The following is a 71,493-nucleotide window of genomic DNA, read 5'->3' as shown; positions in this document are numbered from 1 at the left end:
GCCAACTCCCTCCTTTCCTCACCATTTACGTGTGTTCACAGGCTCCAGATAAGGCTTTGGGTGTTGTCAACAATGATCAAAACCGTTCAGAGGGTCGTTCTCAACTTCCCCCTTGATCTGCCCCAAAACTGTCTCTTTATGGCCTTCATACCACCATGGGTCTTGGATTGGGAATCCGACCAACTCTCTGTATTTTTCTCTGGATTCTTTGTGTTTCAGGGTGTAGAAGGAAGCCCTGGCGTGCCTAGTATCCATCCTCTTGATCTCAGAAACAAACTCCATCGGAAACAACCAGGAACCACCACGGATTAGATCGTCCAACCGTCGGTTTGCCTCTCTTTTCTCTCTGGAAGTTTGTCTGAGTTTTCTATCTTCTCTGTAATGATATTTTCGACCAGAGACCAGAAAAATGAAGAAGAATTCGGTCATAACCTCCCCCTAACTGCCTGGACGAGCAGTTACCAAAAAGGTACCAAAAGGGGCAGTTTTTCCCATAACCGCCACCAAGTAACTGCCAATGGCGGTTATTCTTCTTTTTTAAATTCACGTCCTGGGCCTTCCAAACCACCCCTGGACATGTCTAAAACAAGCCAAAAGTGATTGCCCACGCCCATGGTTCAACCACAAGAGCCCACCGGCCCATCGGTACCCATGGGTCGTCCACAAGGCCCAGTCACTGTCTAACACTTGAACACTCAGTACAGCTTCTTCTCTTCATCTTATTCAATCTTACTAAGTCCCTTGGTCTATTTCCAGACCTAGAGAATTAGGTTTCTCATGATCCATCCTGATCATTTACTTCATTACAGCTTGTTCACGATCAATTCCCATGATCTGAACCAAAGCAGTTCCGTTTCTGTTGAAACGTATAGACCCTATGTCAAGTTCCAGGAACGGGGACATGACAAGTCTCCCCCACCTGTGATGGATTCGTCCTCGAATCCAGTGGTGTTAACGTCTTGTCTCATTGACAAAATGTTCCAACCGAACTCTTTGCATCCAGAACATGGCACATGCTCGTTTGGTTCTTCCTAACCAATTTATTGCATCTCCCTCCTTGTTCCTTCTGAATGATCACGTCTTGATCATCATATATAAAAGTGTCCCCCACTTGATAGAGATTTAACCCAAAATCTTATCAAGGGGTCCATCTGGTTTTGCTTATGGCACCCTTACTTGGCTACTTCGACCACAGTCGAGGGTCCGTAGAGCACTCATACAAAGACATGACTTGTGTCACTGACCCAACTCTCCAGGTTGCGGTTTTAGTAGACACCAAGTCCGTGTCTTTCTTTAGAATGTCGTCTACTCTAGACTTGATTCTTTTTCAGATCTTAGTCCATGACTCGATCAAATTCAGTCCCTAGGAACATACTGCGTACTCAAGTCTTAGTAGATTTAACCAATCTCCAAGCCACTCGATGCACCAGCCAAGTCCTAGCGAACATGTCCCAATCTTTAGGCTGCTCACTCTACCATGAGTCCTAACAGATTGTTCTGTTTCCTTAAGTCCTTCCCGGACACTAAGGTTTATGATTCCAGCCAGAAATTATTGGATCATTCCTTAACCAGCCACAACCTTTTCCAGCTTGGCCATATTGCTATCTTAGTCTCCAGAAGACTAACCCGCCTTAACTTTACTTTGTCCATCACTGGACTTTGTCATATTTCGATCCTGGTCCATTTAGGACGTGATCATATTCCGGTCCTGGTCCACTCAAGGACTCGACCGTGCATTCTGACCATAGGTCCATCTCCGAGTAGGTCGTGTCCTGATCCTCATCCCTTACCGGACTTGATCATATTACGGTTCTGGTCCACTCAGGGACTCAACCGTCTCAATCAATACACAGCCTGAAGCTACCATCTTTCTGTTTCACAAAAAGAACTGGTGCTCCCCAAGGCAATACACTAGGGCGTATGAACCCTTTCTCAAGCAACTCCTCGAGTTGCTTCTTCAGCTCTGCCATCTGAGCTGGTGCCATTCTATATGGACTTTTAGATAATGGGGCCGTTCCAGGTTCCAATTCAATGATGAATGGGTCAGCCCTATCAGGGGGAATGCCCTGTAGTGCCCCAAACACATCCTGAAATTCCCGAACCAACGGTATACCCTCTGGGTCACAGGCCCCTACAACCTCATCAGTGTAAATGGTAGCCAAAAAGGCCTCACAACCATTTCCAAGCATCCGTTCTACTTGGACTGCTGAAACCACCAAACTACAAGAGGTTGGCTTGATTCCTTGGTACTTAATCGGGGGTCCAAACTCGTTCTCAAGTTGCACCCTTCCCCGGTGACAATCTAGAGTTGCCCGATACTTTCCCAACCAGTCCATGCCCAAGATCACTTCATGATGCTTGAGGGGGACCACAATCAGATCTATAGGCATCGGCCTATCCAAGATCACCACAGGGATGTCCTTAACCAGACCGAGTGAGTTCATAACTTGCCCTCCGGCCGCACTCACTCGTTCAGGACCATCCCATGTTCCATACTGGAACAAACCTTTTCCAATCATACTTGGACTCACAAAACTATGTGTAGCTCCAGTATCAAATAATGTGTTTCCACACCACCGATCATTAAGTACTTAGATGAGTAGGATCTCGGTTTGATCACACATTTGGAAAATGTCCCATACCATTCTCCAAAGCATCACACATCTGTGAACGTCCCATACCATTCACAAAAGTGTTTATAGTATACCTCAATCCTCATCATACTAAGATACTTAACATCGTGTTTCCAATTCCTCTTGGAATTGATCCATTCCATTCACTCAATCTTAAGGAATCCTACCTTGACTTACACTGAGTCCAAGCTGATCCATCTGATCACAAGCCCACTCATGTACTAGCCATGTAGCGTCTCCCTTAGACTAACATGAACATTGCATATGCTCACTTGTTTTGAACGGCAACCAAGTGATAACATTTACCTCCAAGAGAGTGCTGCACGTTTCTTTCAACCTAAGCCACTCTCTGGTCCATGTTACTTTCCTTGTCCAGGTCGTCCATACAAAGATCTTGCATTGCGTCCATCATCCAATCCGTCTATTATTCCCAAATAACTAGATAAACTAACCTTTATGTTTTCAGGGTCTTGCCGTGGAAGAGTGTATCTTGGCTAAGCCGGCTCATCTTGGAACTTCCCCGTTCACAAGCATGAAACCCAAACTTACCTCAACTCTCACTTGGCTCACCACAACTAAGGTTCCAAGTCATCTCAGTTTTCATAAATAATTTCGGTTTTGAACTCAGCATCTTTGAGCACTGTCCGTAACAGGATCAAGCATGCTCTGATACCAACTTGTAAGACCCGATCCCGGCCTACTAGGCCGCGGTCGATGCCTCACGTCGCTCAGTCCATAACCGGACCAAACCTCTAAAAACTTTTATTTAAAACATCGCCCATAGGCGAGGGCTAACTCAGATCTTAGCTCAAGACTACCATAGTCTTTCCTAGCTTAGATCAATACAACACATACGCAGCGGAATAGTATCTACTTAACCATTGGACTAAATCCAATCTAACACTTGTCTGGTCAGATCTCCTCAGCTACTGGTCAGTAAACGCAACTGCCAGCTAGCTCCAAGGTCGATCCTGAACCTAGACCAAGTCATACAATCAGAGGTTCCGTTCCCCTAAGCCATTCTATCGAGATCTATGCAACATTGACAGATCATACCCTTGCCACATTCCCCGAGCTTGTTAGCTCATTGTCCCAGCTGACTTAGCTGTCTTAGCTAGCTCACCCAGCTAGTTGAGCTGAACCACTTCACTTGAGGTTTGCTGCTCCGTTCCAGCTGATCGAGCTGCGAGGTAGCTTTGCCCAGCTCCCCATCCACTCGTCCAACTCCCTTATACCTGCATAAACTCTTCCCTTGGGTACTTAGTCATTCAGCCAACCATCCCCACAGACATAAGTAACCCTTGAGAAGTCTTCAAACAGCTAAGGACATGCATCTGGCCCTTACCGGCTCATGCACTGTCCCACATCCTTTTTGCCTTATCAACTTATGATACCAAGTCCAGCTCATGGACTAACAATGCCCATCAGATCCTGAGTCAATTAACCAACCACCCCACATGACTCAGAACTGATGAGTCTCCATACTTCCTAATCAGTCATGGAACCATGTCCCACTGAACCTGATTAGTGTTGCTCTTACCACCGGTGCATCCTTTGATCAATCAGATCAGACACCTTGATCCATCATCCAAGGATCAGGTCATCCATCCTTGCCCATGATCAGGTCACACACGGCCTGCCTTACCAACGCCAAGGTTGATAACCAGCAATTCCTTATGATCAATATCATAAGTGACAATATGTTCCAGCACACAAACATATGATCAGATATCCTAACACAAGGATCTGACCCCAATATGCCCTCAGGTGCAATTTCGACCGCAAGCAAACCTGCTCCAAAAATCAATTAAAATTCATGACAATTCATGATAAATCATAACTAAGAGAATGGTCCAATCAGATTTCCCAGAACCGGCCTCCATCCCATAGATCTCGGCCAAGATCAGCCAAACCGGCCCAAGGGACCATCTCTAAATCAATCCCTAAAAACTCATTAGGATTCATGATAATTCATGATAAATCTTAACTAAGAGAATGGTCAAGTCAGAATTCCAAGAACCGATCTCGATCCTATGGATCTCGACCTAGAACAGCCCCACCGGCCACCTTGACCATCTCGAAATCAATCAGATAAAAATCCCCAAATACCATGATAATTCATGATAATTCACCACTAAGAGGATTCCAAAGTCAGATCGCCATAAATCCATCAGGAAGTAGGAGATCCGGACTTAGCTGCCAAACCAAGGCCATAGAGTGTTTTTCTGAACCGGCCAAGCTATGGTTCAGTGCTACTATGTCTAATCATCAATCTCAATCATAAGAAGAAGAAATAATATGATTAATAATCATAAAACAGAGTAAGGTGTAACTGCAGGACCAGATCAGCCCATAGTGTACCAGACTATGTCCAATGGTCTGCAGTCCCCACCTGTTACCTCATCAGGGGCGTCCATGCTCCTCCTAGCACGCCTTCATCAAACCTTTATCACATACTTCCAGTATTGATAAGATCTAACCATGGTTCGTGCCCATCACACCTTCCATGGAACTTCCATGAAACTAGTTTCTATACTGCATCCATCTTCAAGGCTGTTCAAGCCTTCCCCCTTCTCTCCTAACCAATTGCGTGTGTTCCCAAGACACAGAGGAAGCCTTAGACATAATTATCCATGATCAATCACCATCCAAAGGTTGTGCATCACTTCCCTCTTTGTTCCCCATGAAACTGCTTTCCACACCAATCTCCCTTTAAGGCTGCATTGGCCCTTGGGAATGGATTCCGGCCAACTCCCTCCTTTCCTAACCATTTGCGTGTGTTCACAGGCTCCAGATAAGTCTTTGGGTGTTGTCAACAATGATCAAAACCGTTCAGAGGGTCGTTCTCAACTTCCCCATTGATCTGCCCCAAAACTGTCTCTTTATGGCCTTCACACCACCATGGGTCTTGGATTGGGAATCCGACCAACTCTCTGTATTTTTCTCTGGATTATTTGTGTTTCAGGGTGTAGAAGGAAGCCCTGGCGTGCCTAGTATCCATCCTCTTGATCTCACAAACAAACTCCACCGGAAACGACCAGGAACCACCACGGATCAGATCGTCCAACCGTCGGTTTGCCTCTCTTTTCTCTCTGGAAGTTTGTCTGAGTTTTCTATCTTCTCTGTAATGATATTTTCGACCAGAGACCAAAAAAAATGAAGAAAAATTCGGTCATAACCTCCCCCTAACTGCCTGGACGAGCAGTTACCAAAAAGGTACCAAAAGGGGCAGTTTTTCCCATAACCGCCACCAAGTAACTGCCCATGGCGGTTATTCTTCTTTTTTAAATTCACATCCTGGGCCTTCCAAATCACCCCTGGACATGTCTAAAACAGGCCCAAAGTGATTGCCCATGCCCATGGTTCAACCACAAGAGCCCACCGGCCCATCGGTACCCATGGGTCGTCCACAAGGCCCAGTCACTGTCTAACACTTGAACACTCAGTACAGCTTCTTCTCTTCATCTTATTCAATCTTACTAAGTCCCTTGGTCTATTTCCAGACCTAGACTTAGGTTTCTCATGATCCATCCTGATCATTTACTTCATTACAGCTTGTTCACGATCAATTCCCATGATCTGAACCAAAGCAGTTCCGTTTCTGTTGAAACGTATAGACCCTATGTCAAGTTCCAGGAACGGGGACATGACAGAGATGGTCGGCGGACACGCGGGGTTTTACCAACATGTCGTCTATGTAGACTTCCATGGTGTCTCCCAGGCGTTCGGAGAACATCTTGTTGCCCAGACATTGATAGGTCGCACCCGCGTTCTTGAGGCCGAACGGCATGACTTTATAGCAGTACGTTCCTCTATCGGGTGATGAATGTTGTTTTCTCTCGATCGTCGGTATGCATCATTATCTGATTGTAGCCTTCGAAGGCGTCCATGAAAGTTAGCAGCTCGTTTCCGGCCGTGGATTCGACTAGTCGGTCGATGTGAGGAAGAGGATAACCGTCTTTGGAACAAGCTTTGTTGAGGTCATAAAAGTAGACGCACACTCTCCATTTCCCGTTATTCTACTTGACAACAACTGGGTTTGCTAACCATTCAGGGTACTTTACTTCGGTGATTGACCCAGCGCTGAGAAATAGATCGACCTCTTCGTTTACGGCCTTCGATCATTTGGGACCAAGCTTGCGCCTCTTTTGCCTTACCGGTTTGAAGGTTGGGTCAACATTGAGTTCATGAGTCGTGATGTTGGGGTCGATTCCTTTCATGTCGTTGGTCGACCATGCGAATGTAGAGATGTTCTCCTTCATAAATGCGATGATCTGATCTTTGGTCTCGTCTGACAAGTAGGTACCGACTCTAACTGTCTTGGATGGATCGTGCTCGTCGATAATAATTTCAAAAATCTCTTCCTTTAGGGTATAGCTTTTTGGATTGGTTTTACCACCAAATTGACGTGAGAGGTAGTCTTTTGACGTTTAACCTCGGCGATTAGAAGGTCACCGGCCGCAGCTTGGTCTCCACGAAGGGTAATGACTCGACCGTCATTGCCAAGGAGCTTAGCACACTGATGATAGGTCGACGGAATTGCTTTCATCGCGTGGATCCACGGAGTACCCAGAATAGCGTTATATGGTGTTCGAACGTCGACGACAGAGAATTTGATGGTTTTTGTGACACCCTGGGCGTGCACGCGCAAGAGGATCGTTCCGAGCACCATCTCAGATGATCCGTTGAAGCCTGTTAGCGATCGTGCCAAAGGCTTCATGTCGCTGAGGCTGATTTGCATCTTTTCGAGCGTATTTTTGAATATGAGGTCGACAGAATTGCCAGTGTCCACGAGAACTTTTGTCACTTCACAATTGCCGATGCTGATTTCAACGAGAAGACAATCGTTTTGTGGCATATGAATGCCTATGGTATCCTTAGGAGAGAAAGTGATTTGGGGGGGCTGTTGTTTTGGGCTCTTGGGCCAGTTCTTGGCAGTTACTGCTCGCGGATGAGATTCTTTAATGGACCGGACGGAATCATCGCAAGGAGGGGATCCTTCTGTTAGGGGATTTTTTTGCACAAGCGATCCGTGCTCAGCTCTACGGAATGATAGGAGGAAGGAGACGCGTCGTTGAGTGTATTCTCCTACTTCGATAGTTGATAAACCAGGAGATCCTGCTCTTAGGATACTGCCATATGGGTATGGGCCAGTATATGTCGTCGGTGCCTTAGTAGCAGCAGAGGAGATTGGTCGCTAGGTGGGGGCCGCCTACCGATAGTGAAGATCCCAGGGTCTTCTTAATCTATGATCGATGGTTCCGACTACCATGGTCGGTCCTTGGGTGCCTCCTAATCTGTAGTTGATGGTTCCGGCCGTTAAGCCTGGTCCTTGGGCGTCTAAGTGTGGAACCGTGGAAGGTGTTTGGGTTTATAGCTGCATCTTTCAGTGGGGATTGCCTACGTACCCTTCAATGAGGGATCAAGCCGTTCGTAGTTCATGTATATGGAGGCACGGAGCCTAGATGGGCGCAGAGCCTGATGGAGGCACATGGCCTAATGGAGGCATGTGGCCTGTGGAGCACGGGGCTCTAGTGGGTACATGGCCTAGTGGGCACGTAGCCTTGGGAGCACGTGGCTCTAGTGGGCACATGGCCTAGTGGGCACGTAGCCTTGGGAGCACGTAGCTCTAGTGGGCACATGGCCTAATGGGCACGTAGCCTTGGGAGCTCACAGCTCTGTAGGTGATAGGAGTCATTGTTGGGGTCAAAATCGGTCACGACGGAATCGATGTCCGAAAGTCCTTAGAAAAACTGAATCTCGGTCAAAACTTCAAAAGCCGAGGAAACAAACAGCCGAAACGGATCGCCCGGTGAGCTCGGCCGCGACACGAGCCAGCTCGCCCAGCGAGCACCGCCGTGTTGCAGGTTGAGTCGCCGGTGAGCTTGGCCGCGACACGGGCCAGCTCGCCCGGCGAGCACGGCCGTGTAGCCGGTCGACTCGCCGGCGAGCTCGGCCGCGACACAAGCCAGCTCGCCCGCCGAGCACTGCCGTGTTGCCGGTCGACTCGCCGGCGAGCTCGGCCATGACACGGGCCAGCTCACCCAGCGAGCACGACCGTGTTGCCGGTCGGCTCGCCGGCGAGCTCGATCGTGCCATGGATCGACTCGCCGGCGAGCTCGGCCATGACACGGGCCAGCTCACCCAGCGAGCACGACCGTGTTGCCGGTCGGCTCGCCGGCGAGCTCGATCGTGCCATGGATCGGCTCGCCCGGCGAGCGCGGCCAATTCTCCATGGACCATTCCGAACCCAGTCCCATCCCATAACCACGCATCTTCGTCCGAAGTTTCCGTAACTCAGTCCGTGGATACGACAGCAATGTTCCGTCTAAAAAACATCATCGAAAGTATTCGGGAAGTTAGGAAGGTTATGTCTCTCGAACAGTTTCCTATTCTTCGTAGTAGAGCAGGTTACGGTTAACTTAACACCAACTTCCTCGGCTATGCGAAGAAAAAGGGTTCCATTGGAAGAACCATGCCTATACCAACGGCTACTTCGCGAGTAAAATTGTAAAAACGCTTAAGTCTCGATACGGCCCAAAGAGGGTCCAAATTGCGGACAACGGCCCATCTTTGGTCCCAAAAAACTTGAACCCAAAAACTGGTATGACGGTTTATCGCATCCGCGGGAAGAGATAAATGTCAAATTTCCTAAGATAATCACAAAGAAGAAGGAAATATGGAAAAGCCCGCTTCGCGACAAATCTGGCCCGAGAAGAGGTAAACCGACCTAACGAGGACCATATAAGGAGGACCTAGGACGAAGAGAAGGGGGGAGCATTCTAAGAGCAAACTTAATACTTAGAGCAATTTAGGCATTTTTCCGTTTTTACTATCGAGCTCCGACTCGACTGGGTTAGAACTTAGGTGGCTAGACTAGCGAACATACCGACAGCTCTCGTGGCTTAGGATCTTACATGTTGTTCACGCTCAAACACGAATTCGGAAATAAGACCTCTTTGTTCTCTTTTCGCTCTTTTACGATGTATTACTTTTGAATCTTTCATATTGATTGTGTTGTGCGTGGCCCAGCAGATAATCGGGACCTTCAGGGAAGGCTAGGTTAACTTGGCTTTCCTCCGATTATCAAAACTCGACGGTGTGAATTTCGGTTCTCACAGTTTGGCGCTAGAAGGAGGGGAGGGTACGGATCTATCTCTCTCGCAACCACACATGCTCAGTCCGATATGACGACCAACGCTAACAAAGACCCACAAACGCACGACGGGACTCCCGTCGATGCCAACGCTGATAAAACTCCAGCTGGAAACGTGTCAACGGTCACTACCGACACCGCGATACTAGACCAAATGAAGGAAATGTTCGCCTCCACTCAGAAAAAGACGGACGAACAAGGAAAACTCGTGGCCTCTCTCGCAAAACAGGTGGAAACCTTAACGGCGAAGGCCAGGAGCAAAGCCCCGCACGAAACCACAAGAGCCCGCAGCGGTAGAAGACTTGATTTCGAAACTCCGGGCAATCAAGTTGCACACGCGGACAAGGCTTCCTCAGGCCAAAACCCTGATGAAACGCTCCAGCCAACTGCGGAGAACCTTCCACCTCCTACCGGGAGCAACGAAGGAGAAGAAATCGAACGCATCGACCTGGATATAAGCGACCAGTCCGATCACTCGGACGACGGTGCTGACATCCACCCAAGAAGAACGCGAGGCCAGTCCGCTCGGCAGGACTCGTCCTTCGAAAAACCCATGACCGAGGAAGAAGAAAACCTCTATTGGGTAGAACAGGAGGAGCTGGCCGAGAAACAGGCCAGGATCCACCGCGGCCAACACAGACAAGCTCGCAAGGCTGCCAGAAATCCTGATGAGATCCACGATCTCCGCGAGTACATCGCGAAAACCGCAGCGGAGGTGAAAGCGGTGAAATTACAAATCCACCACGCGACGAGCGCTGCGCCCGAGATCGACAGACTTCTCGAGAAAGCACGCAAAACCCCGTTCACTGCCTGAATTACTGAGACCAACGTCTTGGACCCGGGGAAGATCAAAATTCCCATCTACGATGGCACCACCGACCCGAAAGCGCACCTGCAGCCTTTCCAGATCGCGATGGGGAGGTGCAAACTCAAGGTACGCAAACGAGACGCTGGCTACTGCCTCCTCTTCGTCGAAAACCTCAAAAGAGCCGCGCTCGAATGGTTTTCTCGCCTAAAACGAAATTCCAACAGAAGTTTCCGCCAACTTGCTTCAGAGTTTCTAAAGCAGTATTCCATGTTCATGGACAGAGAAACCTCGGACGTCGATCTCTGGAGCCTATCTCAAAGAGAAGACGCGCCACTTCGCGAGTTCAGGAACAGATTCAAGCTAGTAATAGCAAGAGTCACCGGGATCAGCGACAAAGTGGCGATCGATGCTCTGAAGAAAACTCTCTGGTACCGGTCGAAATTCCAGCAATGGGTGTCCCTCGAAAAACCGAGAACGATTCAGGATGCTCTTCATAAGGCAACGGACTTCATCGTAATGGAAGAGGAGATGAAAATCCTCTCCCAGAAGTACAACCCGCAGAAGACGCCCACGAAAAAGAAAAGCTCTCGAAACGACAAGTATGTCCACCACGAGGGAGAAGACATCCAGGGCGAGCACAACTACACTATCAATTCCGAACAAGGGAAGACCTCCGGAAACACCTGGTCAAGGAACCAGTATAAGGATAACTCCTACTGCGAGTTCCACCAGACCAAAGGTCATTCCACTACGAACTGCAAAGTTCTCGGCGCAAGGCTAGCCGCAAAACTCCTCGCTGGCGACCTCTCGAAGGTCACTAGCATTAAAGACCTCATCCTGGATTCCGACCGCCCTCCCAGGACTGATAAAGAGTCTCCCGAGAGGGACGCACGCGCAAATCAGTCTGGCGAAAAACGCGAAAGAAGGCAGGATGACCTTGGAGACAATAGTACCCGCCGGAGGAATAACATGATCATTGGAGAATCGCAATTCTACCGCGACTCTGTTTTGTCCATCAAGGCCTACGGAAGAAAGGCAGAAACAAGTTCTAACTGGACGACTCGGTCCCTGACAGACAGCGCTCCAAACGATATGATTGTTTTCGAGGAGGAGGAAACCTTCGGACTCGATAAACCTCACTGCAACCCGCTGGTCATCGACTTGGTGATTCGAGGCCTCGAAGTGGGAAGAATCCTCATCGACACAGGCAGCACGGTCAACGTCATTTTTCGCGACACTCTCCGGAGAATGAACATCGAACTCGGGGAAATCATCATGGAACCAAAACCACTGACCGGTTTTTCGGGCACAACATCAATGACCCTCGGATCGATCAAACTTCCGGTCATGGCAAGGGAAGTCACGAAAATCATTTACTTCGCCGTAGTCGATAACCCAGCCATCTATAATGTTATCATGGGAACCCCATGGATCAACGCAATGAAGGCGGTACCGTCGACTTACCACCTTAGCATCAAGTTCCCAACACCAAACGGAACAGCAGTAATCTGATTTTTGGCCGAGCATAAGCTACGACAAACTCGGAACACCCCTGCGGTTAGCCCGAAGAGAGTCAAGAAAACTCAAAGTACTCCCGAAGGTTCCAAAAAGAGCGATTCAGAATCACTCGCCCAGGCAACGGCTCCGGACAGCGACGCGATCCCGGAGTCCATCGTCCTACCAGCGGAAAACCCGACTCACAAAACGGCCGCCGATTTAACTAAAGCCTCAACGGCCGAAATAACAGAAACGGCCCTATCCAACGAGTAGGAACGCCCGCAACAACAAAGCAGAACTACGAGATGGCTTGATCCTCGAAAGAGGTACGTAGGCAGCTTGTCCTATTGACAAGTTCAGCTTTCCCCCTCTCCAAAAAGGGGGGGAGTGGGTACGTATACTCGTATACTCCCACAAAGTTCGGAATATCCACACATGTACTCGATATTTTCGAAACTTTTCCAATAAAACTCATTTTATTACGGTCTCCCGATTCATTTACAATAAGCCACAACAATCGGAGATTAACCTGAGAAACACCCAAGACAAGGGTCTCCAAACACGCATACCTTTCAAGCAGTCCTTGGATGGGAACTAACTTAAACAACAATCACTGCGTATCAATGGTCAAGCAAGACCAAATACATCTTCTCTAAAAACGAAGATCGTAACTTTCTCACTACAAAGGATATACCTTTTGGAAAAAGCGAGACGTCGTAAATATTTTCGAGAGATATTATCCAAACACACGGCCAGTCCGTGACTCTAAAAATTGCTTGTCGATTGGCCCCGACTGACAAACCCAAAACGTTCTCAAAAAAAGAACTCGTAGTCTAACTTTTCGTAAAAGTAAAGGTTCTCTTACATCCGACGAGGATACCATAGCGCGCTATACAAGAAATCAAAAAATTTGGTCAGCACTCCAGACGGTCTCTGGAGTGTGCTCGGTTTGTTCCATAAAAGTCATATTAGCCGGCGCCAAGTCGCGGACTTTAAATCGGAAAGAACCAGGTGGAAATCGCCCACATACAAAACGAGAGCCGATCAGTCGCACAGCCTTAGAACCGAAAGTAAACCTAGGTCTTGCCCTAAACCCAGTCCTAATGGTCCACTAACATCTCAAGACATGATACGAGATCTTAAAAACATGTTCCATCGTCTATATCTAATACGCTCACGAAACTTCGCGAAGCTCCTAAACGGTTCCGAACGCCCTCGTTCAGTAAGAGCAAACGAACAAGAAGATAAACTAGGAGTTAAGATACGAAGTGACTACTCGTATCTTTCCCTCACACTTGGCAGAAGTATAAACTAAAACGCACAGAATGTCAATCATTCATCATATATATAGAAGCCGCAAAAAACGGCTAGGACCCAAAGCCACCAAACGGCCGGTCTCAAACACATAGTTCACATAGCCTCGCAAGGCCATAACACACATAAATCAAATACGGCCACACTCGGCCTAGATACATCAAACCTCGAAATAAAACTAAGGGAAATAATCCCAACAATCCTCAAAGCTCGAAGTCGAGGAACCCGAACGTGGAGATCCCGAACGAGCTCACGGGCTGATCCACCTCTCCGTCCGTAACTCTGGCATCTTCATCACCGACACCGGTTCCTGCTTCCGCCGTGTCCTCCGAGACCTCGATGGAGTCCCAAAGCTGTCGGACCCTTCCCTCGATCGGAGGAACCAAGGATTCGGCATGGGCACACCCGTTCATAAGACCCGACATCTCGGCGACCTCGGCAGGAAAAGAGAAGTCCTCTTTCTGCGACTCGTAGAGGGTAGCAACCGAGCCACGACACTCGCGAAAATTGCCCACAAAATTTTGAGCATCGTTAAAGCTCTCGAATTCGGTGGCAAACAAAGCAGCCCTCCGCTTCATTTCAGCGACAATCGCTCTCTTTCCTCTCCTCTCCGCACGGACAAGGGCCCGAGAATGGAGCTCAGCCTGTCTCCGGCTCTGTTCTTCGACCACCTTCCGAAACCGAAAGAGTTCCCTTTCAGCCTCCTCGGCTTTGATGTGAGAGATACGCGACTCCCGGAAACTTCCGTCGAGTGCCGCATTAAACACCCTCATCCCCTGCACGAACTTAAGATCGGAAAGGGAAACAAAAAAAATATATAATTCAGATCAAAGTTCAAAGGATAAACCTCGTTGATTAAGCTGGAGCCTTCGGCGACTACTTCCCTCCTCGACTCTTCGTCCAGCGACTTATGAGTAGTAAAACCGGGAGGAAGGTCGGCAAAAAAGTCACTGGGAAGGGAAACCTAGCTGGTTCCACTCCTTTCCCCTGGGGAGAAACCAGGGTTCCATTCTGGCAGCGGAAGGTTTACCAAGACGTTCTCGGAGGCAACTCCCTTGCCTTTCCGAGACCTGATTCTTTGCCTCTGAGCAGGCAAGACATCAATGACCGGTTCTACGCCATACGGAACGTCCAGAGGCTGAGAGACGGCCCAAGATCGATGGAGCTCCACCGCGCTTTGAATCCGTTCGACGGTAAAGGAATTCCAGAAGAACGGCCTGCTGCGGAGAAGATCTCGCTTGGCAAAAAGATCGGCAGGAGTCAAAAAAATCGTCTTCGCATGTTTTCAAGGTATCAAAACGAAAAATATAGCTATTCGTATTACCATGGGTGAAGTTCCACTCCCGACGGAATAGGTGGAGGTAGCTCTCCTCAACAAAATCCCCATCTATCTGGACAAAGAAAAAGTGCTCGAACCATGCCTTAGGATGTGAAGTGTGCGCCTGAATTATAGCCATACCCTTCTTTGGCGCCATGCGGTATGAGCCATCGATCCTCGTTCCTCTCGTAAACCAAAATCTCTCGAAGTCGCCAGGGTTAAAGTCCATTCCTAGCTCGTAACTCAAGATCAACACGCCGAGCCAATGCTGCAAGGCCGGAACGCTTAGCTCGCTGATCGAAAGCCCAAAGTGGCGAAGCGCGCGAACGATGGTACCAGGGATCGGAAACCACATACGGCAATTCACCAGGAAGGCCTCATAGCAAGTAAAGAAACCTTCCAGAGGGTTCTTCGCACTCTCGTTGCCACTCGGGATCCGAAATACGACTCCACTTGGGATCTGGTAAAAGTACCTGAGAGTCGTGAGGTAGTCGGGAGAGACCATGCTCGGCCTAAGGGGCGCGTTTGGCGACCTCACGGGCCTCTTGGGAATCGGAATGTCTTGCGAAGGCGGAGGCGAGCCGGAAAGAGCTTTGTAGTACGGCATCCTTTGCTTCTTCCTCAACTTCAAACTCTTCTTTTGGGGCGATCACCTGATTGGCAGAAGAGTCACCTGAAGATGAGTGTGAGGAAGAATTCCTCTTTGAAGATCCTTTTCTTGAAGACATTTTCTTTGAGCAAAGAGAGATCTTGGAGAAATCTTTTCTTAAGGGAAGAAGTGAGTAAAGAATTTGAAAAACTTGCTTCCCTTACTTATACAATTTTTTCTTTTTTACTATTCACCTTCGATCTTTCGACAAACGGTTACGTCTAAATTCCACCTAGAACAGACCATCCCGCAAGCTAGTACCTAAGACCCAGGTCCACGGATCCTAGCTAGCTGGGGGGCTAATTGTTGGGGTCAAAATTGGTCACGACGGAATCGATGTCCGAAAGTCCTTAGAAAAACCGAATCTCGGTCAAAACTTCAAAAGCCGAGGAAACTAACAGCCGAAACGGATCGCCCGGCGAGCTCGGCCGCGACACGAGCCACCTCGCCCGGCGAGCACGGCCGTGTTGCCGGTCGAGTCGCCGGCGAGCTCGGCTGTGACACGGGCCAGCTTGCCTGGCGAGCACAGCCGTGTTGCCGGTCGACTCGCCGGCGAGCTCGGCCATGACACGGGCCAGCTCGCTCGGCGAGCACGACCGTGTTGCCGGTCGGCTCGCCGGCGAGCTCGATCGTGCCACGGATCAACTCGCCCGGCGAGCGCGGCCAATTCTCCATGGACCATTCCGAACCCGGTCCCATCCCATAACCATGCATCTTCGTCCGAAGTTTCCGTAACTCAGTCCTCGGGTCCGTGGATGCGACACCAATGTTCCGTCTAAAAAACATCGTCGAAAGTATTCGGGAAGTTGTGAAGGTTATGTCTCTCGAACAGTTTCCTCATCTTCGTAGTAGAGCAGGTTACGGTTAACTTAACACCAACTGCCTCGGCTATGCGAGGAAAAAGGGTTCCGTTGGAAGAACCATGCCTATACCAACAGCTACTTCGTGAGTAAAATTGTAAAAACGCTTAAGTCTCGAAACGGCCCAAAGAGGGTCCGAATTGCGGACAACGGCCCATCTTTGGTCCCAAAAAACTTGAACCCAAAAACTGGTATGACGGTTTATCGCATCCGCGGGAAGAGATAAATGTCAAATTTTCGAAGATAATCACAAAGAATAATGAAATATGGAAAAGCCCGCTTCGCGACAAATCTGGCCCGAGAAGAGGTAAACCGACCTAAGGAGGAGTATATAAGGAGGACCTAGGACGAAGAGAAGGGGGGAGTATTCTAAGAGAAAACTTAATACTTAGAGCAATTTAGGCATTTTTCCGCTTTTACTATCGAGCTGCGACTCGACGAGGTTAGAACTTAGGTGGCTAGACTAGCGAACATACCGACGGCTCTCGTGGCCTAGGATCTTACATGTTGTTCACGCTCAAACGCGAATTCGGAAATAAGACCTCTTTGTTCTCTTTTCGCTCTTTTACGATTTATTACTTTCGAATCTTTCATATTGATTGTGTTGTGCGTGGCCCAGCAGATAACCGGGACCTTCAGGGAAGGCTAGGTTAACTTGGCTTTCCTCCGATTAACAAAACTCGACGGTGTGAATTTCGGTTCTCACAGTCATCTGTTCTAGAGGGCACATGACCAAAACAGATGGTAGACCTACCGATATGCTGCAGTGAGCATGATGTGTCGATGTGCTTCAGTGAGCATGGAGGGACCCCGCTGATGAGCTGGAGATCGTGGCCTGAGCCATAAAATAGAGTTGTAGACGTGCTGCAGTGAGCATATCTCTTCATCTGGTTGATAGTAATCGCAGGGATTCATCAGTTGTGAGCTTGTTGATGAAGATGGTCCTCTAGGTGTGAAACCTTGCCTTGGCGGCTGTAGAGTTGATGAGCTCTGGTCATGGACGTCGTGGACCTCCTTCTTTAGGTTTAGAAACCTATATTTATAGTGGAGGTCGTGACTCTCTCTTTGGATTTGGAAATATTCATTATATCCTTAGATACTAGAATATTTCCCATTTTCTTAAGGGAGGTCATATGTATTGGAATACTTCCGCTTTTCCTCTTGTCCAAGCTGGTTATCTTATTAAAGGAAGATTTCCATTTATCGTAAGGCAGGATAAATCACTCGGCCTGGAAGCCGGAGGCTGGAGGCAGGGACCAAGACCCGGGGGTAGGAACCCGGAACCTGGGGGCAGGAACCCGGAATGCCTCACGTCGCTCGGTCCACTCTGGGACTTAACCGTATCACCCCAACCATAGGTCAATCTTTGACCTGGTTGTGCTACGATCCTCATCCCTCACCGGAAATGATCGTCTTTATTCCAACCATAGGTCAATCTCTGACTTGGTTGTGCTGCGATCCTCATCCCTCACTGGACTGGATCGACTTCAGCTTGGCCATCTCGACAGGAACCATACAATAGGGACTTTTATACATTGGGGCCGTCCCTGGTTCTAGTTCTGCTATGAACGGGTCAGCCCTATCAGGGGGAATGCCCTGTAGCACCCGAAACACATCCTCGAACTCACTGACCAGCAGAATCCAGTCCGGGTTACCACCCCCCCCCCCCCACGACCTCCCCAGTGGTACTGGTAGCCAAGTAGGCCTCTCAACCATTTGCAAGCATCCGTTCCGCACGGACTGCTGAAACCACAGAGGTCGAACAAATTCCTTGGAAGCTAATCGGGGCTTCACAACCCATCTCAAACTGCACCCGTACACGATGACAGTCAAGGGTGGCCCTATGCTTTCCAAGCCAGTCCATACCTAAAATCACTTCATGATTCTCAAGGCGGACAACAATCAGATCTGCAGGCATTACCATGTCTGTGATCAACAATCAGATCCGCAGGCATCACCCTGTTTGTGATCAACAATCAGATCCGCAGGCATTAACCTGTCTGTGATCAATACTGGGATGCCCTTTATCAGCCCTAGTGCATGCATCACTTTCCCTCCGGCCGCATTCACTATGCAAGGATCATCCCCAGTTCATGTCCGGAACAAACCTTTTCCAATCATTCTTGGGCTCACAAAGCTATGTGTAGCTCCAGTGTCAAACAATACGTGTGTTTCCACACCACCAATACTCAAGGTCGCTTCACAAGGTCCTTTCAAAGTATCTAATTCCATTTGGACTCGTTCGAGTAAGCCAACCCTGGTCCTTCTCCGGACTCGATTGCATACCGAACCTGTTCCACTCTCCTGGTCACTTGCCATACTGGTCAAGCCCCAACCGATCCATATGGATCAACGAGGAGTAATGCTTATCTCTATTGAGTCCTGGTAAAATCATGCAATCCCTAAGTTACTCTTCCTTAGCGGATTTGCCATGTTCCCAAGGCTGCTCATTCCATAAGCATTGCCTACCTCACACTGATTCACAACATCTCATTGTAATCATTCAATATGATTCTCTTGGAATCATCTCAGGTCATGACCATACCATAAGGAACGTCCGTAACATCCCTCATGACATTGCCAATCACTAAATACCTCCACAACATTAGGTATCTAGTTGAGTCCCATTTGGTTTGATAACACATTTGGAAAAAGTCCCATACCATTCTCCAAAGTGTCACACTTCCATGAATTTCCCATACCATTCACGAGAATGTTTATAATATACCTCAATCCCCATCATACTAAGATACATAGCATCATGTTTCCAATTCCTCTTGGAATTGATTCATTCCATTACCTCAATCTTAAGGAATCCTACCTTGACTTACACTGAGTCCAAGCTGATCCATCTGATCCCAAGCCCACTCATGTACTAGCCATGTAGTGTCTCCCTTAGACAAACATGAACATCGCATATGCTCACTTGTTTTGAACGGCCAGCAAGGGATAACACGAACCTCCAAGAGAGTGCTGCACACTTCTTTCAACCTAAGCCACTCTCTGGTTGACGTTACTTCCTTTGTCCAGGTCGTCCATACAAACATCTTGCATTGCGTTCATCGTCCAATCCGTCTATTACTCCCAAATAACTAGATAAACTAACCTTTCTGTTTTCAGGGTCTTGCCTTGGAGAGTGCATCTTGGCTAAGCCGGCTCATCTTGGAACTTCTCCGTTCACAAGCATGAAACCCAATCTTACCTCAACTCTCACTTGGTTCACCACAGCTAAGGTTCCAAGTCATCTTAGTTTTCAGAATTAATTTCGGTTTGGAACTCAACATCTTTGAGCACTGTCCTTAACAGGATCAAGCATGCTCTGATACCAACTTGTAAGACCCGACCCGGCCGACTAGGCCGCGGTCGATGCCTCACGTCGCTCAGTCCATACCCTGACCGAACCTCTCAAATTTTTTGCCCTTTATTTAAAACATCGCCCATAGGCGAGGGCTAACTCAGATCTTAGCTCAAGACTACCATAGTCTTTCCTAGCTTAGATCAATACAACACATACGCAGCAGAATAACATCTATCATCCATTGGTCTATAACCAATCTAATACTCGTCCAGTCGAATCACCTCAGCTAATGGTTAGTACTCTCAACTCGAATCAAGTCATACGAATCTGAGGTTCCATTCCCCTAGTCCATTATATCTAGAACTAAGCAAGAGTTACTAGATCATACCTTAGCCACATCCACGGCCCAAACTGCTCTAGCTGAATGAACTCGTAAACCAGCTGATCGAGTTGTCACACTCGTACTGATCTAAGACCGAGCTATAGCCAGCTGCCATATACTGCATCCAGCTCTTTTACACATTAAACAACTCCCCTAGGTACTTAGTCATTCAGCCAACCATCCCCACTGACTTAAGTAACCCTTGAGAAGTCTTCAAACAGCTAAGGACATGCATTTTGCCCTTCCCGGCTCATGCTTCATTCAACATCCTTTAGCTTATCAGCTTATGATACCAAGTCCAGCTCATGGACTAACAATGTCAAGTCCTCTCATGGACTAGTAATGCCCATCAGATCCTAAGTCAATCAACCAACCACCCCACATGACTCAGAACTGATGAGTCTTCACACTTACTCAACCGGCCATGGAACCTTGTCCCAAAGGAGCCGATCAGTCTTGCTCTAACATCCGGTGCATCCTTTGATCAATCAGAGCTGACACCATAATCCATCACGAATGGATCAGGTCGTCCATCCTTGCCCAAGATCAGATAACACACGGCTCAGTACTTATGGTCCACACCATCAAGTATGAGCTATACTCTTCTTTATGGCTCTTAGCCAATGCTTTGCACATAGCTTACCAACACCAAGGTTGATAACTAACATTTCCTTATGCTCAATGATCATAAGTGACAAACATATCACAGCACACAAGCATATGATCAGATAACCTAACACAAGGATCTGACACCAATATACCCTCAGGTGCAATTTCGACCTCAAGCAAACCTGCTCCGAAAATTAATTAAAATTCATGAAAACTCCTGATAAATCTCCCAAGTAGGTTTCCCATCAACAGAATCCGACCCAGAGGTCCGGATCATGTGGAAACCGACTTTGGTAAGTCTCAGGCCAGAAATTGACCCCATCAAATAAATTCCGAAAAACTAATTAAAATTCACGATAATTCATGATAAATCCCAACTAAGAGAATCCCATAATCATAATTTATCAAATCGGTCTCGATCATATAGACCTCGACCATGATCAGTCCGGCCGATGGGCAAGGACTCTTACTTCCTGAACCGGCCAAGGCCATGGTTCAGTGCCTCCATGTCTCATCATCAATCTCAATCATATACAGAAGAAATAAGATGAAGAATAATCATTAAACTGAGTAAGGTGTAACTGTAGGAACAGATCGGCCCATATGCACCAGGCTATGTTCGATTGTCAGCAGTCCACACCTGTTACCTTATCAGGGGCGACCATGCTCCTCCAAAGCACGCCTCCATAAAGCCCTTGTCACATACTTCCAGTATTGATAAGACCCAATCATGGGTCGTGCCCATCATCCCTTCCATGGAACCAGTTTATGCACTGCATCCGCCTTCAAGGTTGTTCATGCCTTTGAGAGTGGAGTCCGGCCTTCTCCCTTCCCTCCTGACCATTTGCGCGTGTTCCCAGGACACATAGGAAGCCTAGGACGTGATCATCCATGATCAATCACCATCAAAGGGTCGTTCTCAACTCCCCTTGTGATTGCCCACAAAACTGCCTCTTTGCTACCTTAACACCACTCTTGATATTGGATGGAGCAATCCGACTCTCTCTCTCTCTCTTTTTTTCTCTGGTTTTCTTTGTGTTTCAGGGTGTAGAAGGCATGGACTTGCCTTCCTTATATTGGAGAAGGGGTGGTTACTTTTTAACCATTGCATCCCTTCGGTATCATTTGTGGCCATTGATTTAATCAATGGACCAGATCACACCCCTTCGCCTATGGCAGTTACCAGACGTCCTGGAACTTTCAAACCACTCCTGTACATGTCCAAAACAATCCCACACGGATTGCCCATGCCCATGGCCTGACCAGAAGAGCCCACCAGCCCATAGCCATCCTTGGCCAACCAACCGGCCCGGTAACCGCCCAGAACTGTCACACTGGTCCGAGTTTCCAACACTCCATCCAGCTGAGTTGAGCTGACTCCCAGCTGAGTGAGCTAGTAGTCCAGCTATCTGAGCTGGCTGAACTTGATGTGAGCTACACTGAGCTTGTCAGAGCTTCGCCCAGCTGACCGAGCTTCATTCTCGCATCGTCCAGCTGTCTCATCACTCGTCCAGCTTGCTGTCTTCATCTTATTCAATCCTACTAAGTCCCTTGGTCTATTTCCAGACCTAGAATTGGTTTTCTCATGATCCATCCTGATCATTCACTTCATTACAGCCTGTTCACGATCAATTCCCATGATCTGAACCAAAGCAGTCTCGTTTCTGTTGAAACGTCTATGTCCCATGTCAAGTTCCAGGAATGTGGACATGACACGGAAGCTGGAGTAATCTCTTCATGGAATATTTTTCCCCAACACCTCCCATGATAACATTCAAGTGAAGAGGTCGCTCCAGACGTTCCTCGTCAGACCGGGTCGATCGCTCGGCTTTAATGTGGTTGATCTTGTTGCGTAAATCTAGAGTCTGTCGTTGATACGGGACGGCCTGTTCTGATGGCGCATCAGGATGGTTGGCCTTATGCCGTTTGAGTTTTTCGCGAAGATCTGGGACCTTGGCGTTGAGTTTAATGTGCAGATCAGTCGCTTCGACCCCATCAGGCCCATCGCTGTGAGAGTTCTTTCGCTTGGCTTCCAACATGTGTCGATCGTCTGAGGCGTTGAGCGTCCGGGTTTCTTTGTCGTCGGTCATCGCCCGCGGAAATTCGGGGAACGTGGGGCTACCGGTCGTTTTCATCGTTTTATGGTTGAGTGATTCCCGTAAATCCTCCTTTGGAGGTCCTGTTACGGCCGTGACAGGAGAAGATGCCGTTCTGATCGTAAAAATCTTTCGCCGAGACTTTGGTTTTTCTTCATCAGAGGTCGAATCATCGTCTTGGCGATCGGTGTTGTCTTCTTCGTGAGAATCCACAGTTCTCTTTATTTGAGATTTTTTCTTCTTGTCTTTGCTCTTGCTCCAACTCTTGTTGTTTTTGGTTGATTTTTGCTTTGGTGGTTCGACTGTCACTTGGCCGCTGCTGTAGGATGCTAACCAGGCTCCAAAGAGCTGCTTACACTCTTTGGTTACACTCTTTAGTAAACAAAATTGTCAAATAACTAAAAGAATCAGTTTATTATAAAAATAAATGTTTGGAAGATCAACATAAAATTAAGTAACAAAAATAATCTTAAAAATATAAGGATTTCAAATAATAAAGACAATATAAATCTAAATCACTTTTTCATTACATATGAATCTAAATAACATATGATTTCAAAATTGAGGATATATATTATTTAAGTGTTCACATAGAATTTATTAATATCATTATAATAATATAAAAATCAGCATTTTAATTTGATAAAATAAATAAAAAGATTATTTTATTAAAAATACTTAATTTGATATATGAAATAAGTATATATTTGAAATTAAACAAAAATTAACAAAAATAAAAATATTCAAAAATAAATAAAGTTTTAAAAAAATATTTATAAATAATCACGTATGTAAAAATAAATAAAAATCAGCACAAAACTATAAAAAGATAAATTAAAATTTGTAAAAATTATCTTTAAAGTTAGATTGATATTTATAAATAATTATTGAAAACTTAATATAATAAGAGATTGACGAGAAAAAATCTAATTATGCATGTAACCTTTAATACGATATGGACTATATACTCTAAGAATCAGAAATATTTGAAAATACTAATAAAAATATTTAAAGTCAGCATCTTAAGTTAATATTCTTATAAATCTTAAATTTTCTATAAAAAAAAAAAAACGAAACGAAAATTAAAAAAAATGCTTACTTGATATATACTCCCTCCGTTGTTTTACAAAATAAGTGTCGTTTTCGATTTTCAATGCAAAATTTACTAATTTTATGAAAAATTTATTTTTCTATTGGTTGAAATATGGTTAGGTGTATAGGTAATAGTATTTTTTATAGGAAATGTACAAAATTAATTGTTTTCTTAATCCGTGTGTCGAAACCTAAAATGACACTTATAATGAAACAGAGGGGGTATATGCTAACTCTTCATTAATTAAAGTCAGAAATTATAAAATTATGTCTTAAAATATGTCAAAACATATAAATAGCTTATAAATCAAAATAAAATAAATAATTGATATCATAATACTTAATATGATCAAATAAATATAAAGGTAAACTGAAATTTAGTATTTGTTTTTTATTTATATTGGTCTCAGCTATAAAATATTATAAATTTATAATATGTTATATGAGTTTCTTAGAAAAATAATGGTTAATTGTGATCTCACACGAGTTCTATCAATGAAATATATTTAAAACAGAATGTTATTAATATATATGATAACATAAAAAAAAATCAAAGAGGCTAAAAATTAAAATAAATTAGTTGAAAATTCAAATAATATTTACAAATAATATTGACATTAGAATATAGTCTCAGGCTCTCGACAACAGAAAATAAAGATATGAAAAATATGCATTATACATTCGTCAATTGAAAAATATGTTATCTAAGTTTATGAGATATGATGTGAACTAATAAAACATCGTAATCACGCCGTTAATTAATACATTTTTCGGGTAACAGAGAAGAGAAAGTCAAACCCTTTCCGGGTGGGTTTCTCAAGACAAATGCTGGGCGGAGAAAGGTGAATCTCCCACTGATAAACCAGCAATCTTATTATCAGCTGATTGATAGGGTTTAAGCGAAACACCAGAGGAAACTCCAAGGGGAAGATAAGAAACAGTGAGGTGACGATAAATTACACTGACGAAAAAATTTCAAACAAACAACTTTCCATCTTGTTGACCGAAAAAATTATAATATATAACCATGTGGCTGAGTTAAGCGGAATGCTAAAAAATCAAAAAAAGAAAGAAGCTTAAAGCTTGTTTGTTTCAAAAGGTAAAAAGAGCCAGCCAATGTCATCATCTCACTTTTACTGCCTCTACTTCATAGATAAGCCACGAATTCTTAGGCACATCTTCCTTGTTCAATCCTTCCTCTGTGTATCTGTTTATATCACATCAAGAAGCAAGAGAAACAGAAACATATTATTATGCTGAAAATGAATCATCAATAATCAACTGACATACCCAAGAGATGGTGGAATTATGAGTCTTCTCTTATCACCAGCTCGCATCCCTGACAGAATGAATCATCAATAATTAACATTTTTATGAATTTTCAGTTGAAATAACCTTACTGGTTAAAAACATGATACAATACCTTCAACACCTTACTGAGACCTTTTATGACCTCTTCTCCACCTGCAAACAAACATTATACTTATTGTTACAAAAAAAAAAAAAAAAGTAAAACAGAGCTTATTGTTTATTGCGTTGTGTGTTTGGGATGGGAGAAACAACATTGTGTTAGAAATATGAGAGAAGTGTTGTTGTGAAAGTTGTGTATTTCTCATTAGCTCTCACTATCAATATATAGTGGAGGTTCATAAGGGTTTACACAAAGGAGAGAATCTACACATTTAATACATTTGACTACAAATATCTAGACTTGGTCAAAGCTCATAAATGCTCCGGTTGAATGAGTCTTCATCTTGACTAGTCTTGGACGGATGAGACGAACCGGAGACGGGTGTAGACGGACTGGATAGCCTGGACGGATGTAAACCTCCTTGATGGTTAATGGCAATCCACATATCCATATCATGGATTTATAACACTCCCCCTTGGATGCCATAACCATATCGGGCTTGTAATGTGCTAACGTTGCCTCATTAAAACCTCTCCCGGAAAACCCAAAACCCAATGTGGTAAAAAGGGAAACCAAGGACAGGAAAAAGAGTACAACACACATTACTCCCCCTGATTTGGACATCACTGAAGGTCCTTGAGTCTTCGCATGCCAATCTGCTGCGTAAGCTTCCTGAATGTGCTGGTGGGAAGTGACTTGGTGAAGAGGTCGGCTGAGTTCTCACTTGACCGGATTTGAGTGACGCTGACCTCCTTGGCTTTCTGCAACTCATGTGTGAAGAAGAACTTGGGTAGTATATGTTTGGTTCGGTCACCTTTGATATACCCATCTTTGAGTTGAGCAATGCAGGCTGCATTATCCTCATATATGATGGTCGGACCATTGTCCTCGACCATTCCACTATCTGATCGGATGTGTTGAGTCATAGACCTCAACCATACACACTCACGACTTGCCTCATGCATGGCTAAGATTTCTGAGTGATTTGATGATGTGGCTGCTATAGTTTGTTTCATGGAACGCCATGATATTGCAGTACCACCATGAGTGAACACATATCCGGTTTGGGACCGAGCATGGTGTGGATCAGATAAGTAGCCTGCATCAGCAAAGCCTACTAAACCATCTTTGGTTTCATTGGTATAAAATAGACCCAAATCCTTAGTTCCTTGAAGGTAACGTAGGATATGTTTAATTCCATTCCAGTGCCTTTGGGTCGGACATGAACTAAAACGGGCTAGGAGACTCACGGCAAAACATATATCTGGTCTAGTGTGGCTAGCCAAATACAGTAACGCTCCTATGGCACTGAGGTAAGGCACTTCTGGACCCAGGACATTCTCATTCTCGTCCTTAGGACGAAATGGGTCAGTGTCCACTCCAAGGGACCTCACGACCATTGGGCTGGTCAATGGGTGAGCCTGGTCCATGTTAAATCTCTTGAGTACTTTTTCTGTATATGCCTTTTGATGCACAAGGATTCCTCCTTTTATGTACTCAAGTTGTAACCCCAAACAGACTTTAGTTTTACCTAGGTCTTTCATTTCAAACTCTTTCTTGAGATATTCAACTGTTTGGGCGATTTCCCCAGGGGTTCCAATGATGTTCAAATCATCAACATACACTGCTATGATAACAAATCCTTTGTTTGCAAACTTCTTTATAAAGATACATGGACTGATAGGGTCGTTCTTATAGCCAACTTTGGCAAGGTATTCGCTTAAGCGATTATACCACATTCGACCACTTTGCTTAAGTCCATATAAGGATTTGTTCAGCCTTATGCAGTGTTCTTCTCGAGAACCTTTATTAGCTTTGAGCTCAACACCCTCTGGTAATCTCATATATATTTCGTTATCCAGTGGACCATAAAGGTATGCGGTTACAACATCCATTAACCGCATATCCAAATTTTCTTTGATGGCCAGACTTATTAAAAATCGAAATGTAGTTGCATCCACCACAGGGGAGTATGTCTCCTCATAATCGATGCCTGGTATTTGTGAGAATCCTTGTGCAACAAGCCGTGCTTTGTATCTTACAATTTCACCATATTCATTTCTCTTCCTCACAAATACCCACTTATATCCCACTGGTTTAACATTATAAGGTGTCCGGATAATCGATCCAAAGACATTCCTTTTCTTAAATGATTCTAACTCCACGTTTATGGCTTCTTTCCATTTGAGCCAATCTGATCTTTGAGTGCACTCTAGTATAGACGTGGGTTCATGATCCTCATCTAAGTCCATAACATCAAGGGCTACTTGGTATGCAAATATATCATTGATGTCGACATCTTTCCGGTTCCATCTTGTCCCAGACATTAAATAATTAATTGAGATCTCATCATTAGCACCTTCAGTACCATGAGGCTCGGCGTCCCGAGTCTCATTGGTTGGTACCTTAGGCATGGCCATTTCGGCCTTGTCTGGACAATCTATGACCTCGGTTTCTTTTGCACCTTTCTTTAGTTTCCGAGGTCTTTTATCTTTGGAACCAATTGGTCTACCACGCTTAAGACGTGCTTTAGACTCTGTAGCCACTTGATTGTGTCCATCTTGGACATCAATACTTATTGGTGCATTACAAGCTGGTATATAGGACTTAGTCACTCTTTTCGGGTCAGCAAAGGAATCAGGCAATTGATTAGCTAGCTTTTGCATATGAATTATTTTCTGGACCTCTAAATCACATGATTGAGTCCGAGGATCTTGCCATGATAAGGATGTTTGATTCCATACAATTTCTTTTCCCAGCTTGTTATTTTCTCCCCCTAATGTTGGGTACTCTGATTCATCAAAATGACAATCAGCATATCTGGCCTTAAATAAATCTCCAGTAGTAGGCTCAAGATATTTAATAATGGTTGGAGAATCAAAACCAACATATATTCCCATCCTCCTTTGAGGTCCCATTTTTGTTCTCTGTGGTGGTGCAATAGGGATGTACACAGAACATCCAAATATTTTGATATGGGATACGTCTGGCTCATGACCCGAGAGTAATTGGGATGGAGAATATTTATGTTCACTGGATGGCCTTATGCGTATTAATTCAGCAGCATGTAATACCGCATGTCCCCAAGCTGATACTGGTAGCTTCGACCTCATGAGTAATGGTCGAGCAATCAACTGGATTCTTTTAATGAAGGATTCGGCCAATCCATTCTGTGTATGTACATGTGCCACGGAGTGTTCCACACTTACCCCCATGGACATACAGTAATCATTAAAAGCTTGGGAACTGAATTCACTTGCATTGTCAAGACGTATAGTCTTTAGTGGAAAATCTGGAAAATGGGCTCGCAGTCTTATGATCTGTGCCAATAGTCTTGCCAATGCTAAGTTTCTAGATGATAATAGACAAACATGCGACCATCTGGTCGATGCGTCAATGAGGACCATAAAATATCGAAATGTCCCACAAGGTGGGTGTATTGGTCCACATATATCACCATGTATTCTTTCCAGAAAGTTTAATGTTTCCTTACTCACCTTTCCAGGTGATGGCCTTATTATTAATTTTCCTTGTGAGCATGGAATACATGTAATGCTCATAGGGATAGTTATCCTATCTTTCAAGGAATGGCCAGTTGAGCTCGAGATTATTTTGCGCATCATGGATCTGCCAGGATGGCCAAGCCTTTCATGCCATTGTTTAAAGGCTTCTCTGAACTCATTAGGAATTGAAGTGTTAGCCTCACTCGATTTTATATTGGCACAATAGAGGCCTATTGATATAGCAGGGATAGTCTCTAGGACTTTCTTATGGCCTTGGGCATTTTCATAAATCAAGAGGAATTCTTTCTTTCCCTCGCCCCTAGTTTCAACATGTAGATCATTCATGCGAATGTCTTTGAAACTTAACAGATTTCTCTTTGATTTTGGAGAATATAATGCATTAGAAATTTCTAAATGCGTGCCTTTAGGCATCACTAAGTGAGCCGGGCCATGGCCTTCAATAAGGCTGGCCGTGCCTGCTATAGTATTGCTATAATATGATATCGAAATCTTCATATTCAGCCACTTGTAAGGAGGTCTGAAGTCTCAAAATCCTCATGACCATCTCTGCCATGGGCTTGATCATCCTCATGGTCCAGATCATTCTCATTATCATAATGGACGAAATTTGCCTCAGAGTTCTTGCCCTTTATGCTCTCCTGGTAGAGCTTAACAAGGTGTTGGGGAGTTTTGCATTTATTAGCCCAATGATTGGTCATCCCACAACGATAGCAAGCAGATTTGGTCGAGCTCGAGCCAATGATTGGCTGCGACCAAGATGGTCTCGTGGTTGAAATCCACGGCCACGTGGTTGAAATCCACGGTTACGACCTTGCCATCTACCACGGCCTCTCATGCGACCATGGTATGACTCTCTTGGAGTCTCATCCTTTGGCTCTACGGCCGCATGTGCCTCAGGCAATGCTTTAGCACCAGGAGGCCTTAGCTCACTGTTCATCATGAGCAACTCATTGTTTTGCTCAACTAGCAACAAACAAGAGATTAAGGCAGCATAAGTGGAGAAACCCTTCTCTCGTTACTGTTGCTGAAGCACAACATTGCTGGTGTGGAATGTGGAGAATGTTTTCTCCAACATATCAGCATCAGTAATAGTCTCACCACAAAGTTTCAACTTTGAGACTATTTTGAACAAAGCCGAGTTATACTCTTCCACAGACTTATAGTCTTGGATTCTCAGGTTTCTCCAATCATAAAGGGCTTTTGGCAATATCACAGTTTTCTGATGATTAAATCTGGTTTTCAACTCTGTCCAAAGTCCCAGAGGATTCTCAATTGTGAGATACTGGTCCTTGAGACTTTCAGCAAGGTGATGGCGAATGACAACAAGTGCCTTGTAATTATCCTTGTCTGATGGCTCAGTGCCTTCAGTGATAGTATCACCAAGGTTTCTGGACCTTAAGAGGATTTTGGTATCAAGCTCCCATTGGAGGTAATTATCTCCGGAGAGATTGAGGGAAGCATATTCAAGGTTGTTGATTTTCGACATCTGAATCAAATATCCATAAAGGAGTAAGGATTCATAATATAATTCAGGACTTGAATTTATATGCCAAGGAGATTGATGATTTATAATAATGATGGTTTATTATGCATTTTATTTTCAGAAAATATTTTATATGTATTAAGATAAAAAATTTGTCAATCAATGTGGATGGACTTAAAAAATGCATCATGGACAAGACAAATAACTTTTATAATGTTCAAGATATTTGTAAACCAAAGTAGATTTTCAAAATCGGTTAAAACTTGGTTTATAAATTTTGAATAAAGCAAATGTACTAAATTTTAAATGGAAACCGATTTTGTCTAACTATATGCAAATAGTGTGAATCATTTAGATGCAAACAACATGAACCACTTCAGACGCACTAGTATCATCATTGCTAAAGCTATGCGAACATGTATGTTTGGTTTCAATTATGTGATACTTATGTCCAGTTTTAACAATATGATAGTTGGATGCATGCAAAGGTCAGTTCATGGATGATTCAAGTTCGATCTAATGATTTACTAAATGATGCTATCAGGTATGCAAATGATCAGTACATAATTTAATCATAGAATCAAGTTCAAGGATGAAACTAGATCAAGTTTTATTTTAACTAGCAAACTATGTGATCAAAATTCAGTATGATATGAAATCGGTTCATGGTTGGTTTAATTAACAATATGATCAAATGATTTCAACCAGATTTTATTCTACCTTGTGACATATAAAGACTATGGCTTATAAAACTTTAGAAATAATTTTCAGTCAAAGATATGCTTTTAATAAAATCAAACAAGCATTTATAAAATCGATTATGCATTTATAAAATCATAAAAGGTTTTTAAAACTTTGATAGTTACAAAATAAATATTAATAGTCAAGGATATGCAATGAATGATTTTAATTTCGATTTTATTGATGGGTTGACTGATTTTAGGAGTTCTGGCCGAAAATGGCACAACAAGGGATTGATGGAATTTTGTTTTGGCCAGATTATACACTTATGTTTATCACATCTGGTAAAATGGCCAAACAAAAGGATTGAATCAAAAAGGTTTAAGCTTTCTCTAATAATTTTATGATTCATAAGTTTTTATAAACAAGATTCATGTAGATCTTTAGGTATTTTGATAAGTTTATAAGTTTTTTTTAGAGAAACATAGAACCTTTAGAGAATTTTAAGTTTTATGGATTCAAGATACTTTTAGAATCAAGTTTCATATGGATCATATGGATCATAGAAACAAGATCAATATTTTAAATCCATAGATTGTTTATAAGTTATGGATTCATATAGATCCTAGATTTGTTTCAGACATAATGGTGTTCTATAGATTTCAAGGTTTTGATTTGTTTACCTTTTTCACCACAAGAATCTGAGAGGACCACCGTGAGAGTTGGCCGGAATTTGAGAGAGAGAGGAGTTTTCCGGCGGAGAGAGAGAGGTGGCCTGGTGGAGAGGAGGCTGAGCGCCGGTGGAGCAAAGGCTGAGCACCGGAGGAGCTGGCCGGAAAGAGGATCGCCGGCTGAGAGAGATTTCTCAGGTGGAGAGCACAATCGTGCTGATAACGTGTTAGAAATATGAGAGAAGTGTTGTTGTGAAAGTTGTGTATTTCTCATTAGCTCTCACTATCAATATATAGTGGAGGTTCATAAGGGTTTACACAAAGGAGAGAATCTACACATTTAATACATTTGACTACAAATATCTAGACTTGGTCAAAGCTCATAAATGCTCCGGTTGAATGAGTCTTCATCTTGACTAGTCTTGGACGGATGAGACGAACCGGAGACGGGTGTAGACGGACTGGATAGTCTGGACGGATGTAAACCTCCTTGATGGTTAATGGCAATCCACATATCCATATCATGGATTTATAACACATTGACAATTATCAAAGATATTTTTAATTAAGCGAAATCTTAGTGGACCTTCTTCCAAGTTTGATTCAAACACTTTCCCACTGTCTTTTAACTTCCCAGTATAGAGTATGCTCACCTGAAACAGCCAAACCAGACTTGAGACATCATCCATATTGCATATGATATAGATGTTAAAAAATACTCACCTTTTTCCCTTGTACAGCTACTTTACCATCTAACTTTCCTTTTTCAATCTCTTCAGTTGCCACCTTATTTGGAGAAATCTCTGATTCTGGTAGTTTCTTAACACTAGCTTCTTTCTTTATGTTCCTATGCATCATAGAAATAAAATATCTTATTGGACAAATCTATTAAACAAAGAGACAACTTTTTTAGCAGAAGCTTGTCTCAGGATCACCACCATATATATATATATATATTCAACTGAAATTTCTACCTAAATACTACTACTATATGTAAGATATGGCTCACTTTTCGGTAGCTTGTTTCTTCCTCCCTGTAGTCTCCTCTCTCCTCTCTTTCTTTCTCTTTTTCTTTGATAGAGTTACATCAGTTGATGATTCTATTGCTCTGTCATGTGCGAATGTTGATTTAATCATGAATATGAAGAAAGTAACATAATCAAATCAGCTGTATTTTACAACACTTACTTGTCAGTCCCTGGCATATCTTTTTCTTCTGCTTCGTCTGTGTTAATAACAACTGATTCCTTGTTTCTCTTCTTCTTCTTCTTCGGAAGCACTTCAGAGCCTTTCTTAAGGGGAGAAAGTTCATCAACGTCACCAGATAGTTTATCCTCCCTGACACAGATTAGGTAACAAATGGTTTCAAAGCTTCAAAGGATGATACATTGATACTAACTAATAAATAACACCGGTCTGTAGTGCGTGAAGCTTCCTTACTTCTTCTCCATTGCTTCTGATGTATTCTCCAAAGTCGAACATGTAACCTTTGAAGGAAAAGGAACCTCTGAAGAAAGGACCTTTGGGATCTTGTGATCATTATCGTTGCTAAGTATTTCTACGGAGTCCTCATTGGCATCAGAATCTGAATCAGAGACTGGAAACTTCTTCCTCAGTCTTTTACTTTTCTTCTTAGCCTTTGTTTTAGCTACCCTCTCCTTAACAAACACTGAAAAAAGGATCAATACCCTAAAACTAATTTCAGATAAACACAAGTATTATATATGTACCATGAAAAGACGCCGGTAGAGAGAATCAAGCTTAACTAAATTTGCAATTAACTTACAAAGACCAATGATACTAGAGGCAAAGAAAAAGAACATTTCAAGCACAATAAGTAATCTCAAGTGTACAAGTAGTAACTCTGATGATTACAGCCAACAGTTCAAGTTTAGTGAAAAACATACACTCATCATCGTCAGAAGCGCGGGCAGATTGATCATCATCATCATCATCATCATCATTAATGAAACTATCACTATAGTCATAATCATCACTGCTACCTTTCTCCACGTCTGTGTCAACAATGTCTTCTCCAAATGACTCCCTTGTTTTCCAACTCAAGTCAAGATGATACAAATACACAAATAACAATAATAACTCCATAATAATAATCTAAGAGAAAGGATACGAATCTTCATCATTTAGACTTAAACCGCCGGTGCCATTCCTTGCGAGGAAGTAGCCAGTGAGGTGAACACTCCTCGGACCGATTACAGAGAAGATAACATCCTCAGCTTCTTGAAACTCGATATTGAGTTGGCAAGTGTCAACCTTTTCAGGAGACAGGACACATAAGAAGAGTGGACTTTTGTTCCCAGCGTTACACTGAAGAATGCTTCTGCTTGTTGTTCCACTATTACTCGTCATCCCCAATGTGGCCCGGAAGATTTTAACCAAACAGATGAAATAAAAGGGGACATAAATTGCGAAATCAGAAAGTAAAAAGACCTGGGAAAGGTGAAGTCTTTTTGAATCATTAGTATTAGCCTTGAGAGTGAAAGGCTTTCCTGGCTTCACTTCAACTCCTGCAAACACACACACGAATCATCGATTATTTGTTGATAATATTTGTTTTTGAGAAATAAAAATTATAGAAACGATTGAACCAACCCCAGAAAGGCATTGAATTTGATGAAAAGAGAATCGCAAAGGTCGACACTTTGGGTTCTTCTCCCTCCCGTGGCGCGGATTTTTATACTGGTGAGGGTTCTTTTTTTTTTGCCGCCCTAATTTATTTGGGTTTTTAACTTTTTATTATTATTAGTGCATTTATTATTAGTAATGCAAGTAGTTGAAAAACGCTTCGATTGTACAAAATCTATTTAAACTGTTGTTATTAAAAAAAAAATTCTATTTAAATTTTAAACTGAGAGTAGTAGTGAGGGCTGACATATAACTTTTCATACTAATGCTCCACCGTTTGAAAGTTTTATATCAGTCTTTATGCACAAGTTTAAAGTTCAAAAACTATATCTCCATGAAATAAAAATTGAAAACCAAAACACACACAAATCTATACAATATAAAATGGCTTATTTTGAAGGCCATAATTGAAATATGCTACATCAGCAATTTTATTCACACCAATCAGATTTCTGATTTTGTTCACATCAGTCATTAGCTTATTATGCGTTTATATTTTTTTGGTTACGAACTACATATAAAATAAAGTTGAACTTTCCGATTTCTAAAATATCGATGTCTCTTCACACATGAAAAAAACATTTGTTTCCAATTTCTTATCTTTACTCTACTTCAATGGTGATATTAATAGTGACCACTACCCTCATATTGATTACCTACCTCTCTTTAGGAAGTTTATAAAATCTATACTATATGAACATTGAAGCTATAAGTAATTGAGAGAGTACACGTAGGATGTTAAACCGTCAATCAAAATATCACAAATCAACATTTTAATTTGCTATTTCTAAAAGAATTTAAATTACATTTTAGTTTGCTATTTTGACAAATCAACATTATGCCAAATCATCATTTAAAAAAATATGTTAATATTTCCAAAATTACATATTTAATAAAAACGAAATTAGTATGTACATATGTAATATAAATTAAACTAACAAAATAAATATTAAAATTGACAACTTACTTAACAAATGGCAACTACTATAGTAGAATGGAAAATCAAAAAATATTAATATTAACAAACAACTTACATTTTTTTAATGTACAATAAATCTAAAAATATTTTATACCAAAATTGAATAGTAAATTAATGTTAAAACAGTTAAAAGTAACAAAAAAAAACAAAACATGAAACTTTCTTATACAAACAACCAATCTTTTTTTGTGTCACGATACAAACAACCAATCAAAATATAATATTTCTAAAAATATGTTAATATTATAAAAAAAATCTATAATAATTGCATATACAATATAAATTAAACTAATAGAAGAAATATTAACATTTGACAAATGAAACTACTATAGTAAAATGAAAAATCAAAAGCAAAATAGTGATATTAACAAAAAAAACTTAATGTCTTATTATGTATAAAGTACATTTTATACTATATAAATTAAACTAACAAAATAAATATTAAATTGGACAACTTACATAAAAAATGGCAACTACTATAGAACGGAAAATCAAATGAAAAATAGTAATATTAAAAAAAAATTTCATATTTTTATTTACAATAAATCTCAAATATATTTAATACGAAAATAGAATGGTAAATAAATGTTAAATAGTTAAAATTAACAAAAATAAAATAAAACTTTCTTATACAAACAACCAATCAAAATATGACAATTTACCATTTTTAAAAATATGTTAATATTTTCAAAAAAAAATATCTTTATTACGAAATTAGTATTGCATATACAATATAAATTAAACTAACAGAATACATATTTACATTTGAGAACTTATTTAACAAATGGAAACTACTAGAGTAAAATGAAAAATCAAAAGCAAAATAGTAAAAAAAAATGTCTTCTTAGGTATAATAAATCTAAAGTATATTTTATACCAAAATAAAATGGTAAGTTAATGTTAAAATAGTTAAAGTAACAAAAACAAAAACATGAAACTTTCTTATAAATAAAGAATTTATCTGATTATAAATAATTGTCTAAACTTTCGGTTTGTTTGTTTTGTAATTGATGTTGGGACTCTACCATATATAACATTCTGACAATTCATTTGATTATTCATGTTTCTCATTTAAACTTAAAAGGTAAATCATTATTTAAGTTTACTATTTTTAAAAATGTTAATATTACCAAAAAATTGTTTATTTCAAACTAAAATATAAATCAATATCAAATAAAGTAAATTTACAAAAATATAAATATTATATTAAGTTAACATAATGTTTAATATTTTTCGAAAATTAACAAATAAATAACGAAAAGAATAATTAATTTAAAAATACAAGACTTTCAAACAAGTATAACAATATAAATCTAAATTTAAACTCATGATTTTCAAAGTTTAAGTTATATACTATTGAAAATATTCAAAATAACATATACTATATATGAGTCTGTAAAATGTTGAATAAAATATATATATATATATATATATATATATATATATATATATATATATATATATATAAGTTGATGTTATAAATCATTGAGAATGTTCACATATTATTTTAAAGCACCAAAAATATATCAAATCATTTTTTTAATTTGGTATTTCTAAAAATGTTAATATTACGAAATTTTTTATTTCAAAATAAAATATAAATAATTATCAAATAAGTTAAACTTATAAAATTAAAAACATCATGTACAAATCTATACTATATAAAAGAAAGTTTCGAAATTAACATAAAAATAACAATCAAATATAATAGTTAATTTAAATATGCAATACTTTCAAACAATTATAAGTATATAAATCTAAAACACATGATTTACAAAATTTAGGTTATACACTGCTGAAAATATTCAACAAAAATATGTATTATATGTAATTTGATGCAATAAATCATTGAGAATATCCACATATTATTTTAAAGCACCAAAATATGTCAAATTACCATTTTAATTATTATTTTAAAAATTTCAAGATTTTCAAAAAAAAATTATTTCAAAATAAAAAGGAAACTACTATTCAATTTAGTGAAAAGGCAAAATTAATAAAGGAATCAATTTGATATATAAAGTAAACCTTGGAAAGACCAACATAAAATTAACTAAAAATAAAAATCTTAAAGAATACAAGAATTTCAAATAATAAAAACAATATGAATCTAAAACACTTTTCATTACATATGAATCAAACAAAATATGATTTCAAAATGGAAGCTATTTCTTTCAAAAAAATATCAATAATAAATTTAGTAAACAAAATTGTCAAATAACTAAAAGAATCAGTTTATTATAAAAAATAAATGTTTGGAAGATCAACATAAAATTAAGTACAAAAATAATCTTAAAAATATAAAGATTTCAAATAATAAAGGCAAAATAAATGTAAATCACTTTTTCATTACATATGAATCTAAATAACATATGATTTCAAAATTGAGAATATATATTATTTAAGTGTTCACATAGAATTTATAAATATCATTATAATAATATAAAAATCAGCATTTCAATTTGATAAAATAAATAAAAAGATTATTTTATTAAAAATAATTAATTTGATATATAAAATAAGTATATATTTGAAATTAAACAAACATTATATTATTAAATAAAATAAAAATAAAATAAAAATAAATAAAATAAATAAAAATTTTAAATTTTTTTTATAAATAATCACGTATGTAACAATAAATAAAAATCAACACAAAACTATAAAAAGATAAATTAAAATTTGTAAAAAGTATCTTTAAGGATAGATTGATATTTATAGCTAATTAATATAATAAGAGATTGACGAGAAAAAAATCTAATTATGCATGCAACCTTTAATACGATATGGACTATATACTTTAAAAATCAGAAATAACTGAAAATACTAATAAAAATATTTAAAGTCAGCATCTTAAGTTAATATTCTTATAAATCTTAAATTTTCTAAAAAAAAAACAAAACAAAACGAAAATTAAAAAAAATGCGTACTTGATATATACTCCCTCCGTTTCATATTAAGTGTCGTTTTAGAGAATTTTTTCATTACAAAATAAGTGTCGTTTTCGATTTTCAATGCAAAATTTATTAATTTTATGCAAAATTTATTTTTCTATTGGTTGAAATATGTTTAGGTGTATAGGTAATAGTGTTTTTTTATAGGAAATGTACAAAATTAATTGTTTTCTTAATCCGTGTGCCGAAACCTAAAACGACACTTATAATGAAACAAAGGGAGTATATGCTAACTCTTCATTAATTAAAGTCAGAAATTATCAAATTATGTCTTAAAATATGTCAAAACATACATATAGCTTATAAATCAAAATAAAATAAATAATTAATATCATAATACTTAATATGATCAAATAAATATAAAGGTAAACAGAAATTTAGTATTTGTTTTTTATTTATATTGGTCTCAGCTATAAAATATTATAAATTTATAATATGTTATATGAGTTTCCTAAAAAAATAATGGTTAATTGTGATTCTTTTTTTACCGAGCCAATTTATTATTTAGTTTACAATAAGTTACAAAGCTCTGTTAGAAATAAGTGATGGTAACAATAATTTAATTATGTAAGAAATATATTGTAAAACATGTCGTTTATCTATATTTTTTTCAAATCATTTATTTATTTGTTCTCAAGCTGTTTTTATCAATAAATGAATAAACATAGTTATTTAGTAACCAACAATTAAAATTTAATAAATTTTGACATATATGTTTTTAAAAAAATCATTATAAAAATATTCATTAAACTTATCAAATATGTTTTTAAGAAAAAACTCTAAATATTCTATAATAAATAAGTTTTTTTTTAAAATATGGTTATTAAAAATTATGCAAACTATATGGTGACTTTTCATAAGTATTTAGTGTAATTCACCGATAAAATTTATAGGACATATAGTTATGAAACTTTATTAAAGCAATTAACATAACATATAAAACTAAAAATGATCTCACACGAGTTCTATCAATGAAAGATATTTGAAACATAATGTTATTAATATATATGACAACATAAAAAAAATCAAAAAGGCTAAAAATTAAAATAAAGATCTCACACGAGTTCTATCAAATGAAAAATATTTGAAACAGAATGTTATTAATATATATGACAACATAAAAAAAATCAAAAAGGCTAAAAATTAAAATAAATTAGTTGAAAATTCAAATAATATTTACAAATAATTTTGACATTAGAGTATAGTCTCAGGCTCTCGACAACAGAAAATAAAGATATGAAAAATATGCATTATACATTCGTCAATTGGAAAATATGTTATCTAAGTTTATGAGATATGATGTGAACTAATAAAACATCGTAATCACGCCATTAATTAATACATAATTATAATATATAACCATGTGGCTGAGTTAAGCGGAATGCTAACAAATCAAAAAAAGAAAGAAGCTTAAAGCTTGTTTGTTTCAAAAGGTAAAAAATTATTTAACATTAGTTTAAAGTTGTATATATTTATTTCTCTTTTTCTTATATCTAAAATAAAATTACTATTTAAATTTCATAAAAATATTTATAATGATTGAACTATAAATAAAATACTAACACATATGCATTTAAGCGACTTCAGTATGAGTATTTCAAATACATATATTCACAAAAATATATAATACTCTTACTTTCATTGTAAAAAAATGGTAAATACAACGTAAAGCTAGATATTGTGCATATGCATTAATTTTCTTATGTTTTTTCAAATAGAAGTAAAGTTAGATATTGTGCATATGAATTAATTTTCTTATGTTTTTTCAAATAGAAAGATAGATAAAAAAATTATAATAAAAATAATTATAAAGTGTACTATTTTTTATTATTAATAGAATGATCAATAATTTTTTTTTAATTAGATTAATAAATAATATAAACACGATTATAAATACACTTACACAAGAGTATAATTGTATAAAAAACTAAATAGAAAAAAAATAATAAAGCATACTTTGAATAAAACTTCATATAAAAATGTATATAAACCAATTATACTTAATTATCTTAAAATTAATATAAAATGATACAAATTATTAAAATAGCTAGGTCTTTATTTCTCGTTCCTTCCTCTCACCTCCGTGTGTGAATATATAACAGGGTATATTGATCTCTATTTTCAAAGGCATGATGAGAAAGCTGTGACCTGTGAAGAAGACTTCTTTGCTGCTATGCGTGATGCTAACAATGCGGATTTTGCTAATTTCTTGCAATACTTTTTTTTTTTTTTTTTTTTTGCTAACAAAATTTCTTGCAGTACTTCTATTGGTGTAATGTCTTGTGAAGGTTCTTGTTTTCATACTACTAAGGATCTACAATGTTAATATTTTTGATACTCTCAAGCTTGAACGCCAGTCGTCAAAATGGTATCCTCCTACGATGCTGAAGCTCGTACCTTCTTTTTGAAATTTAGGTTCTGTTCTTATCATGTCTAGTCTACACCAACTTGAATGCCCTGCCATTGAAATTGACACATTGGCTTGCTTTGTAATGCATACCTTTTCCAGTCAGGAGATACCCCCGACTCCGGGCCAGCCAACAAAAGAACCAACACTTATTCCAGTGGTTGTTGGTCTTCTGGACTCAAGTGGAAAAGACATTACACTCTCCTCTGTTTATCATGATGGTATACAGCAGACCATTTCAAGCAGCAGCACAATACTTCGAGTGACTAAGGTCAGTCAAGAATCCTTCTTTAAACCAAAATGCGGAATGTGACCTTTTGTATTGTGTGTTTTCAAAATTTCTTTTCTGGTCTTATGTTTTTTGTTTACATACAGAAAGATGAAAAAGAGTTTGTGTTATCTTATATATCAGAAAAATCATGTTCCATCTCTGATATTAGCATTCTTAGCAAAAAACATACTGGATTACATATTTAAATCAAGGTCACTCAGTATATTAAAAAGCTTATTTTCAATAGAGTAATCACAAGCATGCTCTGTTCACTCCCTAGCAGCTCCGAGAGGAACCCTAAGGGTTTGAACTGCTGCGCCTACTTGAACGTTAACCACCACCTCGTCGTGCTCCTTTAGTGTCTTTGGCAGCTTTCGGTTCGCGCAATGTGGGGCCTTGCAACCACATGAGTCGCCGCACCGGACCTTGGCCTAGAGGCAGTGACACTTGGACGTCATGCACTTCGACTTCCGAGTGCATGTGCACCCCGCAGTGTCCTCGAAGTTGTCTCCATAATACACACCCACCAGCTTTTGCAGCTCATGCTTCTTTACCTCTCCATCGAGCTGAGAACAAATACAAAGAGTGTGGTTCAAGCTCATAATGTTCACAAAAATCTTAATTAAAACACACGTCAAAATAAATTTTGACTGATTTTTATGAAATTGCTAAACATTGTAAATTTTGACTTATTTTATACGCATTTACTAAATTTTATTGCTAATCTGAGTTCTACCTAAATTTGGAAAATTGCTAAACATTGTAAATTTTGACTGATTTTTATAAGCATATACTAAATTTAATTGACCAGAAATTGTACCGATCATTTCTTACCTCTCTAGCTAGATTATTTCATAGAAACTAAAAGGTCTAAAAATAAACGAATTTGTAATCAAATGAACGAGAACAAATATTTTCTCTCCAAATAAGATTTTTCCTAACTATGAAAAATTTCTTACAAGAAAAAAAAATAACATGTAGAAAAAAGTGTTTACCCATTCAATTTTTCTTTAATTTTTGTTTGAAATCCATAGAGATCAACTCAATTCACATCAGATTAATTATTCTTAGGAGGGTTTGGATGATTGAATTTAAAAAGTTAGAAGTTTTAAAGTATTTTATGAGATTCAATGAATTACATCAAAATAACAACTAAAAACTTCAAACTTTGGAATTTACATTTTTCGTCTGAATTCTATTAAATTCCATCGAAATTCCAATATTATAAAAGCCATTGTAAGATTGAATAATATTGGAGTTTAGTGGAATTTTGAAATCTGTAAATTAAATACTACTGAAATTAATAGAAGTTATAGAATTCACAATAGAATAATAGTGGGGATTGTATTGAATTCTCTATTTTTTCAAATTATATTAAAGTCTTCAATTGAATTATCCTTCTTTAGTTGGAATTTTTAATTCTCTTTTGTTATTTTCTTTTTCTTTTGTTGATTTTGAAAGATAATGCACAAAATTACATGGTTGTTTCGAAACTTGAATACACAAAACTATATTGACAAAAAAAACAAGGGAAAATTGCCAAAAGAGAACAAGAAAACAACATAGTTGTCCCTATGGTATAAATCCATCATTAAATTGTCCCTTTAGTATAAAATTTTCCAAAATTCCAAAACTAACCTTGAATTAATCTAATTAAACATAATTTAATTGTGTTTGTTTCATGTGCTAAGTAATTTTTTTTTTTTAAAAAACGTGTTACAAAGATATATTAAAAAAGTTAAAACAAAAAGGGAACAAAACACGTAACCCTAATTTCTTGTTGGTTTCTCCGCCTCTCTCTCAAGAAAAACAATCGAGACTTTGAAAATGGCGATCCTGTGTAATAACCGGTGAATTCAACGGCGAAATCAAGCTTCTCCGCCTCTCTGCTGCTCGCTGCTTCTCTCTGTTTGCCTCCACCTCTGAACTAATTTCGTTTTTGTTTCACCGCCTCTCTCTGATGGCCAAAAAATTGAGACTTTGAAGATGGCGATCTTGTGGACGAACCAGTGAAATCAAAGGCAAAATCGAGCTTATCCGCCTCTCTGCCTCTCCGCTTCTCGGCGCTTCTCTCTGATTCTCTTCACCTCTCCGCTACTCTCCGCCTCTCTGCTTCTCGTCGCTTCTCTCCATTTCTCTCCACCTTTCGGCTTCTCTCCCCTTCTCCGCCTCTCTCATCCGGCTATCTGGTCTCAATTTGTGAACGGTTTGTTTCTTTGATTTGTCTTAGTCTTTGTTTCATTATTAAGTTTGTTACTTTGACTTGGATCAATATTTGTTTGCTTGTCTGAATTGACTTTTTGATTATGTGAACCGATTTTGGTGAACAATGTTAGTGTTTGTGTTTGTCTTTATGAGTGTTACGATACTGATTTCGCTGAACAAAGTTTGTGTGTATTTGACTGTTAATTGTCTTAATTTGCTGATTTGATTGCGAGATGGAGATTGACTTGTCTTATTTGATTAATCGATCTACTGTGTTTCTAAATTTAAATTTGATTAGACAATGGTGTTTTGCTTTTGATTATTATCTTGTGTTTGGCTCAGTTTCACTCTGGCTCAGTTTCACTCTTACGCTTGTTTCGGACGTTTGCATGTTTATGATATTGCTGTTAACAACCATGTGTTTTATTATCTTTTGTAGATATGGAGCTGGAGCTACCTAAACGATTATATGCAGAGGGTTCAGAACCTCGGGTTAAGAAGATCAACAACAGTTGCCGCATGGAACTTATCAGAGATCTGAAGAAAGCTATGTGTGCAGAGTACGATGATGTGAAGAGAGATCCTGTTTTCACACATATCATGGCTATTGCCGAAAATGATCTCAAGTTCTCTGGGAAACTAGTGGATAGCTTCATATGTAGACAGCTGATTACCTCAAAGCTGCATGAGAAGTGGTTTGTTTTTGCGAGGACGCCTCTCCGGTTTTCGCTTCAGGAGTACCATGCTGTGACAGGCCTCAAGATTACACGGGAAACTAACAGTGACGTAGTGAAATGGAAAAACGACGGGGGTTTTTGGAGTAACCTACTGCACACAGGTGGTAAGATCACCTTGCAGTCGATCAGAAAGGTTCATCTACAAGAAGTTCACACTTGGACGCGGCTTGATAGGATGAGGTTGATCTACTTGTGTGTAATAGTGGGTGTGGTGATGGGGAGAGATGAGAAGGTGTCCATCCCTCATATGTACATCAAGTTGGTGATGGATTTTGACAAGGTTCGGAAGTTCCATTGGGGTCTTCACTCGTATGATTTCCTGTTGAGTTCGATTGAGAAGGCAATGAAGAAGTTGGGTAAGAAGGAGAGCTACATTTTCGAGGGTTTCTCCTATGCTCTCCAGATTTGGATTATGGAGGCAATTCCTGATTTTGGAGAAATATTAGGCAGAAGAGTCTCAGACAGCTTCAAAGGTCCAAGGTGTGGCAATTGGAAAGGAGTTGCAAAAGTTTCTTATGAAGACATCATTGAGCTCGAGGACTCCTTAACTAAGAAGGTAACATTCTCTCTGTTTTTTTCTTTTATATGGTTGTTGTATATATTTTGTTTGGATTTTCATGTTTTAACTGTTTGCAGGATAACTTCTTCTCGGTCATATCAGTGACTGGTAATGGTGATGTGTTTCTAGATGCTCAGTACACAAGGGAGGGTGAGATGGAAGATGAACGAGTGGACCTTGTTTTGGGGAGGATCAGGAACAAGTATGATTGGAGCAACACAGACTGGCCAGTTTTAGACCCTGAAGAGTCTAAAATGGAGGAACCCGACAGCCATGATAGAGGGTCAGAAGCTGATAAGATCGTGGATCATACGGATGTTGTAGCAGACGAGGAGAACTCTTCGGTTAAGGTCGCAGGAAAAGGCAAGAGAAAGTTTCTTGATGAAGGAGCAGAGACAAGAAAGAAGAAGGTGCTGTGTAAGCGATCAGCAGAAAAGTTTCTGACTTTTGGTCCTGAAACTATGAGTTTCATTGAGGGTCTTATCCGCACATCTGTCACTTCATTGGGAGATGTGCTCAGTATGCAAATGGCGAATATGGAGAGGGTGTTTACAGAGAGGATGGGAAAGATGGAGATTGAGGTTTCACAGCTCAAGGACGCAATCAGTTTGACTGGTGAAGGAAGCTATCCTAGTAAGAAAGAAACTGAAGAAGCTCCACTAAACAGCAAAGCCAAGGAAGCTCCACCTAAGAGCAAAGGCGCTCAAGCTCCACCTAAGAGCAAAGGCGCTCAAGCTCAACCTAAGCGCAAAGGCGATCAACCTACTCCAACAAAAAAGGTACTACCTAAGAGAAAGTGTAGAACTTGATGAACCTGGAACTAGGATGCTTGAGTTAGGGTGCTGGAGCTAGGCTTATGGAACTTTATATTGACTGTGTAATATTATGTAATATGGAATGTGAAACTTTGTGTAATAGGTTTCTAAAGTGTAATATGTTTGAATGTTTGTGTATTAAACTCTATGAATGTAATGCTTTGTTTGTGTTATGAATAAATGGCTTCTTCTTATATGCAATGTTTTAAATTTTAATGAATAGGACGGGAAAAAGATTGCTACAGAAACTAATGATTTTGATTTTGGATTGAGTACACAAGACTTGCGGGACCTGTCCCAAGCTACATTTGTTGACGGTTTTGATCTGTCTCAAGTGAAAGTTGAGACGTTAAGTAAATCGAAACCGTTTAACATGGCTCCACTGCAGTGGAATGATGAGGAAATGGATCGAACCAAAGAAGACTCGCCAGATGCCGCGTTGGTGTTTTTCCGTGAAGAGGATTGGGAAAAAGTTAGAACTTGGTCAACTTCCTCCACGTAAGTACTCTATTCTCATTCATCTGACATGTATTAATACATTTAAAATAAACTAATGAATGTTTTACAATTTTATCATTGTATTTGGTTTCAGACCTATACGGATTGGACCTGCCACTTTAGATTTTGAGATTGCTAATCGTCTTATGGATAAATCTGAGTGGTTAAATAGCTTGGTAAACCTTAGAGACTATTTGCTTCCATATGTGTCTTTTAAATACATTGTGTGTGCTAAGATTTTCAAAATATGCAGGAGATTGACGCTGCAATGTACGTATTCCGGGAGAGAACATCTTTGAAACGATGGAGACCTCATCGTGTCGCCTTCATGACTGTCGTCTTCAGCAATATGATTAAAAAAGAGTATGGTCATTTAGAAGCTCAGGGTAGAAAGAGCTACATGCTTCATAATTTGCTACTGCAGTTCGGTAAAGGAGTCCTTCCACCACATGGCAGGACACATGAGATATGGAATATAGATGTGGATCGCCTGTATGTCCCTGTTCATGTCAGTGGGAATCATTGGATCGCCTTGTGCATCAGTTTCGTGACGAGGAGCATTGAAGTGTTCGACTGCTCGGGTAAGAAAAGGTACAAGGAGGTGGATGGGTTCGCAAACCTTATTCCGCGTATTGTCAAGGCAGTTCAGCCTATGAGACACCAGAAGGATTTCGCAGTCGGTGCATATACTGTTTCCTATGTCCCCGTTGGGAATCTGAATAAAAGTGCATGCGACTGTGGCGTCTATGCAGTGAAGTTCATTGAGTGTCATGCGCTTGGATTGGAGTTGTCGTTGTTGCATGATGGTAACATTATCGAAGCTCGCCACAGGATTCTATGGGATCTTTGGGAAGCAGCTAATGATCCGGAATTGATTGATAGGATGTCAAAGTATCAATCCCCGGAGTGTCTCTCTTCGACTGTAGAAGAGATTTTGTGAGACTGCTTGGTTTCAAGTTCTAATGTAATGAACAAGATTGCTTAATCTGATGTATAACTTCTAGATTTTATTATCATTTTTAGGAACAAGACTGCTTAGTTTATTGTATAACTTCTAGTGTTTAATTATGATTTTTAGGATTGACTCTTGTAATCAAATGTACATCTTGTGGTTTTGTTATTAAGAGTTTTTAGCTGAAGAATGCTAGAATTTAACACTGTTTTAAATTAGAACCTTAAGCTAAACCCTAAACATGCCCTAACCGAAACACAAAACCCGGAACAAGACCACAGTCAAACCTAACCTAAACCCTAAACATACCCTAAACGAAACAAAAACCCATAACAAGACCACAGTCAAACCTAACCTAAACCCTAAACATACCCTAAACGAAACAAAAACCCATAACAAGACCACAGTCAAACCTAACCTAAACCCTAAACATACCCTAAACGAAACAAAAACCCGGAACAAGACCACAAGAACATTTAGAATAATTGTTTTACTAGATCATCCCGTAGGAGTAAATAAATCGAATCAAATGTAATACACTTAACTTGGCTTCTTGCAAACCAGACTTTTGATCCAACTCAACAATCAAACCCGACCAGAACTAGATCCACAATAAACCTAAAACCCGACATATATAACACCAACTCAGCAACCAAACCCGACTTTTCCCATTTTTTTCTGTTCTTCTTTTTCGTCAATCTCCTTTTTCTCTCTGAAGCAGTTTCTCACACACATGAATACTTCAAGGCGACATTCATACGGGGTGCCATCTAGGTGCTGGTGCGGGAAAGGGGTTGTGATATTCTACTCGAGAACTGATGACAATCCTTACCGACGGTTCTATAGATGTGAAATAGGGGCACAGGTTCATAGTCTTGATTTGTTTTTCGATTCAATTACCGATTTGTTATGTTCCTTTTTTGTCTGATTCGATTTTCGATTGTGTAGGATAAACAGCATGTTTTTTCATTCCATTTTACTTCTCCTAATTTGATTTTCGTTTCTATGTAGCGAAAGAAGGAAAATCATTTATTTAAGTGGGTTGATGACGCCTTGCTTGATGAGATTCGAAGGGTAGAGGCTGAGCAAGGGAGAATTGTAGAAGAGATTGAAGATCTGAAAAGTAGTATCACACAGAGAATAGAAGAAGAAGTTAGGAAGCAGAAAAATTCACTCGAATTAGGTTGCTTAGGAAGCATTCTATGGCTTTTTGGAAGATTAAGAAGCCAAGAATGAGTGAAATCAGTCTACTGGTTCTAAGTATCTTCTTGTTAGTGTGTTTTTTTCATTTTTACCAGTCATTTGGTTCTTAGTATTGGCTTCAATAAGTGTTTTGTTGCAACAATATTTGTGTCGACTTTACCAGTCAAATGGTTCTTATATTTTGTGCTCAGTGATCTGTTCTTACAATCCACCTTTTTTGTTGAAAAATCAGACATCAGCTATTGTCAAACAAACTTAAACTCGAACTCAAAAGCATAGCTGAACATAACTAAACAAACAGAGAGATAGAGAAGTGAAGTGAAAATAATACCAATGTATAACAATGAAACTGATAAAATAACCATACAAGAATTATCCAAAGTATCCAAAGTTAAACAAAGTTGATTGTTTTTAGAAGAAAAAACCATACGAGACAAGGCAATACTGCACTTTCAAACACCACAACTTGCATACTTGAACAGACCAACCTGTAACAGAAACATAAATACCTGAAACACAATTAAATCGAGATTGAAAAACATATAAACGAACTGGCTATATAAGCTGACCCTTACCATATGTGACTGACTATATTGGTATTTTACAAGTTGCTCTGTTGTGCCCACTAATACCACATCTACTACACTTGCGAGGCTGCCTCTTTTGTGATGTTTGCGATGACCGAAGTTTATCTTCAACAGTTTCATATCTCCGTTTTCTATTCCTTCCAACTGATTTTCTTGACTCTGGTGGTAGCACATTGTCCACGACAACATCTTCTGGCATGGACCAAGCATCCTCAGGAACAGCAATAGGATTGATGCTTTCATGATAAGCTTCTCGCCAAGCTTCTGTAGTGTAAAATAAATCAGTTAATGTGTGTGGCTGTCTGCCAACATGAAACCCAGCTTTAATTGCGTGCCGACAAGGTATCTTCATCAGGTTGTACTTCCCACATGAGCAAGTACGTCTATCCAAATCAACTAAGCAGTCGATTTTATCACCTCTAACAAGCAAGCGACCATCGCTGACAGGGTAAACTGCAAATCTTTTGCCTTTCTCGGTTCTCCTTTCAATCTTTTTCTCCACATCTTCGGTAAGAGGATGATTATGCTTTGAAATCTTTTTCTTACGGTTATAAAACCACCGAGTCAGCATTTCTCTGATACTGTCCAACAAGGGAATGATTGGATACTCTCTCGGCGAACGCAAAGCAGAGTTGATGGATTCGGCAGGGTTTGTTGTCCTTATGTCATATCTATATCCAGAGAATTGACATCTTGCCCACTTTTGGACTTCAGCATCCCTTAGGTATTTTCCAATTGCCGGACTGATATTACACACATTAGCAAATATCTTTTCAAACTCAGCAACTCTATAAACCTTGGACGCCTTTGCAACCAACCCAACAAGTCCTTTCCCATGGTAATATGTTACCACATTATTCAACAAATGATGAATGCAAATACCATGTTTAGCTGTTGGATACACAGTCTCAAGCGCCTTAGCAATGGCCGCATGTCTATCCGAAATGAAAGCCAAATGATGATCATCAGCAATGACACTATTTAGTTGTCTCATAAACCATTCCCAAGAATTTTCATTCTCTGAGTCGACTACTCCGAATGCAAGAGGATACAAATTAGAATTTCCGTCTACAGCAGTTGCAACCAATAGAACTCCTTTGTATTTGTTCTTCAGAAAAGTGCCATCAACCACAATAACCCTCCTTATGACTCTGTTAAATCCTCGTAGCGATTGCCCAAATGCAATAAACAGGTACCGAAATCTCCCTTTGCTGTCAATCTCATACGATGAATGTGTTCCCGGATTAGCCTCTCTGAGCATGTGCAAGTATTTCGGTATTTTTCCATAACTTCTCTCTGGTATACCTCTAACAGCATTAACCGCATATTCACGAGCATCCCATGCTAAAGATTTCGTGATCTCACAGCCATGATCCATAAGCATAATCTGTATTATATCATTGCATTTCGGCCCTTCCTTAACCCCTTCATACCTATGCATAATCAGACTGCCTATAGTTTTGGCCGAAGCAGTCCTACCCGGTTTGGTTTTGTTTGAAGGTGCACATGTATGTTCACCGACATACTTTTTGATAATGAAATATTCAGAATCCTGCAAACACTCTGCTCGAACACACCAATTGCATGCATTATCCTCACATCTAACGTACCAAAGTTGTCTATCCGTTTTGATAACCTCATAGTGAAAGTTATGCTTCATTGCACATATCTCAAAAGTCGCCTTCAGCAAAGTTTTGTTCTCAAACAATTGTCCCTTCTTAACAACATTGAGCACAGAAAACTTTGACATCTTATGTACGTCCTCTTTGGCCGAGATCATGGTATCGGCATGATAGGCATCCTCATCAACTTCGACTCTTCTAATCTTTTCTTTCTTTTCCTCGCACTGCCTCTCAACAAACACAGGAGCTGGTTCATTCCCCCTATCAACCGAGTTTCCCTCCTCTTGAGCAGTAGTTGAATCAGCTGGCGACTTGTTAAGATCAAAGTCTGGTTCATTCAGATTCTCAACTTTGGCTTTAGATGTTACACACAATCGAGTAGAAACACACTTTTGAACAAAACAAACAAAATTCTGAAGCTGTCGATCATTTGCAATGATCACAGGCGGACAAGTTGATGTATTGATCAACTCATTAGGTAGATAACTCAACTCCAAATCGGGTAAGCTATCTTCTTCCATATCAAAATCTTCCAAAACCATTCTTTTAAAATCCTCTAAGGTAGAAGTTGATTCCAATAACAGTAGCCTAGCCCCTCTCTCATCAGCCGTAAAAACCCATCCCGTGGTTGCTCCAAACTCCCAAACACCACATGTTGTATAGATATGCATCATAGAACAAGAGTTTGTAAAAATCACAAGACAAACTATAGAGAAATCATTGGAAAATCATAGATTGGTGAAGAAGAACATTCAAAATCGATTTTTTTTTTAATTTTTCACGAACCAAATCAATGAAAACACGTTTTAGGAAGTTAGAATATTTTGAGAATATTTTAAAAACTGCAACTTCCTTAATTTTCGAAAATTCAGTTTTTTTATCCGTAGAAGGCACCTTCTACACTGTGTAGAACATAACAAAATTCCAGAATGTAATTTCTACACTATGTGGACGTTCGTATATGTTTTAGATTTTGCATTCCTGATAACTTAGAATACTCAATAAAAGTAGAAACAGTTTTCTGAATAAAAGTAGCGATCATTACAAATAGTAGAATACGTATTCCCCATATTTAGAATTATAGTAAAAAGTAGTTTGTACGTTCTAAAACAAGTAGATGGATGTGTTCATTCTAGAATTCATTTTCTACTTACCCGTTTTGTGTAGAAACAGAATTCTACTTTTAGTAGAACGTAATTTAAAAATATTATTTATTATGTTTTTCAACCCAAAAAAAATATGTGTTTGTGTAAATGGGTGTTTTATTAATTGTTTATATTTTTAATAATTTTTCTGATTCATATAACTATTTATTTCATTAATTTTAACATATGGAAAGGGTAAAACGGAGAAAAAATGGACAAAAAAAGATTTATACCATAGGGACAACTATGCTGTTTTCTTGTTCTCTTTTAGCAATTTTCCCAAAAAACAATAACATTTAGAAATTAAATTTTAATTTTTAGCAATGACATGAAATTCTTTAAAACTTTTGGTAACTACATCACAATTTTGGATTAATAGTGTTTGTATTATTTTCTAATTTTTAGTCAGTGGTTCAAAATATAGTCCAAGAAAATTAGTCATGTTTAAAAAATCAACATAGATAATTTTGCTGGGCTATATTTTGAACTACTAACTTAAAAATAAATTAGCCAAAATTCATATACATATTGCAGAAATAATTTTCTTGGACTATATTTCGAACCAAACTATATTCTGCTTTGGCCATTTAAAAACCTAAATGCTTTTATTAGACGTTTATAACTGCAATTAGTGTTGCCTAAGCCACTTTCATCCAATATGGTTCTCCAAACAAAAGTTGAATGAACCTTCCTCTCGAGAGAGGCTAAGACTAATCTTGGCGTGTTGGTAGAAATAATATAAACCTTAGACCATCATTATCAGTAGCTTTTTAGGTGGGTTCTTAATTTAATTAGAATTAAAAATAAATGAAAAATACAAATTACTTTAAGCAACGTATCTTAAACAAGCTACATAAGAAACGCCTCTTATTGTATACGTGTCACCTCTCTGCCCTTTCATCTCTTTCACAACTCTCTTCTCTTTTTTTTTCCAATTCCCGTCGGTTGAAATCAAACAAAAAAAGAGGAAAAAGGTTGAAGAAGAATCAATCAATCGTCGTTTTCGTCTCGATTATACCTTAACCCCACCCCCCCCCCCCCCCCCCCCCCATGGAAATCGAGGTCTCGAGCTCGACTCATGATACCGTCGATTTGGATAGTATTCGTGTCAAGCGGAAGACGTTGCAGAATCTGCTCGACGATTGCCATAGAGCTCCCGAGCTGCTTAATCTCGCCGATACTGCTCCCAGTGGAGATAGAACCGAAACAGGTGGTTCCGGAAAGGATTACAGCAACCCCGTTGGCTCATCGGAGTCTCCTTAGCCGATGAGTATTTTAGCAGTCGTCGCTCTGCTTTTTTTTCTTCTGGTTTCTGCAAGTCCGATCGAGACATACATTTACTAATTACCGAGTTTGCTTGTTTCCTGGTTACAGGGGACATGTTTCAAACAGAGCTTGAACTTGCCTAACCTGTAGCTATGGATCACTGGATCACTTCTAAACCAAGGTTTTGAATTCGTCAAATCATTCACTTGATTTTGTATAACTACCAGGGGTCTAAAGTTAATTTTATGGATGTTGTTTATGCTTTGAAGAGGCAAGGTCACACTCTCTATGGCGTCAGACGAGGCTGCTTCTTGAGCTTGACGCTGCTCCTAGCTTGAAGAGGCAAGGTCGCACTGTAATCACATTGCTTGTATTGAAAACTTGCAGATTATAGTCTATTCTTCTGCAAAAGCCTTTAGAGGAAGCAAAAAGGACAGAAGCATTGCAGAATGACGATGCCTGGGTTGGATCATTTCAGAGCTTCATGAGTGATTGATAGCTCGTGGTGGTTTAGTAATGTTGATGTCACTGGGATCACTCGTAGGAAAGGTTTTCAGGTGAAAACTGATTTTAAAACTATGATCTTTTCTTTGTCTTAGATAGAACATAAGTGTTAGAATAGTCAAGTAACAATGTGCTTTAGTGTCTAGAGTTAATTGATGTGTTGTTGATGTAATTTTCTTGGATAACAAGGTTTCAATGCATAGAATGAAAAAAATTAAGAACCCCAAAATAGGAAACTACCATTGGAGACCTAAAATTAAAGCATCACTTAACTAAGGTTCTTAATTAGTTTTAATTACTAAAATAATGAATAAGAAACCCAAATGGGGTTATGGGTTAATCATGCTCTAAGATGTTAAGAGGTAAATGATTGTTTGTATATATTGAAGAATCTAAGAACTTTTCTTAAAGAATGACCAAAAGAGCCAAATGAATATTGCACTACAGAGATTGGACTGGAGATTATTACACAATTCATTCTTACAAAATACGTCTTCTACAGATTCTATCCCTGTTTTGTGTTCTTCTAATCTCTTCCCAAAGCCTGAAACCAAAGAAGCACCCCAAATGCATCTTTCAGTTTCCAGAGACATCATCCAAAAATACATGGAACAAAAAAAACCAGATTAGTCAATCCACAGAACCAATAGCTCTGAGATTTCAACTGTTACCTGCAATTAATGTGGTGAAGTTAATAGATGACTCCCTAGGGAAACCGAAGCAGAGATGATCCTCTTAAGTCTTAAGCTGGAGGAAGTGTGCGACGACATGTTGGGCACTCCATCTTTATGTCCATCCATCTCTGTAAGCATCCCGAGTGGAATAAATGCTCGCACGGCGTTACCATGCAATCATTAGTGCGCCTCCTGAGATCAATTGTGGCCATGCAGATTACGCAGTCCCTGCTTCTGTTTACATCATGATCCAATCGTCTGTAGTAGTTGTATTTCTCAGGTAGCATCTGCCAAGCAAAACACAAATGAGTTCTTGATTTATTGAAAAAAAAACTCGAAGAAACTTACTATTGATCCAAAAAAAGATATCGGAACCACCAACACACCTTCCGAGGAACAAAGCAACGCGACCCGAAATAATGCTGAAGAAGAAGAACAGCAGCTTGAAACCCGATGAACGCGCACAGGCCTATACACCAGGCCTTGCTGGCCTCTACACGCATGAAGTTCTTGGGGCATCCAAATACATACAGCGGTATGGCAAGCCGTGTAACCGTCATCCCCAAGATATAATAAGGGTGCAGAGGCTTTCTAGAATCACGAACAACGTTTGCAACTATCTGCGGAATCCAAAATGAGTACATGACAAGGAGGATCCACCGCATGTAGTTGTGGAGCTCATACATTATCAATATGCCTCCAAGTAGGATTCCATCTGTTACAATGAGAGAAACATCAAACATTCTGTGAGAATCCGAAGCATTTACTTGATGAACAAAAATGAAAGACAATAAATTAAAATACTTACAGAAACGGCTGTAGAGAAAGGAGAGCTCACGCCTCATTGTCTCCCAGCCCTCACCGCTGTTTGAAGGCCGGGTTGCTTTCCATATGGCCAGAAGATATCTCATCTCAAATATCGAGAACACTACGAATTTGAAGAACGCTGCTGTTGCAAACGCGTTAAATAATGATTCTGCATACGAAGAAGTGAAGTCTTTATCTTACAGGATGACTAAGAAAAGCATGAAAAGGTTTCATTGATATATATATATATACACGTACGTACCAACTAATATCCCGGCTGTAAGATGTAAAAGGCATAGATAAGAATCCATGATGGCTTGCTGCCCGATCATTACAATGGAGACCTTTGCAGCACCCTTGTATTCAAGAAGAGTTATATCCCAGCGTGTGTTAGGCATCATTATCTTCCTTTAAAATGGATCAGATCAAATTAACAAAATATGAGAATCTTACAGATTGTGTGTTACTGTGCTCCATTTGCCGTATCAACAAAAGAACCTGGAGGAAGGAGACCTAAGGACGATAACAAGTCAAGGAACCCACTAAAACTGCTACGGTGTTGGTCATTCTGTGATGGATTGGACAAAAGGATACAAAAGTGACCATCAGTGTATAGTTGACAGCTTTGTTGTAGTAGACTTCAACGTTAATGGAGGTTGCATTGAGCAACAAGGGGGAGAAGCAATCTCCGTCGTCATCTACTGCAGGACTTTCCATCAATCCTTCAATGTGAAAATAATCTTTGTCTCCACCTAACCAAAATTAAGTAAACTTCTCTCAAAGTCGGTCCAGAGTTAACTAAGAAGTCAGTAGCAGAAGAGAGGGCATACATACTGTTTTGAGTAGAAGAGGCTCGGGATATCTGAGCTGCTATTTCGATATTACAATGCTTCTCCATCTCATGTATTGGAGCTGGAAAAAACACAATGACAATTCGAAGGTGAGAGATGTAGCAGGAAAGCACATATGAGATGGAAACACAGTTGGTTCCTCCTACTCACAAGCCTTTTGTTTCGACATTATTCTGTCTCTTGGAGATTCTTGAAGTACTTGAGAGGAAAAAATGCCGAGCTGTACGACAACACAACTAGTAAGCTCGCCAGAGATTTGAAGGCATAAGAATTAAAGATAAACAAAGGAATCAGGTGGGAAAGTGGATGATTAATTTACCAGATGATAGGGGTTGGAGAGAAGATAATCGTCTTCGAGGCCTGAATCACCATTCTTTCCGCTGAAATGTACAAAACCTTATTGATACAGAATCTTAAAAAAAAAATCGCAATTAGAGTAATCAAATACAGATGTTATAGGAAGAGACCTGTTAGCAACAAGACGGAGCTGACGGAAGGGCCAGATATAAACACCTTCGACTTTAATTTGGGCACCGCGAACATTGTGTTCATTGTCAAAAACGTCATGGAAAACAACAGCACCCTGTCCCCGCTCAAAGTTAATAACAATACCATTTGTGATATATATATATATATATATATATAAAAAAAAGAAGAAAGAAGAAGTAATGACCTGAACATAGTGGACACCAGTAATCTTAGTAGGACTAGTGACTAACTCGATGACAGAGTTGCCATTTTGATTACGGAAGTCAGGGAACTTGGAAGAGCTATTTACAGTATCTTGAAACTTCCAGGTGCCTGCAAGAGACATACATATGAGAGATTGGTGATTACAAAATACGAAGAAGAAGAAGAAGAGATGATGTGTTGTGGGAAAGCAGAAAGCAAAACCTCTGTAAGTTCCTGTTATATTCCAAGGGGAAAATGGTCCGCTGCTTACTTCTTTTTTACCAAAGAGCCACTTGCAACATATATCATTACCAAACACAAATCAGAAAATATGTAGGTAGCTCAACAACAAGGAAGGGGTATGTGATGAAATCATATATGAGGATCGGGATTCAAGTCAAGCAACTCATAAGACTATAAGCTTTTATACAAAAAAAAAAAAAAAAAAAAAAGAAAAGGAGAAACCTGATCGCCCCAGGATGATCGAGAGGTGTCTCTGATGGGTCTGAGTCCATTGGCTTGTTGCGTAACCAGAATCGATAATAAGCACAAGAAAAACCCTAATCCCAAATTCGACTTCTTCATATGGCAATGATGATATTTTTAAAAAAAATTACAATGCGGTCTTCTTCTGACAATCAAAAATGCATATCATAAAAAGAAGAAGAGAGAGAGAGAGAAAGGAAGGTTGCTTCAAGTGAAGTCAAACCAACCGAAATCGGAACGAAAGAGAGAAAGTGAGAGCCCAACAAACTGATATTTTGAGAGACGAAAGAAGAAGAAGAAGAAGAACCAAATTGATTTTGATGCTTTCTTCTAACCACAACAAACAAATTAGAGATTAAAATTATTTATTTGTTGTTCGTCTCCACACCAAACCTAGCAGCAACTAGACACATAAACAACACTTATTTAGGACTTCTGCTCAGATTCCAACTCCCCATTTCGTATGATCGAGATCAATCATACATACAGCTTCAATTTGACTTTTGACATATTCAACCAATTAATTAAAAACAATGAGAGATTCCCAGCCAGGTGTGGTGAGAAGGTGAGGTCGTTCGAGATTCTCTCTATCCGACTCTCTGATTCCACCCTCCTTCCTTCCTTCCTTCTCACGATAGTTTAATTTCTTTTTTTTTATATAACAAAGGAAAATGGGAAGAAGGTCAGCCAACAGAACTAGAAACTTGGAAACAGGAGTTACTTTCACTCTCACTCCAAGAAAACATTAAGGATTCTGAGGGAAAAAATCGTCGGAAATTTCGTCGAAATATCGTTATTCCGACGAAACACGTCGTCGGAAATAATTCCTCGGAATTTCTTTTTTTCTCGGAAATCCCTCGGAATTTTCAGACGGAATTCCGAGGAAACTAGTTTCTCGGAAATGTCCTCGGAATATACCGAGGGAGAACTTCGTCGGTATAATTTCCCTCGGTATATTCCGAGGGACCAGTTCCTCGGAATTTTCCGAGGGAACAGTTCCTCGGAATATACCGAGGAACATGTCCCTCGGTATTTCCCGTACGTTTTTAAAAAAACGCATCGATCGATGCGTTTATGAACAAAAATGCATCGATCGATGAAGTGAAAAATATAATTAATTTCCTCTGAATGTAAAAAATATTAATTTTTTTAAAAAAATAATATTTCTGAAATTTTAATTCGAAAATATGAAATTAAAAGTAAAATTGAAATCATATTAATTAATATTCAAAGTTTGTCAAATAAAAATAAAACATTCCGAGTTTGTGGAAAAAAAAAACTACGGGTCTGGCACGTCCGGGAACACCTCGTTCGGGTACATCCTCTGCATCATCTCCATCATTTGCTGGTTCAGCCTCCTCTGTGCCTCAAAGCCCGCCTGTTGAGCCGCCATCTGGGTCTCCAACAAAGATATACGATCATCTTTGTCCTTCAACTGAGCCGTAAGTACTTCTGGATCAACAAAGGGCGGTGGTGCAGAAGAAGGGGGAACCGACCGGGTGCGACGACCCAAACCGACCAAACGTCCCTTCTTCTTTGGAACCGACTGAATAGAAAAAAGCCAAATTTAGAAATTTAAACCAAGAAATAAATGAATTGAACTTTAAAAAAAAGAACTTACGGATTCAACGATTTCGTTGATTCGAAACCGGGACAAGTTGGTCGAAGCCGTCGAAGCGTCATCCTCGGTTTGAAGCTGAGACACTTCGTCTACCACCTGAGTTTGGACCAGGTCGATCACGTCCCTCACAAGACCGTCATCAATCTGGCCGGTCTTCTTGTTGGTATACGCCCTCCTCATTAGGGCGAGATCATCAACCGGCTCGCCATCATTTTCTTCCGCCTTGAAAAAAAACATAAATTAAAAAAACATTAGAAATTAGAAGAAATGCACAATAAATTTAAATTCTGAAACTCAAATAATTGAAGAAAAAGCGGTTGAACTTACCATGCGATCTCCGAGAGTGGCAATAGATTGAGCACCCAAGTTATGCTTGTAGATGCCCTTCCCTTTACGGTCGCTCCTGCGGTTGGTGGAGTTGGTGGAAGAAGTTTCTTTCGTCTCTTCCTTATCCCAATGCATACACAACTCCTTCCAAACCGTGTCGTTCATCGACTTTGGGACCTTTTAATAAAAAAAAAGGTTTAATAAATTAAAAAATAGTTTAATAAATTAAAAAAATGGTTTAATAAATTAAATCGAACCTTATTGATTTCCCACTTTTTCTTCCACTCGTGGATCTGCTTCCCATAGTTGTCCATTACTTTATGGACGAAGTGGTGATAGATAAAGAGCATCTCATCGGAATTCCAGTTGAACTCTTGCTGAAAAAAAAACACAATTAGTAGAAAATTTATATTAAAGATTAAAAATATAAGTGAAAAAATAGAATACTTACCGCAAACTGACGAAACCACAGAACCTGCTTTTCGGTTGGGAAGTGAGTGAAAGTCGGATGTCCACTGTCGTGGGCCGAGGACATCATACGGTTGATCCATACCCTGATCCCGTTCCCGGATCGGTTGAACCTTATTAAAAGAACAAACGGTTAATAATGAATCCAAATTTAAAAAAAAAATGTTTAATTACCATGTTTGACCCCGTCCATGTGGATACGGAGTGAGATACGGAAGATGGTCACGACCGGGCTGTTGAACCAACTCCGGGCATCACTCCCGGAGGACCCGGAGGAACAGGAGCGGATGCAGCAGCGGGAGCGAGAGGAGCAGGAGCGGGTGCAGCAGAGGGAGATGTATGGTTGGAGCTGTGGGGCGAAGGGGAATCCTGAAAATGGCCGGAATCCCGAGACTGGCTCCCCGTACCACCACGACCACGACGCTGTCGAGGGCGGGTCTGATCATCATGAGACCTGTAAATTAAAAAAATATATTTAATAAATACAGAAATATAGAAATTAAATTTTAAAAAAAAAAATCCCAAATAATTTAATCATAAAAAAAAGATTTATATATATTTAAAATTTTTAATAAATATATAAAAATAGTTCTAATAAACAAAAAATAGTTGTAATAAATTAAAATTGTTTAATAATAACAAAAAAATAGTTTTAATAATATATATATATATATTTAAATATATATATATTTAAAATATTTTTAAATCCCAAATAATAGTTTTTAATCACAAAAAAGTTTAATAGATATTTAAAATGTTGTGTAAAATCCAAAAAATCTAATTTATATAGAAATTTTTTTTTGTAAAATCCAAAAAATCAAATTTATATAGAAAAATCGTTTTGTAAAATACCAAAATCGATTTTATATAGAAAAATCGATTTTATAAATACAAAAAATTAAAAAATTATAAAAAAATTCTAAATCAATTCAACAAAACAAATCATTCAACCAAATCACAATTCTAAACCTATTATACAACCAAATCACAATCCTAACCAATCACCCTAACAAAAATCTACCAAAACTACACAAAAAATTAAAAAATTATAAAAAAATTCTAAATCAATTCAACAAAACAAATCATTCAACCAAATCACAATTCTAAACCTATTATACAACCAAATCACAATCCTAACCAATCACCCTAACAAAAATCTATCAAAACTACACAAAAACCTAACAAATAGAACCTAAGAGAGTGGGATAGGGTCCTTACATGATTTGTGTAAGAGAAGAGGGAGATCGCCGGAGATATCGTCGGATTTCAGGGGGAAATCACCGGAGAGAAGAGAGGATTTGCGCAGAGGAAGAAGAGAGAAATGGGGAAGAAGAAGGGGCTCGTGGTTATAAAACCTAGGGTCCGACGGACATTTTCCGTCGGAATTCTAATTTCAATTTTCGCGAAATATTTGCCCGGTAAAATGAAAAAATTCCAAGGAAATTCCGACGGATAGTAAAATATCCGTCGGAATTTCCTCGGAATATTCCGAGGAAATACCGAGGAACTAGTGTTTGGGGTTTCAAAACATCAATTTTTTTTTGCCGTATTTCATTTCTTATACAATTGTAATGCATACCATTGAGGATTCTTTGTATAGATGAGCATAAACCATGAAATAACAAATTTCAAAACTAATTGAAAGTATTTCCTTTACCGTTCATTAAAACGTATAAGTGTTTGTCTTATGTTGCGAGATTTCGTTCATACAATCGGAAAAGTGTTAATTATACGGAAAGGAACAAATTTTTGACTTCATAATGAACGTAAGACACTTAATAAGGGTTATATAGGTGTTATTCAAACGGCAAAACGTTGTTTTCGGTTTTAAAAACCCTATTTCCTCGGAATTTCGTCGGATTATTCCGAGGGAACTCCGAGGAAACCCTCTTCTTCCTCGGAATTTCCTCGGAATATTCCGAGGAAATTCCGAGGAACCAGTGTTTGGGGTTTGAAAACGTAAACTTTTTTAAATAAACGCATCGATCGATGCGTTATAGAACAAAAACGCATCGATCGATTACTAATATGGCCAGGGCCGTAAGATTGTGATCGATCGATGCGAGTATCCCATCGATCGATCGAGAATCTCAATTGTTCCTCGGAATGTCCTCGGAAAATCTTGTATGTTTTTTTTAAAAACGCATCGATCGATGCGTTATAGAACAAAAACGCATCGATCGATTACTAAGATGGCCAGGGCCGTAAGATTGTGATCGATCGATGCGAGGATGCCATCGATCGATCGAGAATCTCAATTTTTCCTCGGAATGTCCTCGGAAAATCTTGTATGTTTTTTTAAAAACGCATCGATCGATGCGTTATAGAACAAAAACGCATCGATCGATTACTAAGATGGCCAGGGCCGTAAGATTGTGATCGATCGATGCGTTATAGAACAAAAACGCATCGATCGATGCGTGTTCGGAAAACAGAATTATAAGGCAAAACCCTACCTTTTCTAGATCTAAACCTTAGAACTCTCATCCCCTCTGATTTCCCCTATAATTCGCCCCCCTTTTCTCTCTCTATAATCATCCGATTTGAACAATTTTGGGCTCTATTCCACTTGATTTTTCGAGCTCTACCTGATTCCTACACTCGTGTTCACACTAAGACAGGTATACTCCGCGAATCTCCACATTCTGAAATCGTGTTCTTGAGCAATTTTTTGGGTTTTGTGAATTTCGTATTTCCGTTTTGATTCCTTGATCAAATATGCATGAAACAGATGTTTAAACATGAAATAGAACACAATTGTTTTTGATCAACGAGTTCTTAATTGATTATAATCATGTTGAGAGCATTGATTCTATTTTGTAGAGAATGAAGCGCACGAAAATGTCAGGAAAGAAGAACACACAAGAAGAGGGTTCGTCTCAGCTGGAGAAGCAAAGGCCAAAGAAGTGGGATAAGTCTGATACCACCCACTACAACAACATGAAGAAGGTAGCCATTCCGGCTACACAACTAGCATGTCCTGAGACGATGACAATATTGGGAATCCAGGCAGACATTGAAGGACTGTTCCAGAACATGGGTCTAGGCCAACTATGCAACCTCAACGAACCCACTTATCCGGAGTTGGTACGCCAGTTCATAGCATCCGCATACGTCACTCGTCCCGATGATAGCCATCAGGAAGGTTTTCTGGCATTCGTAGTGCAGAAAGTATACTATGAGGTATCTTTCACAGACCTCTGCGGACTATTTGGATTGAGTGCAGGGGAGAGGACATCTGGTCTTTATTGGACTTCAGAGCTGTTGAACTTCTGGGAAACGATTGGCACAGGGGTTTATAGATGTTCTCAGGCAAAGGAGTCACTTATCCGGAGCCCAGTACTGAGATATGCCACACGCCTCATTGGCTCATTGCTATACGGGACAACCACAGCCGCATCAGTCACGCAATGGGAGTTGTGCCTCCTGTACCAAGGTGTGAGGCATTTGCTACCGGCATTTGGAAACTCTACATTCCCACCTGCTACTGCCTTCAACATGGGAGCGGTGCTGGCCGCAAACTTAGCAGGATACAAGGGGAAAGTAACCAAATCCAAGAGCAATGCATGTGGATTTGGTGCAGTGATTACTCGGATCCTTAGACATGTGGGTGTAGACTGCGAGAACCAGCAGGTAGCACTGGACAGATCGAACAACATTGCTTGGAACTACCTGGATGTCATTTCTCTAGTAAGTAAGGAGTTCATAGCTGGTCCCCACTCGAGGATCCATCGGGATGGTCCTTACGTCTACGTATTCCAGGACCGAGCGAAGAAAACACTCTACTGCCACCTGCCTCAGATCGGCCTGACTGCTCTACTTTCAGAGGCTGCAGTTGAGTTCCTACCCCCTGCTACCGCACTAGTAGACAAGCCATCCTTCTTCACGCCAAAATATCAGACCAAAGGCAAGGGCGTGGTTGATGAAGAAGGAGAAGATGAGGCTGCACAAGCCATTCCAGATGATTCACAACCCCATCAGCTACTCCCATCAGACTCCAGCCAGTACAAGCTGCAAGAGCTTCCACCGAACGCCACTTCGCGCCAGCAACAACATTGGAGAGATCAGAGCATAAAGACAAACAACGACATGCTACACAAGATCTGGGCTGCCATTTCACGTATCAGGCCGTGTCGTTGCCAAAAGGATGATGTAGTTCATCGGGACAACTCTCCATCCAGCTCTGGTTCGGGTTCGAGTGGTACACACAGGGTAAGAAAGAGGTCCAAGAGACCCAACGATGCAGGAACATCTGGAGCAGGAGACGAGGAGTAGGAGCTATCACCGGCTATTTTATTTTCTTTTCTATTCTAACGTTTTATGGTCTTATTTTCTGTTAATTTTGAACTGAGTTTTTTGGGTTTCTTAATTATGAGTTCGTATTTCTTTTACATGGTTTCTTCGTTTTATTTGGTTGTGTTCTGAGTAGTTTTTAATTCGTATTCAGCTTTGCCTTGCTAGATAAACCAAATAACTATTATCCGAGGAAAGAGGTTATATCAAGTGTTCCTCGGAATTTCCTCGGTATTTCTTAAAAAAAAAAAAAATAAGTTCAATGGTAGTCTGTTTCCGAGTCATCATCACCAGATGAATCTGAATCTGGATCTTGGTGAAACTCTCCAATCACTGGTTCATCCTCTACGTGAACGACGGCTTCCTCTCCAAAGTCGGTTAAATCGACTACAAGGCCAACTCCAGCTAAATCTTCTGCTGCACTTAAGTTGCCGGATGTGCTTGGTTGTAGTGGGTCTTCCAGCTCAGAACTTCCCTGAACTCGGCCTCTCGGGTTGAGTCTTGTAACAGTAACCCATGGATCATCTCTGTTCCTTACCCGGGGGTACTTGATATAACAAACCTGTAACATTTAGAAAAATTATAAATTAATACACATGATGATGAATCATTCTGAATAATTAACATTTAATTACCTGATCGGCCTGAGAAGCAAGAATGAAAGGATCATAATATTGCAGCTTTCGCCTCGAATTTACTGATGTAACACCAAATGCATCTGTTCTCACACCTCGATCTGGGGTGTTGTCGTGCCAATCACAATAGAAAACAGTACAGCGCAATCCAACCATGCCCAAATACTTGATTTCCAAAATCTCATGTATGTGTCCGTAGTATACATCATCTCCTGATGCAGAACAAACGCCAGCATCATAAGTCGTACTCGAACGTCTCCTCTTCTGAGTTGTGAATGCATATCCTCGAGTACAAAATCTCGGATATGACTTCACAACAAAGTTTGGTCCAACGACCATCTCACGTATCCAATCGTCAAATGTTTCACCTCTGGCCAAACCAGCAGACACCTATTAATAGCACATATATATATATTATATCAATAAATGTGAATTAGTATAAATATGTGATAAAATATATTTTAATTTGTTTAAAGCACTCACATAAGTAAACATCCATCCACTAAATTCTCTCTGCTTCATTTCTTCTAGTTCGTCCTCTGTGGCGTATCTATACTCGAACCGCTTTTCTGCCATGAAAATCCTGTATATGATGACAATAATGTAATTAATTAAGATTTAAATTTCAACTTGTTAAAATAAAAATTTGTAAGCTCATTTATTTACCTCTCATATTGAAGAACGTCTTCGCAGTTGGTGAGCAAATATGTTTGCAAATGACTGCGCTCCTGCTCAGTAAGTCGACGGTCCTTTGGTTTTCCGCTAAGTCGTCCAACGTCTGTGAAAATGTCTGGAACCGTAACATGATATGTTGCCCGTTCGCCTCTATCATCATGCCGAGCAGGTCTTCTGTTTTTGGTCTGAACTTCTGCTGGAAAGTAGTACTCGGCAAAGTTTGAAGTTTCTTCATTGATCATCTGTGCGACTATAGAACCTTCCACCCTACTTAAATTTTTCACCATCTTCTTCAAATGGAACATATACCGCTCATACAGATACATCCATCTATACTGCACAGGACCACCAAGTTCCAATTCTCTTGCCAGGTGAATAACAAGATGCTCCATAACATCAAAAAATGAGGGAGGAAATATCTTCTCAAGGTTGCACTGAATCACGGCTATGTTAGTCTTCAAATTTTCAATACCTTCAAGAGTCACTGATCTCGTGCATAAATCGCGGAAGAAACCACTTATCCCTGCAATTGCTTCATGAACATTTCGTGGTAATAGTTCCTTGAAGGCGAACGGAAGGAGGCGCTGCATCATTACATGGCAATCGTGGCTTTTCAAGCCAGTAAACTTTCCTTCCTTTCTGTCGATACAGTTACGCAAATTTGATGCGTAACCGTCTGGAAATTCCACATCGTTTGAAATCCAATCAAAGAACGCATCTTTTCCCGCTGCATCAAGTCGGTATATGGGAAAAGGAGCCCTACCATTCTCATCAACATGAAGTTCTGAACGAGCACATATATCGACTAAATCCAGTCTTGACTTCAAATTATCCTTTGTTTTACCTTGAACATTAAGGATCGTGTTCATGAGATTGTCAAAAAAGTTCTTCTCAATATGCATGACATCTAAATTATGCCTTAGCAGATGATCCTCCCAGTATGGCAGATCCCAGAAAATACTTTTTTTGTGCCAGTTATGTAGTTCTCCAACAGCATCTACCGGAAAACGCTCATGTCCACCGACGTCTGGCGTCCTTTCTGCACCAAAATCTCTTAGTTGTATCTTCAAATCTTTCCCACAAATTTCCGGAGGTGGACTGTCAAACACCCTCTTGTTCTTCGTAAACAAATTCCTACTCCTACGATATGGATGATCAGGTGGTAGGAATCTCCTGTGACAGTCAAACCAACACGTTTTCCTTCCGTGTTTTAGTTGGAAAGCATCAGTGTTATCTTGACAATATGGACATGATAGCCTTCCATGCGTTGTCCATCCAGACAACATACCATATGCTGGAAAATCACTTATTGTCCACATTAGTACTGCCCGCATTTGAAAGTTTTCTTTACACGAAACATCGTATGTTTCAGCACCTTGAGCCCATAGTTGTTGCAACTCATATATTAGTGGCTGAAGAAACACATCAAGTGATCTCTTAGGATGCTCTGGTCCGGGAACGAGAATCGAGAGAAACAAAAACTCTCGTCGCAAGCACAAGTTTGGGGGTAGGTTGTATGGTGTAAGAATGACGGGCCATAGAGAATACTGTCTTCCACTCTTGCCAAACGGACTGAAACCATCAGTACATAATCCAAGGTAGACATTTCTTCTCTCATACGCAAAGTCGGGATACTTTGATTGGAAATGCTTCCACGCTTTTGCATCTGAAGGATGTCTGATCTCACCATCTGTTGAGTGCTCCGCATGCCATCTCATTGGTTGCGCTGTGCGTTCAGACAGATACAACCTCTGCAACCTTTCCGTCAAAGGTAAATACCACATCCTTTTATATGGCACTGGAACTCTTCCACTCGTATCTTTATAACGAGGCTTTCCACAAAATTTGCATGTAACCCGCTGTTCATCCGCCCTCCAATAAATCATGCAGTTGTCGCTGCATACATCTATTACCTGATACGATAAACCAAGACCAGCTACGAGTTTCTGAACCTCGTAGTATGAACCAGGAGCTACATTATCCTCGGGTAGAATACCTTTTACAAAATCAGCAATCGCATCCACACAGTCTTCAGCCAAATTATAATCTGTTTTAATGCCCATCAATCTTGTAGCAGATGATAAAGCTGAATGACCATCTCTGCAACCTTCGTACAATGGTTGCTTTCCAGCATCCAACATATCATAAAATCTCCTAGCTTCTGCATTGGGTAAATCTTCCCCTCTAAAATGATCATTTACCATCTGCTCAGTACCTACACCATAATCTACATCCGTTCTAATTGGTTCTTCTAATCTAACCGCTGGCTGAGGTTCGCTAGTACTACCATGTTCATAATCAGTTTCCCCATGATGATACCAAATTTTGTAACTTCGTGTAAACCCACTCAAATATAGATGAGTCCAAACATCCCACTCTTTAATAACCTTTCTATTTTTACAATTAGAGCAAGGACATCTTAACATACCTATTTTTTCTTCCGGTTGTCGGTGAACTAACCCCATGAATTCGGTTATACCTCGTTGGTATTCTTCCGTAAGCAATCTCGTGTTCGGATCCAAATGAGGTCGATCGATCCAAGAACGAAAATAATTTGAAGAAGACATATTTTTTATGAATCAAATTCGTGTGTAAATAGAGTAAGAGGGAGGATGAAGATATGGAGTGAATGAGGAGGAAGAGGAGTGCTTGTATTTATAGTTTAAATCCTGCCGACAAACCGAGGAAATTCCGACAGAAAAGGCTAGTTCGTCGGAATTTCCTCGGAATTTTGTAAAATCCCCCAACGGCTCTCCAACGGCTATAATATTTCCTCGGAATTCATCGGTTTTTTCCGAGGAACCCGTTTTTCCTTGGAATTTCCACGGAATATTCCGACGGACTGAGTTTTCCTCGGAATTCCGTCGGTATATTCCGAGGAAATTCCGAGGAACCCCAATTTTGTGTTTCCTCGAAATTTCCTCGGAATTTCCTCGGTATATTCCGAGGATTTCATTTTCCGTCAGAATACCGCTGTTTTCTTGTAGTGTCTCTTTCTCTTCTCTTCTCTTCTCTTCTCTTCTCTTCTCTCTTTTTCTTTCTTTTTAAATCTTATATCTTCTTGTTCCAATGTAGAGGATGGATTTGACCACCCCACAAGGTCCGAAGAATAGAAAGGCCTGGCCCGGACTAGGTAGAGCGACGGCTCGATCGGTCGGCTCAAGAGTCAGGTCTCTCGGCTTGACTCTTGAGTACTTTTAGTCGATCATCGTCGACTGAAGTATATTCGGCTCAGCGGCTGCTCGGACGCCTACGGGCTTTTCGGCCCAGCAGAGGAGGCCCACCAAGATGGCGTAAATTAGGTCAAGGACGAAACATCAGGACGACTATATAAGGTAAAGAGGAAACAACGAGAGAAGGATCCGAAATCATTGACTAACATTTGGCGGCTAGATTAGGGTTTTCACCTTTGCTTCATCTCGCCGTTAGTTGTACTTTTCCGGTAGCTCATCGAGCCACCGGCTTCCTCTTTGTCGCATTCTCTTCATTTCTCTTGTAACCGACTGAACGTTTTCTCCGACCATAAATAAGACGTCTTTGTTAAACCCACATCTTCTTAATTACCTTTTTCCGATCAAACAGTTGGCGCCCTCCGTGGGGCAACTAGCAAAGTAACGTCAGCACTATGGTCTTTAGCAACGACAGTTCTTCGTCAGGCGAGGAGCGCGAAGCTCTCGAGGTGACGCCGGCTCCAGAGGTGACACCCACGCCTACACCAATAACTCCACTCCCCCCTCCTACGTCTATGGAAACTATCCTGGCACGCCTCGCCCTACAAGAAGCGGCGCAGAAGACGGCAGTTGACCAAATCACGGCGATAGCAAAGATCCTTGCTCCTATCGCTGCAAACGCCGAAGCTTCAACGGCGCAGTATCGTCGACACCTGTTCGCCACAGAACGAACCACCAACGTAGCACCTACGCGGGACAACAATAACCAAAGCGCCGGTAACGACATCAACGCGCACACCGCAAGCGAACTAGCCGCGTTGAAACAGTCGGTCCTCGACATTAATTCGAAGATCCACCAGGTGATGACGTCCGCGTCCCAAATCGAGCATGTACTCGCGGAATCTCTTCGTACACCCTTCACGCAAAAGGTTACCGGCATGCGGCTCCAGAAGATGGAGAAAGTCCGTCTTCCAACCTTCAAAGGTCTCTCTGACCCTTCTACTCACGTCACGTCTTTCAACATAGCGATGCGACGCGCAAACTTGACCGACGAAGACAAAGACGCCGGCATTTGCCAACTCTTCGTCGAAACCCTAGAAGGACCGGCCCTTACTTGGTTCATCGGCCTCAGAGAGAACTCCGTCGACTGTTTCCACGACCTCTCAACGGCTTTCCTTAAGAATTATATCATGTTCACCAACCAGGAAGCGACCGTGTCAGATTTGTGGAACCTCACTCACGCCAGCGGCCAAAGCCTCCGCGACTTCATGGAGAAGTTCAAAGCTATTGTCTCGAAGATTGATATTCCCGACCATATCGCCGTCGAATCTTTGATGAACACCTTGCACGTCGACTCCACATTCCGTCAGGATCTCTACCGATACCCGACAAAATCTGTCTCCGACGCCATCGCTCGCTCGCACAACTTTATCCGCATGGAAGAAGACACAAGAGCAAAGTTCGCAAAAGAAGCAGCAGCGAAACAGCGACCCGCCCGAACAAACGACACCCGCCCCGAGCCCTGCCAGCACTCCTCCGGTGGAAATACCACTCAGAAGCGAGGCTACGTTAGCTCGGTCAGTGATGAGGAATCTCCAAAATCAGCAGCCATCACGCGAGAGAAAGGCTGGAACCACTGGGATCGAGACTCCGCTCCGAAGCAGTCAAGCTCATCCGAACCAGCGAGTTCAAACTCCGAGGAGCCAAAAAAATCGTGCATCTACCACAAAAGGGATTCCCATGATACGAAGGAATGCAAGGTCCTCATCGGGCAGTTTTTCGACGGGATCACTAATGGGACAATCCAAATGCCCACCTCTCCTACGACACCGAAAAACACCAAAAGCTGGAGTAAGAACAAGGAGAAGAAGGCACAGAAGTCTCAAAAGAACACAGCCCCGAGCGAGGAAAGAGCAAGCCCTGAGCGCACTCCCGTCAACAACGTCGGCCCCGCCAACGATTCGTCAGAAGACGAACACCCGCGTCGCCGGCGACGAGTGGAAGTCATACTCTCTCGCCCTTGTGACTCCTCTGATGATGACGTCCCGACAGTGCAACCAGATCTGCGCGATAAATTGGACAGCAAGGACAAGCAGTCTCTCGCTCCTTCGACAACAGATAAAGACCTGCGCATTCTATTGAAGCGAAAGAGCGCCACGAACGAAAACACAGGAACCGCCGACCTCCGTGCGACCATCTCAAAATGCAACGCCCGGAGAGTCGGTCAAATTGGCGACCTTCGTGACCAGCTCAATTCGAAGGCCGGCGACCTACGAATCCAACTCAACCGTTTGAAAGGGTCCGATCTGCGACGACGTCTCGAATCAAAAAAGAAACAGCCTGCAGAAACTCCTAAATTCGAGAACACAACTGACGTTTTGAGAAAGCAACTCGAATCAATGCGAGCTACCCGAGCCCCGCACATTAGCGTCATAATGGGCGGATCACCACCTTGCGGTGACTCGGTTCGAGCCGTCAAAGATTACAAACGCCAAGCAACCACCTCTAAGAAGTGGCCTTCTCCAGTCGAAAATGATCACCATATCACTTTTTCGGCACTAGACACCAAGGGCGTCCACATGCCACATAACGATCCTCTCCTCGTCGACCTTGACATTGGTGAATGCCTAGTCGCAAAAGTCCTTATTGATACCGATAGCTCAGTCGATCTCATCTTTCGCGACACACTCGACAAAATGGGAGTTGATTTAAGGGATATGAAGCCTTCCTCTCGCACGCTCACCGGCTTCAACGGAGCCTCGGAGCAAATGATCGGGACAATTCATCTTCCAGTATACGCAGGTGGTATAACCCGCACCGTCAAGTTCTCCGTCATCCGCGCCAAAGCACCCTTTAATGCCATACTCGGAACACCATGGATGCATTCCATGAAAGCTGTTCCTTCGACTTATCATCAATGCGTCAAGTTTCCCAGAAAAGACGGCAAAACACAGACGATTCGGGGAGATCAACAAGCCGCGAGAGAACTACTGATCGCAACTGTAAAGATGCAGCAACAAGCTTCCCTTGTCAACACCGTCAGTAAACCACTCCACAAGATATACCCCCAGAAGGAGGAAGTTCGCGAAATCGCAATTGATGAGTCCGACCCGACGAAAATCATCCGAGTTGGCGTCTACCTGTCCGACGACATATGTTCAAGGATCATCTCTTTCATCAAAGACAACGCCTCGACGTTCGCCTGGAAGACTTCCGACATGAAGGGGATCGACCCTGCAGTTACCTCCCATGAACTGCACGTCGACCCGACGTTCAAACCCATCCGACAGAAGCGACGAAAACTCGGTCCAGAACGATCTAAAGCCGTAAACGAAGAAGTCGAAAGGCTCCTCGACGCGGGTTTCATTACCGAAGTCCGATAACCCGAATGGTTGGCTAACCCGATTGTCGTCAAAAAGAAAAACGGCAAATGGCGCATATGCGTCAACTTCACGGACCTCAACAAGGCGTGCCCAAAGGACAGTTACCCACTCCCTCATATCGATCATCTCGTCGAATCAACTGCTGGTAACGAACTCCTAACCTTCATGGACGCTTTCTCGAGATACAACCAGATCTTGATGCATCCCGACGATCGCGAGAAGACAGCATTCATCACCGACAGAGGGACCTACTGCTACAAGGTGATGCCCTTCGGGCTAAAGAACGCCGGCGCGACTTATCAGCGACTCGTCAACCGAATGTTCGCTGATCAGCTTGGCAACACCATGGAAGTGTACATCGATGATATGTTAGTCAAATCGCTCAAGGCCGACAATCACCTAAACAACTTACGCGATTGCTTCAAGATCTTGAACGACTACGGGATGAAGCTCAACCCGGCCAAGTGTACCTTCGGTGTCACTTCGGGAGAATTCCTCGGCTACATTGTCACTCAACGAGGAATCGAGGCTAACCCCAAGCAGATCTCGGCGATCCTCGACCTTCCAAGCCCAAAGAACAGCCGCGAAGTACAGCGACT

The 71,493-nt window shown here is 40.4% G+C and overlaps 5 protein-coding genes and 2 long non-coding RNA genes across 10 annotated transcripts; 2 read left to right on the top strand and 5 right to left on the bottom strand.

Moving 5' to 3' along the window:
- Positions 1–6,754: 6,754 nt before the first annotated feature.
- LOC106377762 lies at positions 6,755–7,374 on the bottom strand. Its single transcript, XM_013818008.1, has 2 exons — positions 7,069–7,374; positions 6,755–6,997 (listed from the first exon to the last, which is right to left on the bottom strand). Exons 1-2 carry the CDS (start codon positions 7,372–7,374, stop codon positions 6,755–6,757), a joined length of 549 nt encoding a protein of 182 aa, XP_013673462.1.
- Positions 7,375–24,651: 17,277 nt separating this feature from the next.
- LOC111200544 lies at positions 24,652–25,736 on the bottom strand. The gene is made up of 3 exons (XR_002654195.2): positions 25,136–25,736; positions 25,003–25,051; positions 24,652–24,919 (listed from the first exon to the last, which is right to left on the bottom strand). It is a non-coding gene; the product is annotated as an uncharacterized LOC111200544 (long non-coding RNA).
- A 5,996-nt stretch (positions 25,737–31,732) lies between these two features.
- LOC106429892 (peptidyl-prolyl cis-trans isomerase FKBP43-like) lies at positions 31,733–35,585 on the bottom strand. Of its 2 annotated transcripts, XM_048763830.1 has the most exons (6): positions 33,614–35,585; positions 32,923–33,529; positions 32,671–32,820; positions 32,492–32,590; positions 32,206–32,329; positions 31,733–32,135 (listed from the first exon to the last, which is right to left on the bottom strand). In XM_048763830.1, the coding sequence occupies exons 2-6, from the start codon at positions 32,931–32,933 to the stop codon at positions 32,004–32,006; spliced, it is 516 nt and encodes a 171-aa protein (XP_048619787.1). In that variant the 5' UTR covers positions 32,934–33,529; positions 33,614–35,585; the 3' UTR covers positions 31,733–32,003. The 2 variants fall into 2 exon arrangements, with proteins under 2 accessions (XP_048619787.1, XP_048619788.1); XM_048763831.1 differs by lacking the exon at positions 33,614–35,585 and having other exon boundaries at positions 32,923–33,598.
- Positions 35,586–42,468: 6,883 nt separating this feature from the next.
- Positions 42,469–46,673, top strand: LOC106380684. Its single transcript, XM_013820495.3, has 6 exons — positions 42,469–42,945; positions 43,384–44,237; positions 44,318–45,019; positions 45,279–45,553; positions 45,648–45,729; positions 45,807–46,673. The coding sequence occupies exons 2-6, from the start codon at positions 43,386–43,388 to the stop codon at positions 46,491–46,493; spliced, it is 2,598 nt and encodes an 865-aa protein (XP_013675949.3). The 5' UTR covers positions 42,469–42,945; positions 43,384–43,385; the 3' UTR covers positions 46,494–46,673.
- Positions 46,674–48,296: 1,623 nt separating this feature from the next.
- LOC106408234 lies at positions 48,297–50,588 on the bottom strand. The gene has a single exon (XM_048762568.1). The coding sequence runs from the start codon at positions 50,586–50,588 to the stop codon at positions 48,297–48,299; it is 2,292 nt and encodes a 763-aa protein (XP_048618525.1).
- Positions 50,589–52,073: 1,485 nt separating this feature from the next.
- Positions 52,074–53,061, top strand: LOC125589802. The gene is made up of 2 exons (XR_007325953.1): positions 52,074–52,509; positions 52,598–53,061. It is a non-coding gene; the product is annotated as an uncharacterized LOC125589802 (long non-coding RNA).
- A 126-nt stretch (positions 53,062–53,187) lies between these two features.
- Positions 53,188–56,983, bottom strand: LOC106380683 (transmembrane E3 ubiquitin-protein ligase FLY2). Of its 3 annotated transcripts, none has more exons than XM_013820493.3 (14): positions 56,302–56,979; positions 56,059–56,128; positions 55,838–55,965; positions 55,632–55,747; positions 55,484–55,544; positions 55,315–55,384; positions 55,148–55,225; positions 54,908–55,065; positions 54,767–54,826; positions 54,576–54,669; positions 54,315–54,482; positions 53,893–54,221; positions 53,504–53,793; positions 53,188–53,405 (listed from the first exon to the last, which is right to left on the bottom strand). In XM_013820493.3, the coding sequence occupies exons 1-13, from the start codon at positions 56,419–56,421 to the stop codon at positions 53,575–53,577; spliced, it is 1,671 nt and encodes a 556-aa protein (XP_013675947.1). In that variant the 5' UTR covers positions 56,422–56,979; the 3' UTR covers positions 53,188–53,405; positions 53,504–53,574. The 3 variants fall into 3 exon arrangements, with proteins under 3 accessions (XP_013675947.1, XP_013675946.1, XP_013675948.1); XM_013820492.3 differs by having other exon boundaries at positions 53,188–53,376; positions 56,302–56,978; XM_013820494.3 differs by lacking the exon at positions 53,188–53,405 and having other exon boundaries at positions 53,573–53,793; positions 53,855–54,221; positions 56,302–56,983.
- Between the last annotated feature and the right edge of the window lie 14,510 nt (positions 56,984–71,493).

The sequence above is a fragment of the Brassica napus genome, chromosome C7, assembly GCF_020379485.1.
Source record: "Brassica napus cultivar Da-Ae chromosome C7, Da-Ae, whole genome shotgun sequence".
Classification (NCBI taxonomy): Eukaryota; Viridiplantae; Streptophyta; class Magnoliopsida; order Brassicales; family Brassicaceae; genus Brassica; species Brassica napus.
The sequence above is the reverse complement of the archived record's forward strand: the minus strand, read 5'-3'. Positions and strand labels throughout refer to the sequence as shown.

Excerpts from the sequence above, each read along its gene's own strand:
- LOC106377762 (XM_013818008.1), bottom strand. The coding sequence starts at position 7,374 with ATGCAAATCAGCCTCAGCGACATGAAGCCTTTGGCACGATCGCTAACA. Across the intron at positions 6,998-7,068 it reads GTGACCTTCTAATCGCCGAG|GAAGAGATTTTTGAAATTAT; the intron begins GTTAAACGTCAA and ends TATACCCTAAAG.
- LOC106429892 (XM_048763830.1), bottom strand. Across the intron at positions 32,591-32,670 it reads GATATGCCAGGGACTGACAA|AGCAATAGAATCATCAACTG; the intron begins GTAAGTGTTGTA and ends CGCACATGACAG. Across the intron at positions 32,330-32,491 it reads AAGAAACAAGCTACCGAAAA|GAACATAAAGAAAGAAGCTA; the intron begins GTGAGCCATATC and ends TATGATGCATAG.
- LOC106380684 (XM_013820495.3), top strand. The coding sequence starts at position 43,386 with ATGGAGCTGGAGCTACCTAAACGATTATATGCAGAGGGTTCAGAACCT. Across the intron at positions 44,238-44,317 it reads AGGACTCCTTAACTAAGAAG|GATAACTTCTTCTCGGTCAT; the intron begins GTAACATTCTCT and ends AACTGTTTGCAG. Across the intron at positions 45,554-45,647 it reads ACTTGGTCAACTTCCTCCAC|ACCTATACGGATTGGACCTG; the intron begins GTAAGTACTCTA and ends ATTTGGTTTCAG.
- LOC106408234 (XM_048762568.1), bottom strand. The coding sequence starts at position 50,588 with ATGCATATCTATACAACATGTGGTGTTTGGGAGTTTGGAGCAACCACG.
- LOC106380683 (XM_013820493.3), bottom strand. The coding sequence starts at position 56,421 with ATGAAGAAGTCGAATTTGGGATTAGGGTTTTTCTTGTGCTTATTATCG. Across the intron at positions 55,966-56,058 it reads TATAACAGGAACTTACAGAG|GCACCTGGAAGTTTCAAGAT; the intron begins GTTTTGCTTTCT and ends TGTCTCTTGCAG. Across the intron at positions 55,066-55,147 it reads AGCCTCTTCTACTCAAAACA|GTGGAGACAAAGATTATTTT; the intron begins GTATGTATGCCC and ends AATTTTGGTTAG.